Source organism: Clytia hemisphaerica, unplaced genomic scaffold (assembly GCF_902728285.1).
Source record: "Clytia hemisphaerica strain Z4C2 unplaced genomic scaffold, Clytia hemisphaerica genome assembly, whole genome shotgun sequence".
Taxonomy (NCBI): Eukaryota; Metazoa; Cnidaria; class Hydrozoa; order Leptothecata; family Clytiidae; genus Clytia; species Clytia hemisphaerica.
In genome coordinates this window covers 112,772-183,997 of record NW_027103938.1, presented here as the reverse complement: position 1 = coordinate 183,997, position 71,226 = coordinate 112,772, and the positions used below count along the sequence as shown (strand labels likewise).

Genomic DNA, 71,226 nt, shown 5'->3' with positions numbered 1-71,226 from the left:
ACTATATTACAAACGAAAATAATTTTTTGTGCATTAGTAGTAACGTTCAAGCTCTATCAATCTTTTTACCTAAATAATTCAAAAAAATAAAATTATGACGGAATGTTGTCGGATTTTTCATATCAATTTTGAAATACAGGCGGCAACGAAGCTCGCTTCAAAGAGACAATAAAAGATAGATGTCCAGTCGTTTATATGTTCATGATTTAAGTAACATCAGGCCCGAAGGCCCATTCTCGCTACATATAAAAATACAATGATAGTCATATAAAAATCTTACATGATTGAATTATAAAAACAAATAAAAGAAAGCCTGAGAGGATGTTGAGAATTTTAAGGTATATGTAAAATTTTGGTATTCTGACGAAAATTGTGGTTTTCAAATTTTATGTATCAAAATACTGCAAGATTTTATTTTATATTTTCAATGCGAATAAGAATTAAGGGACTTAAAGTTTGAAAGCTTCTTCGAAAACAGGAGCTTAACGAATAACAATATTTCGAATTTGGGGTGTCATGTTATCATTAACTATTTGGGCAGATTTGGGTATCGTGCACGAGAACCTGGTAATTAATTTTTCGAATATTGTACAGGAGAACCTAGATGAATTATACCAGATTATACACTGAATATTATCTTTTTTAATGAATGTCATTTTGGCTGTTTCAGAGGAAATATTTTTATCCATATCTCTGCAAAGTAGTTTTCTCAAACTGTAAAAAAGGCCGATCAGGTAGCTCAAGGTAACACAAAGGGATTTTGAAAAGTAACCGTTTGTATATAATTCATTTTCAGATACAACTGCATCGAAAAAAGAAGAAACAGAGTTGGAAAGGAAAATTCGAAAAGGTCTAAAGAAGATTGAAAAGCTTGACAAAATACTGACCGATAAAATTGAAAAGGAGAGAGAAGTAAAACGAGAGAGGTTTGCTCTTGAAAGAGATTTCCAAACACAAATCCAAACGTTAATTCAAGAAAAAGGTTTAGAGAATATAGTGGGTTCACAACAATTACTTTCCCTGTGTGCTGCAACTGATTTAAAACCTAATGAAGACTGTGATGATGATTTCACAAACCAAATTTTTAGCACTCAAATTGACAGTCAATTTTATGAGAAACGCAACTCTTCTTCACAAAGCAACGATCTGAGCGAAGATGTAGAAGATGATTCAAACACTGAGAAAAAAAGCAAAAAGGATAAAAACAAGACGGACTTTATTAGACGAAATATTCATCTAGCTTCTCATTTCAATGAAACTGTTGCCTTGACAGATGAAGAGAGAAAGAGACTTGAAGAATTGCTATCTGATGATACTGATTTATTGATCGGGGAAAACCCTTTCTCGACGCCCGCGATTAAGGACGACGGGTTTCGATTTTCTATTAACGATCAAAAATTGATCGAAGATATCGATTTGCAATTGAAAGAATTTCTCTCAGAGGAAGAGTATAACTCGGCTATGTTAAGTGAGAGCCAAACCACGGTTTCCAGTATGACGTCAACTCGTTTTGATGAAGAATTTACATCAGTTGAAGGTCTTGCGGCATGTGGCGAGAAAGTTCTAAACGAAGGCCATGATCAGAGAAACATGGTGCAGCGGTTAAACGCGATCGAAGAAAAACTACAACAACTTCGTTTGACTGCAGACTCACCCACTTATGAGAAAATCGATCCAGATTTGCTGAGATCACTTTTGAATGTTGATTCTCGAATGACTTCAGATTCTAGAAGTATTTGTGATAGTGTTCGAACGAATTCTGAAATTTGTTTCGAAGGTGATGAGAATTGTACCGATGTCTCCATAGATGAATCTTACGATCCAAGAGAGAGTGTGATTTCACAGAACGACTGATGACTTACATAAAATATTGTATACATACAGTGTACCGAGTATGGACAGAATTTATAAAGAGTGAAATTTTTATTCGATTGTCTTTGTCATAGAACATTATATCCGACCATTTTTTTTTTAATATTGAATACAATGACTTGGAAATTATAAAAAACTCTTTGAAATGAAAAGAAATTGCTTCGTATGAAATCTGTTCCGTATTTTTCGGACATACTGTATGTATAAAAACTACTTGGATGATTTTCCATTCATAACATGAGAATCATGAATCATGTATTATGTAACTACTGTATATGTTTATTATAATTGTCGTATTATTATAATCTAGAAATTGATTTTAGACTTACGAGTGTTTGAATAGATGGTTTTTAAGATTGACAAATATTTTTTATTGTGTTTACATGTTGTTAATATCGTCAACATCAAACACCTAATCTTTCGAATTTGTTTGAGTTGGCTTTCAAGAGAGAGCCACGTTGAAAATCTTTTTATGAGTTCATAAAGCTGGAATATGTCTACTCTTAGGTTCCAATTCCAAATATTCGAAAATTTTCCATCCCCTCCGAACCTTATTAGGGGCCCCCGCCGTTTGTAAATTTTTGCGAAATTTTTCAGCTTTCAAAGAGAAGGTCCCTTATTCTGCTTAAATAGCCTGATTTTAGGCTATATTTACCTTTTTTGTGTTTTCGTAATTACAATTTCCAAGTTAGCGTACCTGGAAGACTACAAACAAGTATTTTGGATTGGCAGTATTGTTGCTCGTGGTTATAACCTGGCTGTATGGGAAGATGTGCAACATTAGTTTCATTTCCAGGGGGGTAAGGTTAGTGTTTTTCGCACCCGACTTCGTCTGTGAAAACGAAGAAGCCCACTTTTGTAACTATTGTAAAGTGACGGTATCTTTTTTGGCATTCTTTCTTTGGATAGGATTCTCGATTTAGAATTTTTACGACTATAATAGGTTTTTGACCTAAGGGTCCACTGTTTTTACTGGAAAGTTACCTCATTCCAAAAAGGCTTTTTTCCTTAATTTTGGACCCTAAAAAATTTTTATTGCTCACAATCCTCGTCTCTCGGACGGAAGGTGCGAATGGAAAATAGCCTGAATCAAAAAAATCTGTTTGAAACTATTTCGTCCTAGATTTGTAACCATTTGTTACCTTACCGGGAACGAAATAATCAAGATTTTTCTTGGACAGAAAATTTAGTTTATTTGCCAAAAATTATGGTACTACATCAGCACCCCGCATCTCAAGAAAGTTAAAGATTTTTTTGCTGACAAGACCTTTGGTCACGACCCCAAAAAGTTAATCGGATTAAATTTCGCGAGATTAAATTTCGCGAGCATAAAAAATCGCGAAATTTTCTGGATTTAATTTCGGGAGTTCACGAGTTTTGAAAAATTTCGCATTAATTTAATTTCGCAAATAAGCCTGAAAACAGCTGAAAAAGCCATTTTTTTGCCACAAATGGAAACTTTGGACTGGTTTCTCCGCCGAAAATGCGATTTTAAAAAGATTTTGTGGTGGATTTAATTTCGCGAGTCAGGAATCTCACGCGTTTTCGCGATTGACAAAATTCGCGAAATTACGAAATTTAATCTGGCGAAAGTTAATCCGATTTAATTTAAGCAATCATTTCCCTCGAAAATTTAGGGATCTTCTTTCTCGTGGTTACAGTAGACCTTTTCTACAAGACAAATTCACACAAATTTAGGTACCCATCATAAATCTAACTCTTCGGGAAGTGATTGCATGCTAAAGTTTCATGTTTCAAAACAAAACGAATTTATGACAAATATGATATACACACCAAGATAAAAACAAAAACTACACCACAAATAAGAAACACTACATCAACATTACATAATTGTAAATAATACAAAAATAAAATACCAAGAGAAAACCTTTTCTAAAGACAACTAGAGGTCTCGAACGACAATTAATGCCAAGCTTTGAAAGACAATAAATGCCAGACAAGTTATATAAAAAATCGCTTCGATAAGCTTGAAAACTGGAAAATCTTCCAAAACCTCAAAAACGGTGAATGCGTTTAGACAAAACAGAACAAAATATCCGTAAAAAGAAATAATAAAAAAATTTACCTCCCCCTTGATTTAAATATTTCCTTTTGAGGTAATTTAAATATAATTTTCATCCCAACTGTGGTAAGAAAGATAAATAGAACATCCCTGTCCGTCGATTGTTAATCCAGCCCATGTATGTTGATTGTTAGTCTTCATAACCAATATAATACAACCCCAAAAGTTAAAATCCGACCAGGAATAAGTTGGCAGATAAGGTTTTTTTGTTGGTTTAATTCCAACGTTTTATTGTAAAGGTAGAGAAAGTCCCATTTCCTGGCAAACTGTTTCGATACAAACTAAAAGCTCTGTCATATCCTTCGGATGAAGATCACCAATGTTTCCGATACGGAACGAGTCAGCTTCCGTAACCTTTCCGGGATAAATGACCATATTCATGTCGGACAGACGGGTGTAGAATTTGACGAAATCGAAATTAGGGTTTTGAGGAAAGAAAAAGGATGTGATAATATAACCGGTGTGATCGCTTGATAGAAATTCTTTGAAGCCCATTTTAGCCATCCCTTCTCGCAAAATTCGTCGATTTTCTTGATACCTGAAAACAGAGATGACTTTTTTGAGTGGCATGGCATATGTTATAGGTCAGGTTTCAAATTTCATAACGAATGGAGAGTTTGAGTTTTCTTACAAATATACGAAAGTACAAGTTAGATCACAGACATATTAATGGAATGGAACTTTTTTTGCAGCTAATTCAATTATCGGATCAAGTATTGAGAAATGTGTAGCTTCAATGACGTGATCTCATTATCATTCTTCAAGCCGTTTTAAGCATAATGAATAGCAGATTGATTTAGAGAAAGCTGACATCCCTGACATTAATAATAGAGTAAAATGTACAAGGCAGTATAAAGCTTTATAACAAACCTATTTGATCGGCCTTGAACACCTCCTTCTTGCTCCCAACATTCAACAGCTTTCTTGAACCCCAAAATAGTATGCGTTGGTGGTGTGAAGCGGAACTGTCCATTACTCTCCAATCCTAAATATTGCTCATAAACATCCAAACTCAAACTTCTCGAATTTCCTTTACACTCCATTAATTTGTCTTTTCGTGCAATGACGACACCAAACCCAGGGACACCTTCCAAGCACTTATTAGCTGATGTAACAAGAAAATCAATATTCGAAACTTCTAAAGGAACGCCTCCGAAACTGCTCATTGCATCAATGAAAAAGACAGCATTAGGGGAGACTCTCTTCACCATCGAGGCAACTTCTTCAACAGGGTGGACAACTCCTGAAGAGGTTTCACAGTGCACCATTGAGACGTGAGTGATGGATGGATCAGCTTTCAAAGCCTCTTCTACCACTGATACGTCCACTTTCTTATCTTCGTTGAATTTCAACAAAGTCTGAATAGAGAAACAAAATATTGTGATGACAAAAAAAGAAAAACAAAGCAACAATAACAGTCAACAATATTAATATTTGAGAGATGTGTGTTTCTTCCGTGATTTTTTACAAATTATAGGTTACGTTTAGTCTGGTTTCAAATGCATTAGAGTATTGATATTTTATCAAGAGAGCTCTTCAAGCTGAAAAGGTTTTTCTTTTTCTCTTTCTTTTAAACTTGACTTTTACCGTTTCAATATCCAAATATTTAGCAATTTGTTCCATTCTCAGACCATAAGAACCAGAAGTGGCAATCAACAACTTGCCACCTTGACGTGGAATCATTGTCTGGATGACACCTTCTATAGCAAAAGTACCACTCCCTTGCATTGGGACCATAGTATAAGTATCTGTTGAAATTCCAGCAACCTCTAAAACACGCTGTCTGATGTATTTGACTGTGTTCATAAATTCAACATCTCTAGAACCAAGATCTCTCAGCATTGCTGTTTTTGTTTCATGATTGACACCAAGTGGACCAGGTGTAAACAACTTTTTGTCTAAAAATGATTATTGCTGATTACCAAAAATGAAAGCATGGATACAGAACAGAAATTTATAAATAGACTGATTCTGAAGCAAAGAGTTATATACAGCAAAAAACTAGGTAAAAAATATTTAGAAGTTAACACGAGGTAAAGTGAATAAGATTACTCACCCAATCTTGCAGAGCTTGTCGAGAGTGCAGAGACTTGGATTGCTTGCTTTTGAAAAGCTCGGGTTGAGGCTAACCTCAAAAGTTTACTTGATTGACGTGCCAACAGTGACATTTTGGATTTTCAACTGAAATACAACGAATCTGTAATTATTTTGTTAACACTAGCAAATAGTTGCTAGTTCAGAACTTTCCCAGATACAACCTGATGTCATAAAACAAATGGGTTTCCATGGAATTCCTTGGAATCTCTTTCATTGGCATTGAGAATAGAACCTATGATCTTATCCATGAGGCACCTATTCCGTTCATTTTATCCCTTTTGGCTTGATTATTCTTAATATAACGAAAAAGAGCAAATATGGGGTCTATTTTTTATGATTTTCTGTTTTTTATGACTTTTTAAGAACTTTCATTTTCGTTTTTTGCATAGGATGAAATCCAAGGGATGCTCATTAGGGATACAAAGTTATATAGGTTTAAGAAGCAATTAAAGCAAATAGAATCTAATATTGTAGTGTTTCAAGTGTTTGTTACAACTTCTAGTTTTTAGGTGATATATATTTTATGAGCCTTCTAAATAATGATTTCATCTGGACTATGCTCTTTACCTAAAAAAAGGCTCTCTAAGAATAAGTCGAACTTATGATATTGTGTGATAAGAACACAACAGACTGAAATATGAGATATGATTGATGATGCAATTCAAAAACAAAGTTTACAGAAATTTTAAATCTAATGTAAACATTACACAAGACCTGTCAGAATTTGTTGTTTTGAAAGAGGAAGTATAATTACAAAAATGACAAGAATTTACAAATAAAAAGCAGAAATAATACTAAGAAAATGTAGCAGCAAAGCAGGCTCATGACATTTAGTTTATTGTTTACTATGGATTGTTCTTTTTACAGCAAGTTTACATTTTAGGCTATAGAAGAACAAGAGAATTCTAGAGGTATATAGAAGATAAAGAGCATTTCATGGGGTTTGGAAAAATAGGCCCTGTACCACGAAAAGTTTAGATCCTGACAGACCAAATTTTGACTGTATTTTTGGAACTGAATGGGCAAAATTCAGCCCCTAAGTTATACATTTTTCCCATCAGTTTGATCAAGAGTCTGCTTTGTCTTTGTCAGATATATATTTTAATATTTTAGATTTGCCATGTGAATGATTTTGTTAGTCTCCCAGGTATTTTTGGATCAAAAGAGAAAAAATTTTTGCTAAAAAAAAACCATCCCTTATTTTTGTTCTTGTTCTTTTGTTTTTGTTGGAAGTGAGTGTGGCAACTATATCTGGTCTTTAATATGTATGTTATAGATAAAACCTTCTGAAATAAACTGTTTAAAAAAACACTCTAACTACCTGTAACTACTTTGCAGACCAGATAGTTGATAGTTGACCACATAGAATTAGACAACTACTGAAGGTATATGTCGAACTGTTGACATTACACGAAGCTACGGTAGATTCTTTATCAACCAGTATCAACGACAACGTGCGTTGTTTGGCCAGGAAATTTGAAACTTTTAAATTCTCAGCCCTGATTATGCTATTCATTTCGCTAACAGTATATGAATAAAAAAATCATAGCAAGGATCTCCACCAGGTAGGCTTAGGCAGGGGCAGGCAGGAGAGGGGGCCAAAATTTATATCATTCTGACCTAGAAATTTTGATCAAAATCCCCCTCTGCTACTTAAAATATGAGCAGCAATGAGCTCCCATGACCACATCTCAACAACGTCTTCCATACTCTATATTCTTTCTGATTTACACAACAATCTCTAGACAATAGGAAGTTTAAAACAAACACTAGTAAACACTATTAAGAAACTCCCCCATTTTTCACCATTTTCAATCAACCATCTTTTAATGAGCACGTGTTGTGTTTACGAACACGTCTTCTATAAACTGAATATTGGTGCGGCTGATCAAACACTTTTTGACGGAATGGCGTGCGCGCCAGTGGGTGGAAATATAGGGCGGGGGTCCAAAACTCGAGCGCCCAGCCCTTTTTTTAGTTCACTTTATATTATATGACTCTGAAAAAGCATTCCATGAACAGATTGTTGGTCCCGGCAGACGTTCCCAGGAGTTCCATTGATGTCAACCGGCTAGGGGGGATGTGAAGGTACTCCTCTGCACCGGTTGGAGTGCTTCAAAGTTCCTCAAAGTGTCTCACCCACAAGCCCAAATCACACGCATCACATCTCAATCAAATTTTTGCCCTTTCAAGTTTCACACGCGAGATACCACCCTGCAAAATTTATGGATGAGAACGGTTTTTACCGGTTTTTACAACTGTAATTATTGTCTTTGTTTTATCAAAAGATAATGAATATGTCATAAACGTCTGACACTCCCTCGTAAATTTTGCAGGGTATCTCGCTTCGCCTATGCTTCTTTCACGGATCTCGTAGTCGTACCTAATTGGCCTAATCGCATTACTTTTTTAATTATTTTACAGATAGACGTGATTACAATCTTGAGCGCTATTGTATGTAAAAAAAAGTGAACTAAGGGAATGGGTTCGAGTTTGCCCTTTCATGCATATAACAATACAAAACCTTAATCACATCACGCCAAAAGAAACTATATATTTTCCTAGTGATCATGACTCGCAATAGTCAAAATGCTTTTACACAAAGATCAAATGCAAAAAAATCACGATAAAAAATGCCGCTTATAAATTCTATTTGTATCTTGAAAACTAATCATAATAATTGTGATTGGTATCCTCTTTAAATTTTGCTTTTATACGTAGCCCAAGACAATTCGATAGAAAGCATGTGACAATTTGATTGTTTTCTCTGAACGCAAAATTCCGACAAATTTTTCAGGACTTTTAATTTACATTTACACAAACATGATTTTTTTTACAAGAACAAACCCGGGGGGGGCATTCCAGGTAAGTGACCTACCGGATGTGCGGCCCTTAAGGGTAGGTTTTTGGACTTTGGAAAGCGCAATGTAAGGGTTGATTTGTGATTAAGTGGGAAAAAGTGCACTGTAAGGGTGTAAAGTTTGAGAAAATACCAAATTTTGCCCTAAAAAGGGCAAAAAATTCGAAAAATATTGCACTATAAGGGTCGATTTTCAGCCAAATTTTTCCTGCACTGTAAGAGTCCGATTTTAGAGACCTGATTTTTGGCTGAACGTACGATCGTTTTCAAAATCGAGTGCTCCCCCCCCCCACGGGGAACAAACTGTATAGGAACATGGGCTTCGATGAACAATTTAAGAACATTTTAAGCTTTGTGGACTCCATAGCGTGTGCAATTTCTTAGGATAATGAACAAAAATTCTCACAAAATGTCCAAAATTAGAACATGTTAAGACCACCATTTTAGACTTAAAAACATCAGAAAGCTCAAAAAGTTGATGTTCTTATATTGCAAAACATCGTGCATAAAAAATTTAGTGAAAACTGAGCAATAGCCTTCTTCTTCTTCTTTCCTTATAGCTATACCCAGGTTTACACATCTTTGGTACTTTCTACAAAAGGGAGCAAAAACGTACTTGTCGGCCCTATCTATGAGAAAGGGGTGCGGCGTGAGTGTGTACCATAAAAATAGAACAAGTGTTGATTAATTGTCGACAACGTAAATACCAATCACCAAAATCTTGCACGTAAAATTTTGACTAGTCGAGCTTTGACGTCAACAATGTTGTTTTTTTGTCCAAAACAAAGGGAAAAGTCACGAGTTGTTTTGGTCAAAACATTTGTTATTTGTTTTGTTTACTTGAGCAAGGTCAAACATGTTGCAACCTTTTACGTCGTATTTTTAGACCAAACATTCTTTCGGACATTAGTCAAAAATAAGAGATAGTCAAGTCATAATTTGAAACTTACCAGATCGAGCCACTTTATGAAGAATTTCAGAATTAGAACTTGAAAGAACCCCTTGGAAAAATATCATTGAATGAATTTGAAAATATACTTCATAAACTTTATAAAAATGTGCATAATTTATTTTTCTCCAATTCGAAAACATATCAAATACCTAATTGATAAATAATACAAACGCAAATTGTTATTAAAAATAACTTAGAGATATTTGGTTTGTTTCAAAAAATAATATAATGGATAAATAACTAGCAAGGTAAATCGAAGTAATAATTTGATAAAAATTAAAAAAATCTCTAAAATATTTTCAAAATGTCGAAAAACCACCCTAAAGTTATTATAAAGTCACCTGTAAAATGGTGCGGGTTCGACTGTATACATATCTCGGATAAACATTGAAAGGTTCTTATTGATGTTAACATCAATATAACCCATCATAACCCAATGACCTGTTAAAACAAGGACACTTGTATAGCGTAGCTGGACTGAGTACAACGGCTATTTCTCGTTCTCTTTTTAACACATGTCTGTCGGAGCGAATCCGCGAACCCCGGTCAGCGGTTGAGAATATTTTTTTCAAATTAATTGAAATAATTAGTTGTTGCAAAGTTTATTAGTTTTCATAAGGGACTTTTTTGCAAGATTTTATATTTGCCTTTATCTTGAATGAAGATTTTTAAAATAAAATATAAGTTTGATCAATTTATAAGCCAAAAACCTTGAAACAAGGGTCCTTCGAAAAAGTTAAATTGTAAATTACGTAAGTTATTTCAAGTTATTTCAAATATTTTAAACAACTCTTAGAAGGTTGAAGTTGAAAATGACGAAGAAAAAATGAGTAAAAAATAGCCTAAACTCGCCTAAACTTTCACCAAAGTACCCAAGTCTTATAATGGCTATAGCAAGATGTCGAACAAGGAACGGAATACATCATACTACAGCTGCTAAAAGCAAAATCTAAACATCATTCACGAGAAAGAAAATTTTCTCTTTTTTAATGATTTGATTGTATAAAGGTGGGATAAAACTCATTATAAAGTAATTGTTCGATTGTTGTTTTCTTATTATTGCTATCATGTGAAAGGAATTTCATAAAATATCTTTAGCAACAAACTTTCCGTGCAAATTCCATCTGTCTGACGATGGTTTTTCATTGTTAAGTACTTTTATTAAAAAGTATTTCTGATTGGTTGAAAAAACATGAGGAATGACCTCTTATTGGTCAAAGAAAGACAATATCTATTATCACGACGACACACATGGTTCAAAGAAAATAAATTTGTGCTCAGTCCAGCTACGCTATTAGTCAAAGGGGTACAATGAATCGAGATAGCTATCTCTGGAGATATCCCTTGCGTCGGATCTGTGACACGAGGGTGCTAATATAACAAAATATAAGAAAATCTAAATAAATAAAGCTTATAGTTTTTGACAAAACTGGACAACAGCATATTCGGCATTGATCATCCATTGATCGGTGATAGCTTGCAATTCTTCTGCTTTCCCTTCACAGAGACCGACTACCATATCACACTTTAATGTCCTCAAAGTCACTAAAGGTGCTGGACAAAAACCATACAAACTGTTATCAAAACTTGTGGTGGTCGGCCAGTTTCGATCACCAAGCAATTTACGGTAATTTAAATCACCTTTGAAAATGAGAAGGCCAGATTCTGATAAATATTGATATAGATCAGGGTCAATTTTTCGCATTTCTGCAAAGTCTTGTCCATAAGTCCAATAAGGTTTATTCACAATTAGAAATGTACCATCGTCAAGCCGTTTCTGCCATTTTTGTCCCAACAAGCGAATAGGTTCTTCCTCACTCTGGGTACATTGTTGGATAGTCCAGAGGAAATCCTTTCTGGATGTATCCGATACAAACCAGGGTATGTCTTTAACATGGAATCGAATTTGTTTACACATTTTTTTCTCCAGTAAAAATTCTGCTAAACAAAGATCAGTGTATAGTTCGAAACCAGCATTATCAAGAATAAAGTCGACACGAGCCAGAGGTTTTTCCTTACAAATGTAATGATAAAGTTTTTCCGTATGATTCGATATGATGTGTTCTGAGAGAGTTTTCAATTGATCACTTTCTTTCAACTGCTTGTAAACTTGAACTCCAGCAGAAATAGATAGATCACATTTATTGCCCCAAAGACAATACTAAAAGAAGAAAAAAGACGATATAAAGATCCCTCTCTTTCTTATTGACTTTTCATCGACATGATAATGATCTGATTGTGAACCGCTTTGCAAACCAAAGAAACAGGTACATAGCTCATCGACTAAGGAGTCTGGGCTTCCACAGATCTGGGTGTATAAAGAACAAAAACAAGGTTTTCGTGAAGCAAAAAAACAATGAGTATTAGATTTTCAAAATAAATCTTACTTCAAGTAGGGTATCAAAATCCATTCGCAATTTCTCATCCGTATCTTCCATGTTTTGAAGGAAAGCCAAAACATATTGTGCCAATGTTTTCATGGCGGTGATAGAGGTGTTGAAGGCTGTCTCCTTTTGATTCAAGAAAGGATCGAAATCTTGGTGCAAGGAGCTAAAATAAAACCAGAAAAGATCTTGCTGAAAAGAAGGCTATCAAGAAAACACCATTCTGTTATCAAATCAAGCTTCCCCTTCTATATTTTGATATGAAGCATTATGCGTTCAATAACAGAATTTCCTGAAAATTCAATAGTATGACAAGTTGATTAAAGCAAGGTTAAAGTAACCTAAAATATTAACAAAGAAGACAGAGAATTGGATTAAAGACCAATACGAAACCTTAGTATGCTATATAATAAACACGAATGCGTTAGAGGAGCCCAGCAATTTAATACAGCCACTTCTCAGAGACCCAGTCAGTAGGATTTTTACAGCTAGTGGGGGTGAAAAAACTCGAGAGGGTTTGATATTCCGATGTTTTTTTTATGGTTGGGGATTTGAACTCCATTTTTTTTTTCGAGCCAAAAAATTCGATGGGGATGGAAAAAATCGCACACTATTTTGCAGTGAGGAGTTGCTTCTCAAATTATTTTCAGCGGGGGCTAAAAATAGAGTGTAACTACTTGGGACGATATTTTTGCAGTATTTTGGCCCATTTACCAAGTGGAACAAGGTCCCGGTGGATGAGTGAGAAGGGCGTGTGCTAAAGAACTTTACCAACCTTTGATTTAAAGCAGAAAGGATTCGTCTGTATAAATAACACTCGCAAGACAACCAAGCCACATCAAACCAGCCTTTCTGTAGGTCATCTTTCCCTTCTACAAGACATGACATGTTTTGGATGAAGTCATTCCATACTGAAACATCGGTATAATTATCCTCAAGTTTCGAGATCGGTTTGTTCGTTTGGATTTCGTTCTTCATTTTGGAGAGTTTTCCAACGATAGCTTTAGCATCCTCTGCATGCTCCTACAATATCAACCAAAAGGTCAGGTAAAACTTTTCAGCTTACTCAAACCATCAAATTGCTTCAACCTTATTCTTTTTTTCATCAGGACTTTGTGCCCTCTTTTTTATTTTTTTGAACATTGAACTCTTTTAAATATCCCCAAAACTGCTCCATTTTTTGCTTTTGGGGCTCATTTTTCTTACAAAATTGTTCTAATATTAAGAAAGAGTCTCAAATGACCAAGTCCGTCTATTCATGATTTTTAAACACAGTGGATTTTCTTACAGGTTTTCCATTGTTGTGGTAATCACTTGCTAGCCGACTGAACTGATCCAAAACTTTGGTCAAAATTCCTGGTAACCGATCCTTAATCGTGACGTAAGCAAAGGACCTAAAAACAAAAATACTGCATCTACAGAACAATTTATGCTAAAAAGCTACATATAACAGAGGTCAATACCAAGACTTAAGGCCGGCGCAAATGAATCCAACATTCAATCCAACATTTCCAATTCATTGTTGGACGACATGTTGGACGAAAAGTCACGTGGAAAGATTCGAAAAGTTGCATGAAAAGTCATTTGCGCAAAAACGTCAAACATTTTCATCCAACATGATTACGCAAATGTATCCAACATTGAAACCAACATAAAAGTGACGTCAATCTCATAAAAAATGTTGGATGAAAAGTTTGACGGCGATCAAACTTCATCCAACATGATTTCCAGCAATTTTCTTAAAAAGTTGCAATTTTATAACTTGCGCAAATGAATCCAACATTTGATCCAACAATAATGTTGGATCAAATGTTGGATTCATTTGCGCCGGCCTTTAACCTTTGGTGAATCTATAAAAGAAGATGCCCCGTATAGAGCAGATCTCTGCCTTTAGGGTCAAACACATTTTTGAAAATAACATCAGTTTTCCAAGCAATAAAATAAAAACAACTCAATAAAGCCACACCTGAGAAAAAAACAATATTGTAGAGACAAACCTGTATACTTTTTTTGGTGCACCCGGTATATGTAGAGCGATGTCAGTCAGGAAAAAACACACTTTTTTATTCTGCTACTGGCAGTTTCATGCAACTTTGGTGACAATCTTCAGGCAACAATAAATATTAAATAATGTTGCCTGAAGATTGAATTACAATACATTAAATTCAATCTTCAGGCAACATTATTTAATATTTATTGTTGCCTGAAGATTGTCACCAAAGTTGCATGAAACTGCCAGTAGCAGAATAAAAAAGTGTGTTTTATTCCATAGTGTCCTCCCCCCCCCCTTTATAAAGGGGGGGATTCTGATTTTGGCCCTTTTTTAAAGTATGGGGGAAAATGAAAAATTTGAAATTTGCTGGGGGAAAATAAACCATAAATTTAGGAGATTTTGACTGGGGGAACTTCACTGATCTCAAGGTGATCTTGTTGCAAAACCTGTTTAAGCAATAAAATCAGCAAATCTTTTGGGATAAACCAACTTTTCAATACAATTTCATTTTTCCAGCACTTTCAAGGCTATTTTTTCAAGCTTTCCAAAATTTCAAACTTGATTTAAGGCATTTTTATGTTAACCATATGGGGAACCGCAAAATCTTCAAATAGCTGGGGGAATTCAAAAAAGAGGGGGGAACCGAAAAATTTTGAAATATGGTGGGGGAAATAAAAGAGGGGGGAATGGAGAAAAATTTTGATTTTTAGTGGGGGGAACCAACCCAGGAGGACACTATGTTATTCCTGACTGACATCGCTCTACATATACCGGGTGCACCAAAAAAAGTATACAGGTTTGTCGAGATATTGTGAGCTTCAGGATATAAGTTGTTTGTTCATTCTTTTTTAATCGTATAGAGGATGTCCTAACTTGAATTTCGAGTTATCGTACATAAAATCTGAAAAAGTAGTTTGAAAGTTATTCGAAATTTAAGAAAATCATTAAAAAAGAATGAACAAAAAATTTAAATCCTGAAGCTCACAATATCTCCACAAACCTGTATACTTTTTTTTGGTGCACCCGGTATATCGAGCACTGTAAAAAACTGAAGAAATACTTAGCAAACTTAAAAGAATCAATGTGTCGATAATAGAGGGTTCTAGAATGTAGTCTTGAATAAAATAAGTGATTCTTTCTTAGACAGTCGAAAACAGTTTTGAAAATTAGAAAGCTTTTTTTCATCTGTATATCAAAACGATATGACTAGTTTTCTTAAGAGTTTCTGTTAGTTAGAATATTTTTCTTGTATCTACTGCAATTGCAGTATGTGAAAAATATAAAATTGACGTTTATGGCACTTACAGTAAAAATTGTGACCTGTGACCTGCATTTTACACTAACCGAGTGGCTCAAATTTTTTGTAATGTCTGGCAGGTAGTGTAAAACACTACACATACAAATTACAGACCGGAAAACTCTAACCCACTCTAAACATACAATTCATATCATAAGTTTCTGAAAAAATTATATGTAATGGACATGTAATATCAAAATATGTTATTTAGAAGATTTAAATGACAAATCATGAACCCCAAATATTGACAAAATGACACTAAAATTATGAAATAATGACGTTATCCTGCGTTATCTCAAAATATTTTGTTCACCAATTAACAATAAAATATTTTTCATGCTTTATAATAGGATGCTGACACTGCAAGTGGATATAGATTGACAGGTTTTGAAAGCAATAATGCTCCAAGAGAGCTGTTTTAGAGATATGAAAGTAGTGACATAATTTTTATCAAAAATACAAAGCAGGGGATGAAATATTAAAATATTTATGAAGTATAAAATATAATCTCATTGACGCTATTTTCATATATTCTTGTAATTATGTTGTAGGAGATAAAATGAGTATGACATAGTGATTGTGAGATAGCTATTTTCCTGTTAAAGCAAAAGGTGAGATTAATAATTTTTAATAAATGTTTTTGTATATAACATATAACATGCATGTAACATTAAAAAGATAATTTTCATTACATGTGTGATATAGGTGTAATATATAAAATAAGTATTACAGGTCTGTGTTATGCACGGCTGGGAACACGAAGGCACATGGATAGATTTTTACTCTTGCCTCTTGCGGTACTTACAAGCTCACTCTGATTTTCCAATGGCGTATAAAGCTATAAAATTCTAGCAGTTAGTCACACTAGCGTCCCGCCGAAATTCATATATCAAAGATTAATGCTGCGAAAGCGCTTTATGCGTAGTAAAACGTCTAAAGGGAAGCATTATGAAAAAATAAACTGGCACTTTTTAATGAAATCTTCAAAAACCTTGAGAAATCACCTAAATTTTGAGCCATAGATGAAAAAAATTGAACCAAGCCAACCCTGCAATCTAATTTGAAGAGCAAATTCCCAAGAAAAAGATCTACGGGGAGAAGACAACCACCTAGTGAAAGTTATCGTAACATGTCATGACAGAAAGTACGATTGATAAACTTGGTGGAGTTATCGAAACAAGCTTGTTGTCAAAGAGATTTAACAATGAGTGAAAATACAGGCCAGATATCAACAATCCCATGTTTCGACCAATTGTCCCAAGTTAGAACAGATGACGGTAATTGATTGGGTTTACAATCAGAATTCCTCTGGCACTCTGGGAAATCCTCTCAATTGCACGCTTATGTTCCGAGGGCGTAAGCCCGCAATTGCATGGTTATAATTTACGCCCACTCCAGCCCCAGTTGAAATTGCTTAGGGATTTCAAGGGGTTCAGAATTCTCTAATTCGGGCGAAGGCATGGTTTAACGGGCAATCCATTTTTACGGAATCTTCTTCTACGATAAATTTTGAGTAAAACTGCCCTGAGCTTTCGAAAGGAATTGCGTGTCAAAAATATAGGAAATTTTAAAGCGTGCAATTGCACGCTTACCGCAAAAGCCGTCACCCGTCAATCTTGCTTAACGCTTACCGCCCGTTTCAGAACAATTTCGATAAGCGTGTATAAAAATTCTGCCATTTTGATAACCGTGCAATTGCGCGCTTACGACGCACTTTGATAAGCGTGCAATTGAGAGGATTTCCCAGACTGTGTGGGAATTAGCCTGTTAGCAAGCCGGGAAATTTATAGTTACTTAATTGGAAAGTTCTTTTCCTCCTGGGGGTTCAACATATAATAAAGATTCAACGGGAACAATTTGCTTTTTTTCAAATATATATTTTGGTTTTCGTCGTCAAAATGTTAAAATTCACAGTGAAATGGTGGCCAAATTGCCGTCCCATTTCATTTCATTTAATTGGTTTGATTGAGCGTGATTTTTGTTCAAACTTGTTGGATTGACACCGTCTGGTAATTGAAGCAGACCTGTCAACACTGACCTGTGACAACCTGCTGGACTGGTGGACTGATTAACGACTGTCGTCGACTGGACCTGGACAGATGAATATCTGGAGTAAGTATACTACATAGAAATTCGGTCATAGCCATGGATATCAATAGAAAAAAGAGCTGGAGTAAAAGTAGACGTCAAACAAAAATACTAGTAGTGCAATCTCTCCTAAAAATGATTAAACAGAAATATCTAGCCTGGGAATCCAAGCGTTAAACTTTTTTCACAGTCTAGTTTATGATATTTTTGCTGCTGGTTTAACGCTTGGTGCAGGTAACTCGCCTGCAGGGAGATTTTTCCCTGCAATGCAGGTTCGGCCTGATTGGCCAGCTTTCGGCGTATTACTTAGCAGTACTTTCGCGCGCATTTTTATTATTGCGCGCGCATAATTTATGGAAAAAGCTGACTCTGCAGAAAAAAGGAAAACAAATGAAAATGAAAACATAGATTCATTTCAAAACAAAATGGCTGTTGGCTGGAAGTCTAAATACATGTGGCTGATGTTTTTATTTGGTTTTTAGTAGTTTTGAAAGTCTTTAGAGCTTGTGAAAGAGTTTTTATGGGAAGTTGATGATTATGTGTGTTTGCCTGGGTTTCCAAAGTTCAGCAAGTCTGTCAACAAGGGTTCACACACAGACTGTTTATAACATTCTGTGCCAGACTAATCTACCTGCACCAAGCTCTATAATTTTAGAACTTTGTGAGGTGAGGTATTTTTTGTTTTTTCTAAGATTATGAGCTTGGATTCCCAGGCTAAGAAATATCCTGATCTGAATAGAAATATCTAATAGCCTTCATACCCAATATGTTTTCCAGAGAGTGGCTCTGGTCTTGAAGTAGTTGAATCTTGTTCTGGCATGACACTGCAGACTGCAGGAGACTTCTTGTTTAAAAATCAAGAGCAAAAGAGCAGAACACACTGCACACGACAACACCAAAGTGAAAAACGGCACGGCTGCTTTTTTGGTTTATCGACTTTCACTTTCGCTTTCTTTATAAGTTTTTCTATTTGCCGGAACTCGCCCAAAAATACCCGGACTACTATCATTCTGAAGGGGGGGGGGGTTGCCGCCCGACTTTCGACCCTCAGACCTCTTACCGGACTAAAAAGGAGAAAACAAAGGAAAAATATGTGAAATATACCGGGAAAAATTTATGACCAATTTCGATCTTTCTGTGGGTAAAAAATTGAAATTTTCCTACTCCTCCTGCCCTTTTAGTGTACCCTGACGCCCTTAGTATCAAAGGTTAAGTTTTCAAAGAATATATTAACCTCTGAAGACCAACAATAGAAATTTTATCGCGTATGTGTCAATCTAATCACTTTAGAGGGTAAAAAGAATCAAAGATGAGGAGCAAATATTACCTTATTAATTTCTAGCAGACTGTATCAGTGTGTAGTTTACTATTCACGAATTCCCCAGAAACCTCAAAGTGTAATTGAAGTGAGTTTCTTTCGAAAAAAATCTTTTACATGATCCCCAAATGTATAACAGTAATTACTCAACTATTAATTATGGAAATGTCACTTTATTTGAATCGAAATAATAGACAGACTTTATGTTACGATTCTCTATCACCTCAGATATCTGTAAAGCCCGAAGGGCTAGAGATAGGCAACTTTAAGCTTTCTTCAGCAAAAAAAAAGTGAATATCGGAAAAAATATTGTTACTATTGTTTTCCAAAACCCGCGAAGCTCCTGATTGGTCAATCGCTGAAATTCTATTGTAATGTCACGTGACTCTGGTAGGAAATCCTTCCAAAGATGAGCTTCACTTTTTGACCAAGGCCGCTTATCTAGCCCTTCGGGCTATACTATATCATTGTCTATCACTGACTCTTTTTAAAAAGCATTGATGACTTTTTTCAGTTGTGTTTTCAACGACGGGAACTTTGAACTTCATCAGAGATCTCGGATGGTCGTCATGGTTACTTTTGTCTTCGTTGATTGCACACTGAATAGAATCTCGATTCGTCGGCACAGCGTCGATACATGATTTCGATCCGTGCTTTTCACGGTACTTTTAGTGGGACTGAAGAAATTTTATTTTCTGATTATTCCGACCCTTATAGCGGGACTTTGGAAATCAAAAAAGGTACCCTTAAGGGCGGCACATAGCGTACGCTCCATTTGTCTAAAGTACCCCCCCCTTCAGGTTTAGCTGGGAGATTTTGGATTGTTATAGCCAGGACCCGGCTGTTCAAAAGTGGCTAAATCTCTTCTGTCGACGGCTTATTGCGCAATAACTCGAAATAGCATACACTTTTTTTACTGCATATTGGAACAGTTTTATAAGAGCAACGAGAACCCCAAATAGTAGTGTGTGTGGCGGCAGGGGATCAGAGAGGGGGAAACTGACCGATCCCACAGTCCGCACCGAGGTCCGTGCAAGAAAAAATATGCTCTTTGCGTTCACAGGTTACATCTCCTACTCATGTGGTAGTACCCACAAGAGGTTTTTGACGATTTGACAAAAATTTCGGGAAAAAATCAAAATCATCGAATTTTTCTGAAATAAATTAGCTCAGGTATAATATTTTTCATTCTATTCATGTTCTATTATAACTTTTGATATCATATCATGTCAATAAAAATTGACTCCGCGATTCCACGTAAGAAAACTGTGATAAATAAAAGATATACTATAAAAACTATTCCCGTGTAACTGATTGATAAGCCAAAGCCAAGTGTAAACGTACCCATGAGACATAGGTATCTGACAAGAGGAAGCCTAATAATCATATGAAAAAAATGCATTCCATAATTTTTAACAGCTTCAAGTACAAAATTTAAATTTCAAACAAATAAGAAGTGAAATAAAAGCACCAAAATCGCTGCCAAACAGAGTTTCATTGTAATTCTTTCAGTTGAGCCCGAGACAATTCGTTTTCTTTTCAATTTCTTAATTGTAATATTGGTGTTCATATGTGGCGCTACACGGCTCAATTGGCTTCGAGTAGTTAAGTTGAGCCTTTTCTTTTGTAATTGACTCCTAATGACTTTCTTAATTCTCTCTGCTCTTTCCAAAGAACTTGTTCCAAAAATGACACCATTACAAATTTGAATGAGAACACACAAATTGGAACCCTCTTTACATTGAAAACAATTCTGGTAAACTTGAATTGCAAAAGAGTTAAAAAACAACTTATTTATATGTGTGCAGATAGTTGTGTAGTTATAAAGCTCGTCTGATTTCAACACAGAACACAATTCTGGTGTATTGTTACAGTGGCAATCGTTTCCCAAATCAAAATTCACAGGTTGGGAAATACTGGCGTCGGCTTCAATTGCATAACAAATTTGCTTGAGATTGATTTGACAACGTAAACCTCCGTTTGCAAGATGGAACATGGGAAATAATGTCATGATACTGAATAATGTAATCATCTTCATATTGTAAAATGGCTAAAAGAATAAAAAAGTTTGTCTTTTCCAACACTCCTGTCTCAGTGATACACCCTATGAAAATAAAAAAATTTCATCGGGTTTGAATTTAAATTTCTAAAATCTCACTTGCGTGATAATTTTCACCTCTATTTTCACTTAGCCAGAATAGTGAGATTTTTTCAATTTTTCACTCCATTATCACACTTGGGATTAGTATATGTAATCACATGATAACGAGTGCAATTCGAATATAATTGCACGAGTGATTTTGTTATTAATTTTCCGAGTCCGAAAGGACGAGGAAAATTCGAAACAAAAAAATCACGAGTGCAATTTTCGAATTGTACGAGTTATTATGTGATTACGAGCTAATCGCACAATGGCTTTCACTACTTTTTCCCAGTTAGGAAAGTAAATTACAGAAATTACACTGAGAGTTTTATATTTTTCTCTTCTCTTATGTCTTTATTTTATTGTTGTTTATTGATTTTCTTTCTCACAAAATAAATTTCAAATGCAATTAAAACGTTCGATGCAAAAAAAATGTAAGAAAAAACATTAAAATCAATTTTGTAAACATTGGCGCGGCATTGGAGAGTGTGATTAACGATTAATTGCTCTCTACAGGATGCAATTAACGATTAATTGCTCTCTTTGAGGGCGTGCCAAATAAGAAAAAATAACCCATCGTGCGATTAAAGTTAGGTATTTTCGGTAATTATTTCATAGGGTTACTTACCGCCCTGGATCTAACCGGGTCGCTGATACAGAGGTGTTTTCAAATTTAAACGACTTCTAATTCATCTAAAGTATCGAAATTATTTATGAAATATAGCCTAAAATATTGCAATTTATATCATACCGAATCTAAAGGGAGCAAGATACTCGAACTTACACATCTTATAGAAAGACAAATTGAAATAAAGAAATATCACCAAAACTGCTTTCCAGAAATATTTTAGATAAATCGGTCTTAAATTAGTACTTTCCGCAACAAATCTCCATATAAAACCTTTTAGGAAAATCCTTTGGAAATCCTCTAACTAAAAACATAGTGAAAAATGAAATGTAAAACAGTCTTAAGAAATTTAAGTATATGTTTATTATGCGTGAAAAGATAAGAGTTATTTTGCCATAGTGGAAGTAGTGCACTTTTTCCGTACACTCTTTTTCTATAACAGCAATTTCATAAAAACAACGAGGCTCGAAATCAGAACAAAAATAAGAACAATTAAGAGACATACTGAGTCTGGAATAACTCAATTTCAAGGAGGGATTTAGGGGTCACAGTAGTGAAAATTAGGTATAAATTCTAAAAACATCAACAACTTCATTATACAAACCGATATCAGTATTTCGGAGAGTCTTCCAAAATCCATAACCAACTGATAATTTAGACCAATAAGGCCTTTATTGTTCTAAAACATCCCAATTTCACTCTATAAATATGAACAGCATAATAACAATTTGAGCCCCAAAGTGCCAAGAAAAATAAGAGTGACCGAGCCTCATAAAATAATTATTGGTTCTTATAAAGAAGAGTGTAAATTGTAATCTTATGATTCAGAGAAGAGAAGATGAAACCAGATAGTCAGATTATATAACCTACGTTAAAACAAAAAAAACTCCATTCATTAATGGCTTTATAAGCACTTCTCTTCCGTTCTGTGTATGCCAAGAAAATACTTCTCGCTAGCGAAGGAAAAATACCGGTAATGTAGGTCTCGTACATCGTTCAAAACAAGTTGGGAAATCAATTCAATAATACATTGCCTGAAAACCAAAGAATTATAAGAAATCCTGTACAAAGGGCATTAGAATGGGTTTTCATCTATATTTCCTCGAATACGCGTGATGATGAAGTCCGTTTTAACGTTACTTTTTAATAATTTATAATGGTTTCTTTACAGATACTACTTTTAAATACTTCGATCGAAGATGACAGCCAGCGAGTTTATAAAGCGTCATTGGTTTAGAGAAGGCCTAAACATCAGCCACTGATTTTTGCTGAGTCAGCATATTTTACGATATTCTAGCAGAGTTCTTAAACCCAAATATCTCGTAAATCTGGCCAAGAAAACCATATATCCAATTTTCTGGTAATCACAGCCACCTGACTGACTATATTATTCATCGTTTCTGACCTTCTCAATGATATAATTATCTGTTCATCGTATTGAAGAAGCAGCCATTTGTCAATGAAAAAAAGAGAGAATTTGTGTCCTACAAGTCGCATACAAGTTCAATGAAACCTCGAACAAAACAAGACATCGGAGCTGCTTAAAAATTCACCTACCTTAGCAGAAACATTGCCTTGTCTGCACTTAACAAATTTTACGATGGTATGATCATAACGGCACCACAAATATACTGTTACATCCCTTTCTCGTTGGTACGTTTGTATTATTTGAATAATCTCGGGAAATATTTTATTTCTGCTGTGCTTCATATTTTTGAAAGATATGAATTTTGCCCAGTGGGGTGAATCTCCGCTACCATGAGCACAGTTTAGCTTCTTCCGAAGTGTAACCTATGGAGGCAGACAGTAGAAGTTTCATTGCACATGTTCCAAAACACTTCTATTGAAGATTGAGTGCTATGAAGTAGGAAAGATCGAAGACAGTGACAGAAAATAGCAGAGGGGGAGGGATATGCTGCTGTGACCACTGGTCAGGGTACCTTTTACGTCGGTAAAAGTCTTACACCTTATTCATGATATGCACCACTGCAATGACTTCACGAAATTATGCAAATTTTTCTGTTTTTGTTCCACCCAATACGTCACTTTTTCTATTGTTGAAGTGACGTATTGGGTGGAAAATTTTAAAAGTTCTCAGATGAAGGCTCTCCAGTGGTTCATACCATGAATAGACACATAGAGTTAATTAAATTTGAGAATCAAGTCCCCATTTAAAGTCCCTTAAGAGGTAAGTTAAGGCATGAGAATACAACCACTGCGAATAAATTGCAAAAATTGAGAAATGAGAATGAAAGGCAACGATGATGCGTGTTTGCCTTTGCCTCAATTATGTGGGTTAGAAATACGGGCTATCCAAATTGCTTCAGTCACTCTCTGCCGTCCTCAAAAGAGCGAATAGGGCTCCCTCAAATAGACAAACTTGCTAGTATCCCAGTATCCCCTACAATGAGCATCGCAGCTTAGCTTTCTTTGAAATTAAGCTGTGGAGTTTGAATCCCACCAACAGCGATATCAGAAAATCACTCAAAACACACCATAACTCATGAAAAAGATTCAAAATTTGAGAATAACTCACATAGTCCGAAAAATATTAGAAAGACAACAGCAGAGAGAAGTACAGTTGACTCTTCCTAGTTCGAACTCAAACAGGGAATCTTATTTGTTCGAATTACAGAGAGATTTCAGAAGGTGGGGGGCGTCGTACGGGATTTCGGTATTGCGGAAATGGGCTTGTTTTTGTGCGGAATTTCGGTAATCACGTCAAAACACTTCGGTATTTCGGAATCCAAAAAGACTTCGGTTTCGGAAAAATGATTTTTTTTACTGCGGAAATTCGGTCTGAAGAGCTTTAGTTTCGGTTTTTCGGTATCCGATTGTGTGCTTCGGAAATAATATTGAGGTTAAGCATACCAGGATAATCACGATGACGGACTAAAAAATACGAAATTTGATTGGTTGAAACTCACTAGCCTGTTTAATTTTCATGGTCGTGATTTTACCAATTTGGGACTTAACCTCACTAATTTCTATCCACAAAAGACGCTTTCTGAATCAATGACGTCAAGCACAAGCGCGCGCTAGATCCTAGCGGCGTTCGCGCGCACATATGATGGGTATAGGTATAGATTGCTCCACAACACAATCTTATTTCATTCGCGGACCTTTTGTAAGTAGTGAAAAATTGAAGCTTTTTCAAACAGACCAAAGCTGGTACGATGAATGGCACATGCCTCGAGGGCTTTGTGAGAAGGTCAACATTTTTCTAATAAGGCGTTAATATTTTACTGAGAGTCAAACCATCACCTATCATTCGGAACGATGAAAATCCAGTTCTATAACAGGGTTCCCAGTGGTCAGAGAAAACCTGGAAAATGGGTTGTTTTTTGAAAAAGTCAGGGAATTTTCGTAAAATTTCTCAGAAGTCAGGGAAAAGTCAGGGAGCTTTTTTTTCCAGAATGCCTTGAATTTGATGGTTTTCAGTCAATCTTCGAATCTCTATTTTTTATTTTTTCAAAAGTCAACACACTTTGACTATTGTAAAGCTGGCCGGGTTATTTTTGAAATAATTATTTTACTAAAAAATTTGACGTTTTTGGTCAGGAAAGAATATTCTCTTTCCATTCTAAGTCAAAGAAAACTACTCTTCTCAACTTTTTAGGGAAAAAGGGTGGATTTTAAAGCAAAAGTCAAGGAAAATTTTTCGCGCTCGCTTCGCTCGCATTATCTTTTACAAAGTTCCTTTTTTGTGGTAGGGGGTTAAACTGAAATTTGTGTCCTCTGGTCTCTGTGTCGTACCACCTCTTTGCAGCGTGCGGTGTCCGCGGGGTGTAGTAGTTGTACTGTATGTGGCAAAAATATTCTTTTCCCACAGTTTCTTCCCTTTTTTATTCAAGTTTTTCTTTAAGTGAAAATTATCTACAGAAAAAAATTCGGTATCGGAATTAGTGAAATATTTTGGCGGAATATCGGAAATCAGGTCAAAAATGCTCGGAATTTCGGAAATCAGAAACCCCGTACGCCCCCCCCCCCAGAAGCAGCCGGCGGAGAGATTTTTTAGAAATATGTGTTCTTATCGATCTTATCTTCTAGTTCTAGGAGACCAAATGTTAAGACCTTATCAATTTTTTATACAAATGATGTGTTCTGATTTCTAAGAAACCTTTATCACACTATTTGTCTCCTTAAACTTATTACTACTTCATAGTTTGATGTGTTCTAAAATGTAGGAAAAACAGTTTACGGTTAAACCCCCGGGGGGGGGGGTACTTAGGCAAAAATAGGTGCTGGGTATGTGCGGACGGTAAGGGTCGGGTCTCACTATGAGTGAGTTCGGTAACGTAGAAATAGAATCCCCGCGAAAGTGAAAGTAGAAAAGCATGCTTCTAAAACGGGACTAAAACGGAAAGAACTCTTGTCTATTGCTCGTTCCGACATCGACTTTTTATTTCTGCCTATCTTCTCTGAGGCTCTTTTCTGACCCCCTGGTGACCTTTCTGACTTATTTACTATGTTTTCTGACTATTTTAAAGTGTTTTAACTGACCTTGAAATATCGACCCGACCGGGATTCGAACCCACCAAATGTAAGAGTTTCTGATCAGAAACCCAGCGCGCTATCCGTTGAGCCACACTCGCACAGCAGAACACAAAATTTGGAAATACTTATTGAATGAATAAAAAGACGGGGGTAATGTTATTATAATATGGGTAAAACTGCCCCTTTTTTAACCTGACTGAAATTCGAGCCGTTACTAGCAACCCTGCGGGGCTCAGGGCGCCGAGTATGCACCCGGCACAGTGACAAGCCGTTACTAGCAACCCTGACCTAAACAATCCTAAACAGCAAAACCCCCGGAAAATTTAAAATGTCGGAATGAGCATTAGACAAGAGTTTTTTCCAGAACAGACAAATAGACAGAGCAAACTAGCAAACTTTAGCAGGCTTCAGGGTCTTCTGGGTTTAGTAGGTCTATTATTTTTAGTGAAAAAACTGAAATACATATGATGGAGAGCTCAAACAATATCATAGTCTTATCTAGAAGGATTCAAGAAGCAATTGAAGTCTCTATGAATCCAATGTCATCAAAATTAGAACGACAAGAAGCTACAAAGGTAAACTATGCTATGTTATCAGTTGGGTGTTTAAGATATAAAAACTGCAGTACACCTTTCCCGTAATTTGTAAAACTAATGCGCGGGCATTATTTTAATGCTCTCCACTGTTTGGGCTCTGGAGGTAAACAAACCCGTTTTTGCCTGCGTTTCCTTATTAGGGAAAGTTGGTTTTTTGAGCTTTTTTCTTAAGTTTTGTTGAACGAAATCCTCTCAAATTTCAGTATGTTCAATCTATTCATGATATTATACCACCCTAAAAATCTTTTGCCAAAAGAAGATTGAGGACCCTGCCGACACACCGGACTTAACGAACACAGGACACGCGAAAGTCCGGTGTAAAATGAGAATTTTTTTTACCACCGGACAATTTCTACACCGAACTAAAGAAAGTATGCAACACCGGACTGACACCGGACTTATTCAGTGAGGCTGGAACTTCGATTTTTGAGGATTACGATTTTACCAGCTTTTTAGCGATTTTTGCCTCGCTAACCCAAATCTCGCAACCTCTTTACCTTAAGGAAGATCGAAATTAGAGTTTTTCAGCGTTCCGAAAAAAATGCAGAGCAGTAATTTTTTCATCTTCACAGGATCGATTCTCAACAACAAAATGCATCTTTTGGTCTTTGGGTTTGTCTCTGACGTTTTTCCTTCAAAGAATATCGATCACTTTCCTTTTCATCTTAAGCGCGCGAGAAAAAAATGATTAGCTTGCGTTTTCGCGCGGGCGAATAAAGATGAGGCGGCAATCTTGCACTGAGGGGTGCTACTTAGTTTCCGCCTTATTTGGCGCCCACGATAGAATGACCCAAACACGGGGGTATTTCAAATGATAAACTATGTCGTTCTGTAAGTGTTTATTTCCTGAGAGATACAAATAGTATATTAAATGTTATTAACTTGTTCATTTAAGTATTTTTGAGCGCAAATTTAAATTTATCGTTAAATAAAACACAAACGATAACAGTTCTGTTTATTCCTCAAACCCCCGGGAAAAGTTTTTTTGCTGACTTAGCTATTTTACAAATCTCGGAAAAGAACTCCCATAGGAATTCCGATACCTAACCCGATTGGTTAATTTCGGAACGGCTTCAAGAAAGTCATAATGGTAGATAATTTTAAAAGTTTCTGAGGAAAATGTTTGTAATTTATCGATGTTGATGGCTTGTTGATTCTTTAAAGAAAAAAGATAACAGGTATACCTTTTTCTTATCCTGGAATATAGAGGTTCCAGCTACACTGTTTTTGCCTCGCTAACCCAAATCTCGCAACCTCTTTACCTTAAGGAAGATCGAAATTAGAGTTTTTCAGCATTCCGAAAAAAGCGCATAGCAGAAATTTTTTCGTCTTTACAGGATCGATTCTCAACAACAAAATACATCTTTTGGTCTTTGGGTTTGTTTCTGACGTTTTTCCTTCAAAGAATATCGATCACTTTCCTTTTTCCCTTGAGCGCGCGAGAAAAAAATTATTAGCTCGCATTTTCACGCGCGCGAATAAAGATGAGGTGGCAATCTTGCACTGAGGGTGCTACTTAGTTTCCGCCCTATTTTGCGCCCACGATAGTATGGTCCAAACACGGGGGTACTCTAAATGATAAACTACGTCGTTTTGTAAGTGTTTATTTTGTGAGAGATACGAATAGTATATTGAATATTATTAGCCTATTTATTTAAGTATTTTTGAGCGCAAATTTAAATATATGGTTAAATTTTAAAAAACAAATGATAACAGTTCTGTTTATTCCTCAAACCCCCGGGAAAAGTTTTTTTGCCGACTTAGCTATTTTACAAATCTCAGAAAATAACTCCCATAGGAATTCCGATACCTAACCCGATTGGTTAATTTCGGAACGGCTGAAAGAAAGTCATAATGGCAGATAATTTTAAAAGTTTCTGAGGAAATGTGTGTAATTTATCGATGTTGATGGCTTGTTGATTCTTTAAAGAAAAAAGATAACAGGTATAGCTTTTTCTAATCCTTGAATATGGAGGTTCCAGCTACACTGTTATTGCGTCCGGTGTAGCGAAAGGATACTTTTTGCCACCGGACGAACACACCGGACAATCCGGTGCGTTGGCAGGGTCCTCTTTCCCTAACCCCTCGCAGGCAAAAACGCGTTCGTTTACCTCCCAAACAATTTTATACACAACCATAGTTGTCTTGGGCGGGGGATTCCCGCATACCAACGTTTTCTCCAGCGGGAAAAAAATTCAGCCACAATCTCCCACATTTTCAGGATTTTCTCCTGCATCTCCCGCATTTCTGATTTCTTGAAAAAAATTCAGAATTTGAAATTTCCTGTATTTGGAAAATTGGGATGTAAAATTTCCCGATTTTCCCCATTTCCAGAAAAAAAATTCTGATAAAATCGGATTTCGCGGGAAAATTCCCTCGATTTTCTGATTTTCCGATTTGGAAAAATTGGATTATCAAGAAAATTTTTCAGACTTGGAGCTCTCCCGCATTTTTGCAAGGCGAAGTTGAGAGCTATGCGGACAATGGTGGAGCGCATATTTTCCCGGGCCATTTCTGAGAAATTTGAATTACGGGAAAGGTGTATTATTGCTCTTTTCGGCAATTATTGCTGAAAACGGCAATTTTTTTCAATGATGAAATGAAAAAAGTATAATAAATAAATGAAAATTGCTGTTTTTGGCAATTATTGCTGTTTTTGGAAAGAAAAGTTTATTTTATTATTGAACACACGGTATTTGATGCCCTCGCGATAAATAGGCCCACTGTGCCTCGTTTAGGTTTGATTTCAACTAGTTTTTGTTAGAAATGCAGATAGCAAAATCGAGTCATATGTAAACAGAATTACAACGGGGGTTTTGTTATCTTATTCTGGCTGTGTTTCGGCATTGATGCATGATCTTATTATTTTATAACTTTTCATGTTATTGAGCAACAAAAAATTGAAATTAAATCACTTTTAAAAACCCGAAAATCCTTTCTCTCAATGCAATTTTACAATTTTCAAACACCTCTGACATCTTTGCCCTTATAAAGACAACACATTTTGCTGATTCAGCATTTCATTATTGAAAAATTGCCGTTTTCGGCAATAATTAAGAAAAGGAGCAATAATTGACGTTTTTATCTTAAACACCCAAATGGTTATAATAATAATAAATAATAATATCTTTCCTCAGAGTTAAAAAGTAATAGTAAATAATAAATATATTTATAAATATGTTTTAAACTCTATTGAGGTTGGCGCCCGTGGAGCGCCAGGATTTTCTTTCCACCATCATTATGAGTGCATCTGACTCACTCAGTCCATACAACTTTGCATCTCTGATGACTTCACGGTATGTCGAATTTGTTACACCTGGTTTCTTTTTTAGACCAGGGTGGTACTGTTCGAAAGTTAACTTTTTTATGTAGCATTCGTTTGAAGCTCGGGTGCAGTGTGCAATCCAGTTGTATTGCTGATTTTGAAGGTACTTAGAAAGCGAAGGCCGGTCGATAAGGTTTTTGATTTGCTCATTTGAGTGAAGTAGTTTTTTGAATGTTCCTTTTTTTCCATCATTTGTTGTATATTCAATCAGTTCAGGTTTGCGTTGATTACCTCCTCTGACTAGGTAACGTAAGAATTTGATATATTGACTCTCAATATGATCGAATTGTTTCTTGGTCAATGTCCAGCACTGACATCCATACATGAGACGGGAGCGAACAAGTGATTCGAGGTATAGAACTCTGGTGTGAAGTTTGATTTTATAATTCGTGAAAAAAGGTTTCAATTCGTAAAATTTGCAAATGGCTGAAGTGATGCGATGCTCTATTTCAATATCTCCTGTTGAACTGTTGTCATATTCGATAAATGCTCCCAGGTATTTGAATGATTTTGAGTTTCTAATTGGGATCCCATTCAAGGTTATAATTGACTGTGGATATATGTCGTTTATAGTTGGTTTTCCTAATTTCCAGTTTAGAATAAGGGTTTCGGTTTTATCCGGATTGAGTTTTAGACAGTATTCAACAAATACTTCGTTCAATATCTCAATCATTTTCTCGAGATCTCCAATGCACCAAGCTGCTAGGACAATGTCGTCGGCATATCCTAGCCATAAAAGAAGTAGAATTCCTGCTATGGCATATTCGGTTCCAGTGACTTCAGTAGGAATTTTGTAGGGGATATCAACAAATCGAATTCCAGCTTCACGACACCTCTGCTGAAATATTTCAAGTGTGTGGTTAGCGTAGATATTGTATAAAAGAGGGCTTTCGGGTCCGCCTTGTCTGACTCCCGAGGTAGTTTCAAAGATTATAGAACAACCTTTCATTGAACAGTTAGTTTTATCATACATATCTTCAATGATTTTGAACATTGTTAGGTTTCCAAAGTATCCTTGGACAATGGTGAATAGCCAATCTCTACGGATGTGGTCGAAAGCAGCGGACAAATCAACCATGCCGATAAAAAGTTCTTTTTGTTGTTTTCGCGCCCATTGATGAATTCTTTTCAGACAATAGATACCGTCCGTGCATCTTCTCCCTGGTCGAAATCCCATTTGTCCTTCATTCAGTATATCATCATAAAAGTTGAGACATCTATTCAAAACAATGTTCACAAGCACTTTGGTCAAAATACTCGATAAGGTAATTCCGCGGTATTTCGTTGGATCACGGGGAGAGCCTTTATTTTTGAATATGGCACTTATTTCTCCTTTGCCAAAATAGTCTGGAACTTTTCTATTTTCCCAGATGTCATTGAAAAATTTGTGGATAGTTGTTTTGGGTTTTTTCCTGTGAAAAATATAGATAAGTTTATAGATGAGTTTGTTTTAGTCACTTGTCTCCCACACAGTTTCAGAGGTAAAACATTAAATAATATGGCAGGATTATTACAAACTTACTGCAAAAATTATATCTCTGCTTTCTTTTTCTAATTGAAGTATATTTTTGTTCAAAAACCACAAAGAGAGCTCTCTAGCTAACAACACTTGCCTTATTAGGCAGTTCCAGAAAAAAACCATTACCCCCTGTGGACAACAGGGTTTTTTGGATTTCTTTTTCACTTGGAAATCCTGAGAAATTTGAAAAAGGTTTCGGAAAATCCAAGATTTTTCCTCATTATTTAGTCATATGTATTGGAAAATCCATAAAATGTGCTCTATTTTCTTGCCAAAGTATTAGAAAATCCATAAAGTTTGCTCTATTTTCTTGTTAAGTATCAGAAAATCCAAGATTTTCTCATAAAAAATCTTGAATGTTACGGAAATCCTGAAGTTTTTCAAAAGTAAATTGTTATGGAAAATCCATGTTGTCTACAGGGTGGTAACGGACTATAACTTGAACCGCCCATTGAACTGTAATGTTTTGATTCTTAACGTTGTCTAAATAACCGCAGGACTTTGCTTCTTTTTTTTTCCCAAAGTCTCTGCTCCTAGTATTGTTTTATTGCAAATTAAAGATTTTGATTGACACTTCAAATGAGTGTGATACTTAGGCTGCTTTTTTTCTTTCTGACTCTCAAAAAGCTTGCTTGAATCTGTAAATGAATCTATACCAAAAACCTAGAAAATTTGGATTTGGTGAAAGGACTATGGGTAAGCTAAGAACTGCTCTTTTAAGCTGATAAATTTGTTCATTCAGTGCAGCTTTCTGTGCAATTTTGAGCTCAATATTTTGTAAAGGAAATGGCATATGGAACAAAAGAAAATAGTGAAAGATTAAAGAAATTTACTATTAAAGTCTATCCAGATATAATTGGCAGTAGAAACAGAAATGGCTGTAACTTTTGATAGTCAAATATAATTGCGAAAATTTTTTTTGCTTGTTTTAGAGAATCAAAAGCGCTATATATATTTTTGGCTGAAAAATTTGGCGGTTAAAATTTGCGATTGCAAAAATTGAGCTTTTTTCTACTTATGCTACAACGTTAATTATTACACCAGTAGTAGTTCAACCTTAGGTTAAGAAGGTTGTCAAATTTCAAGGCAAACGGAAAAGTCCTTCGGAAGATATGGGACCCGAAATACCCCTTGCTAGCACTTTTCTGTGAAACATCAAATCTCCAAATTTCTACTAAATACGGGGGTTATTTTTCCGAGTTAATTTGCATGTGATGTCATAATTTAAGTTTTGTGTCATTATGTCATTATGACGCCGTCACAAAAATGATAACTCAAGTTTTTTTTGAGCTTTTAACTTTTCAAGCTAGGCTCACTTTTTTGCAAATTTTAGCAAGACTTAAAAAACAATTCCACGCAGGGTCCATTTTTCAAACCTCAGCGACACACCAACGTTAGTTGGTAATGACATATTAATGCATAATAAACTATTTTAGGTGTGCATTAGTTTATTTCTTTTTTCTTCTTTTTTAATTATTCAACATGACATCCAGTGTGTGTGTGTGTGTGTAGATAATCCTTGCTTTTTTTGTAAAACTTTAACTATAGGTCAATCTTGATTTCATGCAAAATTCTCCATTGTGTGGGGATGTTGGCTTGTATTTCTTCAAAAATAAAGAGCTCAATACAACTGTCAGAATGTGTGGATTACAGATTTTGGGACAATTCATTCGGTAACTATAAGAAATTTTTGATGATTATTTCACAAATCAATTTTGAATTACATTTTGGAAACTTTAAATAAATTGACTGGATTAACTTTGTGTTCATTCATTTATTACAAAGACAAATATATTTTCGACAATAATAATCTGCAAAACTTTTTTTCTATCTTTATTGTTTTTATGGCAGCAATGAGCATATTTTATTTAATCAAGAATATGGAAGAGTTTTAATGGCTTATTCCCTTCTTAGCTTTTGATTTTTTCATATTTTCTTACACTTGGACCATGAGAGATGTTTACTAGGAAAGCTGTTTGCATACCCTTAATGCCCTTAATTTTTGCGCGCCCTTAATTTTCGCGCACAACCACTGCGCAAAAATTAAAAGGTGCGCGAATTAGCAAATAAGGAATTTTTAGTCACTTATGGCTTTTCTAAGGATCGCCTCTTCTCTTTGCTCCAGCCCCTCACCAAAAATAAGTATAGAAAGTATAGAAAGAAGAATATATGTTTTTAATAGTTTCATAATTTTTCACAGGCTTCTTCAGATAAAATAAAGCGTATGTGATACAATCTATACACGCTGTTAATCATCAATAACAATAACATCTTGTGTCTCTGGGACTGATTGAATGTTTTGACTATTTTGAGTTTCTGGTATAATTTGGGTCCGTGTATCAGGAACTATAACATAAATTGATATTAATAGAGGGGTGCGCAAAATTTAAAGGGTGCGCGAAAGGTCGTTTTTAAGGAGTGCGCGAAAATTAAAGGTGCAAAAATTAAAGGGCTCCAAAATAAAAGGTGCGCTAAAATTAAGGGCATTAAGGTATCGTTGGAAGAAATATGAATCTTTGCTTTTTCAGATTTTTATGAATAAAATCATATGCCCTATGTTCGTACTTTTGAGAAATGTCGTATTGCAATTTGACATGTTTTAATTGTTTTGTGAATTTCCAAATTAAATGTTTCATAGGTCAAAATGGAATGAATTGAATGATCATGTCAAAACTTCCATCAAAAAAGAAGTTGTTGATATGGTTTACACGGTATACTAATACTGCTATCAAAGTTTTTTCCTTTTGAACTTAAATGAATATTACCATTTAGATTTATGACCCTCTACCAGGTATAAATGTTTCTCATGGGGTCATCTAGCATCATCCTCTCAGATTATTACCTTGAATTAATTAGAGATCATAAAATGAAAAAAGGTCAGTATTTTATTAATCTTTATTTATTTTTATCACTGAATATTTCTTATTTTTAAGTGTGATCAAAATGAGCCGTCATTCATCAAAGAAGGCCTTGTCAAAGTATTTGTTGAAGTCGTCAAAAGGACTTGGCCCCAAGAATGGGAAACACTCCTCTCAGATTTGAGTGGCTTACAGAGTATTGGAGTAAGAATTATATTAAAATTTTGATCTTGGTGAATAAGTCTATTTTAGAATATCTCAGAAGGCTGATTTGAAATTGTTATGACAAAATAAATTTGGTTTGTTATGCTTTCTAGGATGCACAACTTGAAATTGTAATGAAAATCTTTCATACAATGTCAGATGACATACATAACATGGATGATAAGATAAAAGCACAACGACGCAAAGATATGCTGATAACACTGAATACACACATGGATGGTTTATTCACTTTCTTCTTTGGGACCTTGCGTTACTCAGCAACTAAACTTGCAACCGAGGTATTGTATAAAGGAAAATGGCAACCAATTTTCTCTAATTCAAGTTGTATTAAAACATTATTAAAAATATGTATACCTCAGAATGCCAATTTTTGGTTTTTTATTTTATGAACATTCAAATTGAAACATAACCGTTGTACATCAATTTCTAATATCAGTCTCTCTTAACTGTCGTAAGTTTTAAATGTTTTTTTACACAAAAGGAATGGCAGCTTATTAGCGTATTATTTTTTCTTACTTTACCAGCCCACCAAAGCAAACATTATAATAACAAAAGCAACCTTGGAGACTATTACAAGTTTTTGCACTTGGGTCAGCTTTGAACATATCCTTTCAAAAGATAATTTATTGCTGCAAACATTACTGTTGCTACTTGAAAATAATGAGTTGAAGTTACTGGCTGCTGAATGCATGTCAACTATATTCGAAAGAAAAGTAAGAGCAAATCTGATCTACAAAATCTCTCAACCAATTGTTAATCTTTTTTTACGAATTCAAAAGCTAAGGAAGAATTCATATATTCTCTGGAAATGTTAGATATTTTATATATTTTAAGATGCTTTTGAAGCCATAGACTAGTGATTGATTGATATGCCTTCACTAAAACCTTTTCTCAGAAGAAGGCAAAGGAATCTTTTCATGCCTTTAACTTATTTCCATATTTTTAGGTGCAGTATGAAGAGAGATTAAAAATGATGATCCTCCTGAGTGATGATGCTTTGAAAATTCTAGTAAAAGCTGCTAGGTAAAGTTTACTTACTGTTAAAATATATAGCTTTTCATTCTCCACATTGTCTTTATTTTCATCATTTTTTAAAAGAAGAATGTTAATAATTTTCCTTTGCTTTGGTTTTGAGAGAGGGCACTAACATATGTAACAAAAATTAGTTTATTGGAAACAGAATCCTTACTGAAAAGAGAATGCTTAAGGACAGTGGACCAAATCGACCCAAATCGACCCTTACCAAGCATTAAAAGGTCCTTCACCTTGGGCTCTAATATATTAATAAAAACTTTCATCACACCTTCAATTTGTCATTGAAGACAATCCTATTTTTGTTACTTTCTTTCCAGATCAGCCAATGGACTGTCGAAAAATGACGGAGAGGAGTACACCTTTCTGAAAAAATTAAACAATGCACTCACTGAATTTGGTGTTAACCAGATATCGAATTTATGGGTATGGATTTATTCTTTAATGGTAAAACATTTTCAAATACCAACAAAGCTCACATCACTTTTTAAGTTAACAAAAGTAGTACAAACCTTTGTAACTCGCTATTTTTATGTCATTTACCGAGGGGATCAAAGGTGTTTGTAAAAAACTGCAGCAATTGAATTTTAAAAGAATTGTTCACCTCAAAACTAAATTTAAATCTTATTTTTTAGGGTGACGACAAAGGATTCAAAGATGAACCGGCTGGATTTCCAAGTTATGTTCAGTTGCTGTTAGAGTTTACACAACATGATAGCTTGGTAACTAGACAACTCAAATCTATTCCGCATTTTAAGGCCTGTTGACCTAGCATGTAAAAATCATTACAAAAAAAAGATCCCATTCCTTTTTCAGAAATGATGCCAAAAATCTTTCTCGCGATGTCTGTATGAATACGACATCGATAAGAACTTAGTTTTGAAAAGGATTCAAATGAACCTAATCATAAACTTCTTTTTCAGTACATTGTGACTAACACTTTGCGAACATGGAATTCTTTCTATGCAAATGAAGCAATGAAGAAAAATAAAGTTCTAAGGAAAGCTATGGACCAACTGCTTGATATACTCACCTCCAAAGTTATGAAGGTATTTTTAGAAGACATTTTTTTTCGTATCCTAACTTTCACTTTACAAAAGATATGTAGGTTTTCGATTGGTAAATTTCTTCTGACTTAAGAGTATAATCATGGCTAGCAAACTAATTGAGGGTCAGCCTAAGTATTAATAATAACTTCTCCCCCTTTAGGACACAGATCCTTTTTCAGCCAACAGCAGTGAAGCAAGCCTCTATAACTTGTACGATTTCAGTGATGAGGATGAATATAAAGGTTATTTCCATTGTGAGTTACATTCTGTGTTTTTTTTAAGGCTGATTCATTAAGATTTATTCCATTGAAACCAGAAGGTTGCAAGTTCTTCAGCAACTAGATGTAGCAAAAGGATTGATGGTGGATGACCTCTCTTTTAGTTTTTGCATGCTATTCAAAAAAAACATTGCGATGATTGTTACGTTTACTCTAACATTTTTGTATTTCAAAAAACACCAAAGGTTGCACCATTTATTTTGGAAAAAAATCAGCCTAATGATGAAAAGATCTTTTACTAGATTTCCAATTCAAATTTGCAGGCTCTATTTTTGTTCATTCTTCATTTCTATTTGTTGCAGCTAGTCGCAGTGCGTTTTCTAACCTATTGGAACATTTGATAGAGATCAGTCCAGGGAAAGTACTTTACAACGCACTGGTACAGCTCAACAATTGCTTGGCTGTTGAACCCCCTGATGTCTCTAGTAAGTCCTTTTTGAATTTCGAAGGCTTCTCACTTTTTTAAGTTATATTTGGATATTAGCTATTATGTAAGTGGTCTTCTGCGTAGCTAGTGATCTTCTAGTCAAGTTCTTTATGAGATTTCAACCAATAGGGTTATTAGCACCTTTTCTAAAAATCCATCACTTTTAAAATAAATTTTCGCTTTAATCACATCAACTTTAAACGGCCTCTTGTTATACAGTTTTCCATTGAGTTTAGTAATACTAATATCATTTTTTCTCAATGCTTTTGTTGTTATTGTTTTCCTATTTCATTCTTAGATATGAGTATGCAACAAATCATGGAGACAAAATATTACACTGCTTTAGAAACGTTATCTTTCTATTGTAAGCATTCTGTTCAACCTGTGCTTGAGCATCACATTGAGGTATTTGCTGCATTCGTTATTTTACGTGTTGAATCTTAATAAAGTTTGTCCGTTCTTAAATTTAAAATGAACAATACTTAATAGATTTGAAATAATAAACGTTCTAAATGTCTGAAATTCTGTTTGATCAGGATCGAGTAGATCAAATGGTTCAAATGATCCAAATAGTTTGATTTGTATATAATATAATCACATGATAACGAGTGCAATTGGAGAATAATTTTGTACGAGTGATTTTTTTGTTATTAATTTTGCAAGTCCGAATGGACAAGGAAAATTCGAAACAAAAAAATCACGAGTGCATTTTTCGAATTGTACGAGTTATTATGTGATTACGAGCTAATCGCACTACTTTTTCCCCATCAGGAAAGTAAATTCCACTGAAAGTCATACTTTTCTCTTCTCTCTATGGTTTTCTTTTATTGTTGTTTAGATTTTTTGGACCTACCTTAAGGTAGTCCTTTAAATTAACCCTTGTCCGTCCGTCCGTCCGTCCGTTCGTCTGTTGCCAGCTTTTCTCGGGATCGGCTCATTAGTTTTTTCTATTTTTTTGCACAATGATGCGAAATGGCAATGCCCAAAATGTGACGGAGCTCGATTTTCGAAAAAAAAAATTTCCGGCCGAAAATGGCGGAAATATGCCGGAAAAACTGGTTTTTCGGCATTTTCTCGAGATTTCATCATTAGTTTTTTCTGATTTTTTGCTCAAAGATGCGTATTAACAATGCCCAAAACATGGCCTAGTCCGTTTTTTGAGAAAAATTTTTTTCCGGCCGAAAATGCCGGAAATATGCCGGAAATCGCCGTTTTTCTGGATTTTCATTGGACTTTTTCCATATAATTGGTTGTTTTTTCATTCAAAAACATTATTAATAGCAATGCCCACCATCAAGCATGTTTCAATTTTCAATAAAGTTGATTTTTGAAGCCGGAACTTTCTAAAAATCGCCGGAACAGCCGATTTTCGCCGGAAAAACAGTATTTCTTGAATTTCTTGAGCTGTACTTTATATTTTTTCATGAAATTTTGCACACTGATGCAAAATGTCAATACCTAAATTGTGACGGAGCCCGATTTTTGAAAAAAATTCATTTCCGGCCGAAAATGCCGGAAATATGCCGGAAACACTGGTTTTTCGGCATTTTCTCAAGATTTCATCATTAGTTTTTTCTGATTTTTTGCTCAAAGATGCGTATTAGCAATGCTCAAAACATGCCCGAGTCCGATTTTTGAGAAAACAATTTTTCCGGCGAAAAATGCCTGAAATATACCGGAATTCGCCGTTTTTCTAGATTTTCATTGGACTTTTTCCTTACAATTGGTTGTTTTTTTCATTCAAAAACATTATTAATAGCAACGCCCACCAACAAGCATGTTTCAATTTTCAATAAAATTGATTTTACTCCCCTTCCCTCTTCCCCCATCAACAATCAATGATAAAATTTAATGTTTTATGCATTTTCGCAAAACGTTATATCGTCTGACTGATTCTTTTAATTTTTCTCCTTATTGCCTTATTATCTAGCTTTCATCATCAGGTAGGTCCATTCAGCATGTTGCTTGTTTTTCTCAAAATGAATCTCGAATGCAATTAAAACGTTCGATGAAAAAGAAATAAGAAAAAACATTGAAATTCAATTTTGTAAACATTGGCGCGGCATCAAAGATCTCTCTACAGGATGCAATTAACGATTAATTGCTCTCTTTGAAGGCGCACCAATTAAGAAAAAGTAACTCATCGTGCGATTATCTAATTAATACTGAATCTTATGACTACCTTATTACACGGAGTGAAAAATTTTGTGTTAGTAAAAACCCTTTTAATTAAAACCAGCCGCTGTTTCCTTGAAAAAGCACAATTTCAGATCGTGCAGATTTTAACGCCGTTGAATACTTGTCTAGTAATATTTGTGTAATAAGGTAACAACTTGCTCGTATTGCTCCCTCACCACACAAGTAAGTCCCCATTTACTTATTGACTTTCCAGAGAATCACTCCTGAAATGCTGGCTGGCTGCAATACAATATTGAAGAAAGTACTTGACTATAAATGCGAGGTATTTCTTTTCTTGTGTTTACCATAAAGTCACTGGTACATTTAGGTTGATGAATGAAGAACTTAAGTGATGCAAGACTGCTATCTCACGTTTATCTTTTTGTAGTACGCTTTGTGCGCATTGTCTGTTTGATGAAAAAAATTCTGTACGGACCCTTCCTCTGCCATGAAGTATGATTTATAAAATAACAACACTTCTCTCACCCGCACTCCATCGCAGCTGTCGGTTTGAAAAATCTCAAATCAGAAAAGACAATGACAACTATAGATTCTCTACAGCAATGAATTTTGAAATTAAAGATAGATAGATATTGGGTTTGTGTACAGACTTGACTGCTCTCATACTTCACAAATCGTTTTATTTCAATTTATTTATCTTTTTTTCAGCCATTTTCTAACTTTTTTTTTAAAAGGTTGTTGATTTTCGTCTCCATCTGCTGAAAACCATCGATACTTTATTTTGTATCTTCAAAGTCAACAAAGAACACTTGCTTGAAACAGTTCAAATGGTAAGCGAGTTTACTGCTCTATCCCAACCAAATGAACTGAATTGCTACTTTTAACAATACACGAAACTCACTTAACAAAAGGCTTTCAAAATCAGTGAAAAACTCTCAATTTCGTTATAGTCAAGCCATTTTATCATATGAATATATCAACTATTCCTCTTGATGGAAAAGTTCAATCATGATGTTCTTTAGATTAAGCAGCTAAAAAAAATTCAAAACTTTGTGAAGAGTTAAGTTAAGATTTGTTAACCTTTAGTCATGATTGTTGTCTTTTATTAAAGAAGCAATTTCATCAAATGGTTTGTTTTTATAAAGAAAATGTTGCAGAGACTAAAAACCTATATACTGTGGATCAAAAGGGGTCAAAACCAGTTCGAATGCTAAAATAATACTATTATTGTTGTATATCTAAGTTTTTCTCCTTATTGCCGACCCAAAAAAATATCAGCGTTTTGATTGGTCGAGAGCATCGAGATATTTGCGATATTTCATATTTCTTTAGTCTGGAAATATGACCGCAGATTAATTTTTACTTTGGAGTTCTTCCATAAAAGACACTAAAATCAAATCTGATGAACTAAGAATTTATTATAAAACAACTTTTGGCAAACTTGTCCGTGTGATAACCAAACAGTTTTTTATCAATGCATACAAAAAATTTGAGATTCTTGAATGTTTGCCAATAAAATTTCTCATTACATAACAAGGAAAGTGTAATGTCTTGTATTTAACCAAATGACGAGTGATTTTTATAAAAGTTCTCTCCTAATTCTCGTTCTCGACAACAACGTAGTCTACATCCTTGACTTTCAACTCAACAATCATTATACATCTTCCTTCTAAAATTCGAAACATTTAGAGCTTGACGATAATCAAGAAAGTATCCAAATTTTTTTGCTGTTGAAAAAATGTTGTTCTTTAACCATTTTTACAAGCATACATTTCCATCATGGGACTCCTTTCCTCTGCTATTCTTTCCCATGGCCATGTCACCGAAACAAAAACATAGAAAAAGACTGAATGTTATCAATCTGATTAATCCATTGATGGAGGGTTTCTTCTCTATCGAAACCATACTGTACATCATCTGCATTTTGAATTATCAATCTAGAAACTTTCAAATATATCTCTAAAAAATCTGCAACTCTTCAAAACAAAACTTCTGGATCGAAAATGATCGAAAAATGTTTCTCTATTTTGTTTTTGTGTGAATATTTTTAGCGGGAAGTTATCGAATGTTATTTTGTTCGAATCTAACGTTCGAATTAGATTTTCGAATAAAAACATTCGAAAGTACACAGAAGCAGAAGAAGGCGGAAGTAAGTTTAAAAACAAAAAGAGGACAATTTTTTTGAGTCGACAATAAATTAGTTATCACATGACTTCTCGTGCAATACTCGATATTTTACTCGTTCCGAGATTTTACCGATATTTTTCCTCGCCTAAAGGCTCGGAAAAATATTACGGAAAAATCTCGGAACTCGTAAAATATTTCTCGTATTGCACTCGAAGTCATGCGATAACTAGTACATATTATACTTCCTTATTGCTGCCTGGGGCGTTTATTTGAGGGACCATCATTGAAAATGCGATATTTTTAGAAGAATTGTGACCTTCTCTTACTACAATTTATACCTATATCTTCTTTTTTCTTTTAGTTGTTTACTTTGATCACGGAAGTAGTGGATCCCAATTCTGGAAAGAAGAAGATTCAATTGCAAAGACAAGCTTGTTTTGCGTTCACTTCCATCTGTAAAACCATTCCTGAAACACTTTGTGTATGAAAACTTATCTTTAGACTCTAGCTTCTTCCAGAAAAATTCCGTTTGTAGGAGCTGATGATGTATTATTTTTTCACTGATTTACCCCTGAACGTTTCGATTTTCGATTTTCTTTTCCCTAGACATTTTAATTATTCACCCCTTGGGACAACATAAATCCCCCTAGAAAATATACCCCATGGACATCATTCTTGAACACTTTCTTTTTTCACTTTCTTTTTGATAGTCAACCTGGACGTGCGATCTTTTTTGATTATATTTCAATGTGTCAAGATGTTCATTTTCTGTTTTCTTTGAAATCCTTAGGAGATTTACGAAGAGCTAGAACCCTACATATTTGCGCGGTTGGAAGAGAAGTATCTGACAAATCATGAGAAAGGTGTTTTATTGGAAGGTCTTTTAAGAATCAGGTAAGAACACTGTTTGTATTCCAACTGATTGGCTAATAATCTTGTATTGATTACTTAAAGCGAATACGATTGTTAGATATCTTAAAAGGCTTTTTCCATTTATTTTTAGTACAAAGAACCCAGACAAAGAGAAACAAAAGAGTTTTATGATCAAAGTGACATCATTCCTCAAAGATTCTCTTGCTAGGGAACTCATCCAAAAGTAAGTTGAAAATTATGGTTACTATTGTAAGGTACATATTTCATAGGGTACCTCCAAGGCTAATGCTAAAACAATTTGGTGCTTGGATGAAAAATATGAATCGTGGCGGAAATACCAAATAATTTGAATATAGGTCTTCCGAATTATGGGAGCCAGTCCTACCAAGGAGTGAGTAGAAAGCTCACTCTAACTCGTGACACTACAGATCTGTGAGCTATTGAGTCATAGTTTATACATTGTCGGGCCAATGATTCTGAATCTGTAGTGCATTGTAGAAAGTCAAAATGCAATGGCCTTTTATTCCTTTCACTTTCAGTGCTTTGAAGAGCCCTGAAGGACTCAGCTTCTTGCTAGGAATCCACGAGGGAGAACACACAGGTACTCACTTTTTGCGATTGATGCTTTGATTGTCACTTCTCATCTCTTCTTAATTATATGACTCTGATGTTTCTTTCAAGGCATTTTGATGATTTTTGTAATCACCTGGGTTTCAACTACTAATAGGAGTACGGCTATTAGAATCATTATTTATATCGGAGTCTCGAAAATATTTTTCTTTTTTATTCATAGAACAAACGGACCAAGAACTTTCAAGGGTAGGTCCATAAATATCTATGAACATTTTATTTTTCTTACCAGTATCATTTCTCAATTGTTGACAATTGTAAAACTCATTTTTTTCACCTTTTCTCATCGACTAGCTCTTACTGACGATCCACTCCTGGTCTGCGATCACCAAAGCCTGTGTTTACATGCCTATTGATCAAGTATGTACAGAATGTTTTTAAACCCCCAATGCTTCATACCTTCATGCCTTTTAAGGTATGGTTACTAAGATGCTACCTTTCTAATAAGAAAGGAAAAGTAGTAGAAAAAGCACCCTTTTTTGTCTCTAGCGGAGGCTACCCTGCCTTTTTAGAACTAGGCCTGCAAACCTGCCTTCTATTGCTGAAACATTTCTTGTAGATTGTTCATTTTAACCATATACGTTCTTCCTGTCCTTGTCTTCAGATACCAGAGCAGCCACCCGATCAGGACATCGAGGCATCAACAACTACATCACCATGGATACAACCTATGATACAAATCCTTCCACAAATATTTTGTCTCGCTGAGTAAGTGATATTTGGATTTCATTTAATGGCAGACTCGTGGCTTCTTTATATGTCACCTACGTTGCGTTGATAAATCGCGTTACTAATAATATGGTATGTAATGGATAGCATAGCCCCTTGGTTAGCCCCTCACAACCAGTAACAGCTTGTTTAATTTGATGTTATGATATGAAATGCAACAGAGAAATTAGTATTTTGAAATATTCTTGTAGACAATACTGCATGGTATGGAAGATGAAAGACAAATACTCGTTGACAATCCAAGCTGTTCTGGACTCGCATTACACTGACGTCAAACTTCAATATCCCGAAAATACTGGTACGTCGATCATTTCTTTTTCATATTGGAAGTTTATCTTGGCTTGGATCACGAGATTTACGTTTGGCTACGTTGATCATTTCTTTTCCATTCGAATTGAGAGTTGAAAAATGCTTGACCTCCTCTGATTTTTGTTGTAGGTAAGTTGTAGCCCAAACGACTTCATTGTGGAGAATGTTGATTGAAATCTATGTATATAAATTTCATTATTTTGTAATCCTTTTGACTCAAATCTCGATTTATTCTCCCTTACAAGATGAACACTTTCAGTCTAAAGCACTTTGTCAACGTCATGTCTCACACCTTAGATAATTAGATGGTCATTTGTTTTCCTTTTTCATCATTTTATAGTGAAACCAAACCGGAACTTCGGGCGTGGATTAGCTTCACTTCAAACTATCTATGCTGTGCTGTAATACTTTTTAAAATCATATTCTCAACTTTTAAAATATTTTACGATGTGGTTTAGTTTGCTCATTTGTCTACAAGTTATTACCGTGGTTGAGGAGATTCTTTCTGAATGCTCAGATTTGACTTTCTGGTTGTTGTTAAATAATATTCTAAATAACGATAAAAGTTATCTTTTAATAATTTAATTGGTCTTAAGTACTATTTTTAGTTTCTGACAAATTGAATACCTTTGATTTGTTTGGCCTTAACACGATATGCACCTGTGAAATGTGAATATTGTCCTCTGAATTAACTTTCAAGCCGGACCTTTATTGATATAATGTCGTTGTTAATTATTGCGTTTTCTTTTCAGGTATGCTGGTATTGTAAACATTGCGTCATGCCACGGTCCTCTTCTCTACTCTTTACCAGGCCTCTGTGACGTCATTATACAAAAGATGGTCACTCCATGGACCTATTTACCGACAAATAAACTGGGAAAAATATGGCGTATCTTTTTCTAATTACATGAAATTTAAGATGCTAATTAGTCATTAAACTATTCAACTAGATTCTAAATTAACATTTCTCGAGTTTGAGTCTGTTCCTTCATGAGATATACATTGAACCAAACTTGGACGTACACTCTCCCCAATGATATGAATTTTTTTTTCCTTAACAAGTCTATCTCTGTAAAATGAAGGATCGTTGATTTCGAGTTTCGTCAAAGGATGTCCCTTAAGGTTTTACGACGTGAATGTTGCACCGCTGTTAGGACACGCCCTCCCACTGACTTTCGAGGTTAGTAAAGTCTGTTTTCTATAGAAACTGTACAAAATCTACGATCGCAAAAAAGAAACCTGGAATTACTTTGTTTGAAGCAAAAGATTGCCCTTCTTAGTCTAAGATTTGTGCTTTTCTTCGACATTTTTGTTTGTTTATTAAGCCTAGGCTACGTCATATCTTCCTTCGTTTCGAGTGAAAACTCCTACCCTAAAGTGTAATACCTAAAAGCATTGAGCTGTATATTGTGTAAGCCTGGCTAAAATAAACAATATTTAACTTCAATTTTAGAAATTGAACGCAGACTGGCAAGAAATGAAGGATATCCTTGCCAATAAACCACAGTAAGAATTCTGCTTTTTTAATTTGAGTAATATACTCCCATGATGTTCACAGGAAATTTCAGAGGATAATATATGATTGCTAATTCAAGGGGTTGTAAAGGAGCGAATTGTATGAATCTCTTGTGAGTTACTTATAAAGAATTGAAAGTTATCTTTCTTAGAAAATTACAAAAAATAAAAAAAATTAACAATGTGCTTCAAATAACTCCTAAACATTTTAAAAGTAATCAAACTAGTTTGCAAATGCTATCGTAAAAAATCCAGGCTGAAAAATTCGTTGTAGCAATTTGATGACATATTTATAGTGTTTATCTCAACACTCACAATTCTGTGCAGTTTTATTTTCAATTTTGATTGAAAAGTTCCATAGCTTGTTTACAGGTATTGGTAATGGTGGTCAGCGCGTCAGTTTTGGCGGTGACCGTCTTTTTGGTGACCTGGACACTAACATTCCCCTTGTTTTGATTGAAGATGGTGTTTAGAACACCAAACACTTCAACTGTTGGTTCGTTAGCTGCAACACCATCAGCAGGGATTGTGATAGCTGTCTCATTGATCTGATCGACTGCTAAGTGTTCATACATTTGCTCGATTTGTTTACCAAGTTCTGTTATCACCTTTAAAATAATGCGAAGAATTTATGTTATATTATTAGGAGTCATTCACAGAATTCCCCATGGAATTTCCCTTATGTCCACTTCTTTTTTCAGTCTGCGCCACAACTAGTTTTATGGCGCTGAGATGCTCTGCAATTCGATCTACTCATCCAGGGTGCAGTACGCAGTGCTGAGAAGCCTCAGTAAAGACAAAATGATTACACCTGCTCTGTCACCCTATCTCCTGATAGAAAATACTTGGACATCGTTCTATGAATTTCTTTAGTTTCTCAATCTTATAGAGCAGTGCTTACTAATAGTAAAACACTAGATAACGAATGATGTCTTGCCTCAGCAAGGGCTAAGAATCCAAGCTTTTAATAAATGTAAAATTCTAACTATTCATGAGGGGGACTGATCGGATCGTAAATAAATCTAATACACCCTCACCTCAATGTTACCAAACAGCCCAGCTGCATCAAGCGCCATTGCTGCATAATCCAACAATTTCCTCAAAGTGCTGGCATCAATCTTCCCTTTCTCCAGTGACTTCTTACCAGCTTCATGATTTTGTGTGATTTGTTCGATTAATTTCTTCTTTTGCTCTTTCAACATGTTCTCCAGGCTAGTGAAGGATTGCTCGATAGCACAGATGGACTTGTTCTTGTCAACTTCACTTTGTTGAACCACCTATTAATACAAAATAAAATTGATAGTAATGAAATATGTCTCATATGAAACGTTAACCCTAAAACCACTTTCAAACCTTTTAATACAGTTGACCCTCCTTGATTCGATTGTTAAAGGAAATTAGATTTAATTTTTGTCGAATAAGGGAGTGTATCGATTAGGGAGAGTTTCTTGTTGACGATGACTTTTAATGTTATCGAATAATGGAGCACATCGAATAGTAGAATGTCAAATTAGAGAGCGTCAACTGTATCAACCAATTGGCATCCATTATGGTATCATGAGACTCTTATGGTCCCGTCCCTGTAACTCTACTCAGAATGTTTACAAATTCAAAGTTTTGGTATGACTTACAGAGTTTAAAAAGCCTTGTGTTTAATTTGAATAAAAACACTTACCTTTTCGCTGACTTTCAAAAATTCGTGGAGGTTTTTTGAAGCATTGTTACCAATGTTGATTTTGCCATCCACCAAAACTTTGGTATCGTCCAGAACATCAGATGCTAAGAACACTTCATGGGTTCTGTGTTTCTTGCTGTCTTTGCACTCAGAACAGATGAGTTTCTTACATTCTGTATTAGTACAGAAATATCTCAACTCAAATTCGTTGTTATGTGCGTCACAGTATTTTTTGCATCCCTTAAAGAAAAAGATATGAGGTGATTGGTCCATACTATTTTGTTCATGATCAACAGCTCCCATTCTCCAATTTAATTATAAACACACGCAAAAAGTAAACTATAGGATTGGTTTTTCCCTTTGCTAACACTAATATTTTTTAACTTCAATTTGAACGTTTTCCAAAAAGTTTTTCTTAAATAATCACCTTGAGCTTTAAAGTATCTAAGTTCCCTCCTCGATTTTGCAGTTACTAAAAAACACCTTGATATTACCTTCAGAAGTTGGTCCTCTGAGACCTGGTCGGCATTTTTGATCTTATGATTAACAAACTTTGTCAACCTTTGATGGCTTCTTTGGCATTCTTGACACATAGATAATGAGCACGTGATACAATATCCAACAACCTCGTTCTGCTCAATGCATTCTCCACAACGAGGCCCACCTGCTTCCCTTGATTTGTAAGCCTCGATCTCATTTTGGAAGAGATATTGGATAGGAAGCTCTTCGTTTTTAATCGTATCTGCCTAATCATGAAAATAGGGAGAAAAGAAATTTCAAACTCGCAATCGTTACTCAAGCTTTTTAACAAAAATCTAAAGCTATAGAAATCCAACAAGACTTTCAAACACTGTCTGCCCTCGTTTAAAACGAGCTCTCTATTGATTTCTCAAGATTCCCATTATTTCTAAAAGAGAAAGTAATTATAACTTCATTAAATACCTTGACTTCCTTCTGACAAGTTGGACACGCTACCATCACATCTGGTGGCTTCTGTTCCACAACTGGCTCTACTGGCGGCGGCGCAACCTCAGCGACTGGCGGTGCAGCGCCATCTTGTGGTACAGCTTGGTTATTACCCTCAGGTGGTGCTGCCTGGTTGTTTGCTTGTGGTTCTGGCTCAGGAATTAATTTAAGGAGGCATTCATGACAGAAAGTGTCCATACATGGTAGTAAAGTGGGAATAACGAACATTTCCTTGCATTGGGGACAAAGCAAATGGTTTGGGATCTCCTCTTTTTTTTCTCCAGGTTCAAACTCTTTTGGAAGGTTTTTCTTCTTGCGGTTTTTCTTGCCTTTCACTTCAGTGAACATATCTTCCAATCCATAATCTCCCTGACATCATTAGTCAATCACTCTAAAACGTTAATATTAAAGAGAAAATTGCTGTATTTTTCACTATTTAATATTCCAAAGGCCCTTGTCGATTTTTATAAAATATGTCAGAATAGTCAGGAGAAAATTAAATCCTTACAAGGTTCCTAATACTAATATAAACAATGTTCATCTTTAAAAGTGAAATTCTTACCTTGATCTTCAAAACAAATTCAAATTTACATAAACCAGAGTAATTTAAAAAGATCCTTGACGCTGCAAACAGTAAATTTTCTTTAAAGCACTCTTCTGCTACCAATAACGAAACTTCTCACACAAGATGATGTTTTCTTTTGCACTCGTCCCTATCCTTAAAAATGAAAGTAGTGTACCTATCCTTTTGTTTTTGCTTAGCCATGTGAAAATTATGTTCATAGTTGTCTCGCTTATTCCCCACAATTACTTAAATAGTACTTTCGAATTCATTTGGTAAAACGAGTATGTTTAGTCGTCTGTTAAAAGGGTTTTCACCGAATTTTTCTCCGGGAATTCAACGCTTAACAACAGTAGTCATTACTTGATTATACCTTTGTAAATTGTTAGTTAAGGTTATATTTACACATGACATTGTCAATAAAACCCTTTCTACACGTAAATAATTTGGATGAGTTTCTTAGAAATTATTCATGATTGATAGTTGAGAGAAGATATATATCAAGCGATTAAGCGAGACTTTCAGCAATTCTATGTTTCAATAATTCTAGGAACACAAAAATAATGTCTGCTATGAGCTACAGTGATAAATCCATGGAAGTGCAATACTTACCGATATCGAAATGTTTTCTAATAGAGAATTAAAGTCATTTTCTTTAAATAAATTTGTGTGTGGTACGTGGCGGCACTGCTCTTTGTTTGAAACTTTCTTTCACAAAAAAATTCAGCTTATACAGATGAAGTAGTAAAAGATGGTTGGGTGAAACGAGGCTCCTTTTTGAAATATTTTAACGATTTGAATTTCCAGGTTGGTGAAGAGTGAGAAACAGGAAACGGAGACAGAAGAAATCAAGAAAATCAATCTGCTGGATCGATTCACCGAACATTTCATCTCAGCAGTTTGTAAGAAAATTATAATGTTATGATGTCTTGTTGAATGCCTCTTATTGTCCATCTGTGTCCATTGCTATTTAAATTTTTAGGTCATTTATTCTAACTTTTTTCGTCTTTAGGAGAGATATCTGTTCGGGAGATTTATGATCTAGGTCAATTTAGTAAATTGAGTGGGAGCCTCATTTTATAGTAATATATTTCGCAGATCTATTCGACCTTTATGAGCCTTGTTTTGCCTTTTTGTTATTTTTGAGTACAAATATGTTTTACAATTATAAGCATAGTTTGATATGATACCTCCATACAGCTACTTGTTTCAAATGAACGCTTCTTCTCCCTGTTTGTTCGAAGTGGGTGTAAAAAAGAAGGGGACATTTATTTAAAGTTATACGGTATACGCCTTGCACTAGAGATTACTTCAAATGAATTTTGGAGATCACCAGAATCTAATGATGTCGTTGATGCACTGAAATTGAATTGGTCCCTGCTGAACTCGAATCTGCTACCTATTGGTCTTACAAACGTGTCTCTGAGCCGGACTTCATAATGTTGACGATAATTTATTTCTAATAGGTTCAATGTTGTTGTATCGTAGAAGCTATGAAGCAGGATCTTCCCAAATAACCAGTGAAGGTTAGAACATTGTTCGAATTTTTTGATTTGCAGGAAAGGTTGGTATAACTAAGTTAATTTTCAAATGTATATCGAATTGTTTCGGGTGCGATTATTTCTAAATTTAAATCGATTCAATATTTTTACTATCATCTTGCATGTTATCAAAATTGAAAATTGTCTCCAAATATCTCTCAATAAAAGCTTAAAGGCCGCTACCCACTCAGCATTTTATGGTCGGCGAACAAGGCGCACAGCTCGAGCGCTTTGGTCGCAGAACGCTTTTCCCATTCCACTGATCCAAAATAAAGGGGAGATATGCTGCACATTTTTTCTTTTTTCTATTGTTGATATCTTTTTGCACACGGTACAAAAGAGTTAAATTTCTCTTCTGATTGGCTATTTAAAAAAGAACAATAGGGAAGCCGCACAGCCTAGCGAAAAAAGTTGAAAAGTTTCAACTCTTGTTGCGCTCAAGGCGACAGCCTTTGAAGGCTTGATTTATGTAATTTATGCAATAATTAAGCCGCGCGCCTTGTTCGACGACCATAAAATGCTGAGTGGGTAGCGGCCTTAAGAAGTAACCGTATTTTGCTTAGATAGAGTTTCCCTATCATTCTTTAGGTATCGAGTTCGGAAATTTGGGAAAGTATATTATAACCCAGGAAGTAAGTGTTGAAAAAGAGAAATTCAATTCACCCTTGATGCAAGGGAGTCTTGTTTTTCGAACCAAAAAAAGTCTGGTATATATTTCTTTCATACCTCTCAATGTTTGAGGCGTGCTGAAATTCCATTCTTTCACAGTTCTTGATAAATAGAAAATTTTGTTTTGAAATTAACAATATTTAAGGATCTATTTTTTTTCACTCGTTCACACTCGTTCACATTTCACTACATATTTCGGACCCCGCTTTCGTACCAGATAAACGTTCAACCATCTATCTTTGTTTTCGAAAACTTTCAATGGAACTTGTGATTGACAAGATTTAGATTTATCCATTATATACGCAATTTCTTTGATAATCAACTAAGGGAGAAAATTTTCCTGGGATAGAGGTTTTTCATGTTCCGCTAAGTTCCGCGTAACTTCCCCGTAACTTCCGCCATATTGGAATCAAACATTCGATTTCTGTGAGTGACTGTCTCTACAGATTCGAATGTTTGCTTCCATGATGGTGAAATTGCGTAACTAAACCAAGCATGAAAAAACTCTTATAAATTCAGTATTTTGATATTTATTAATTTGACTCCCTCTAAACGTTTTAGGGACTGAGCACAATGATGATGCAAGTAATGTTCACAGCTTTGACGTGGAACTCATCTGGTATCGTCAGTCGAATCTCTAACTACATACTGCCTATCATTAATACGGTAAGTTGGTCTGAGTTACATATTATCATTCACCCACTCACTCACTCACTCATTCATTCATTCATTCATTCATTCATTCATTCATTCATTCATTCATTCATTCATTCATTCTTTCATTCATTCATTCATTTAACGTTTACTTAGAACGTTTCGTCTTTGAACCACCCGACCCTTGATGATAAGCAATACCATTGTTTTTAAATTGTTTTTTATTATGGTAGAAAATGTTGACATAGACACCCATTGTTCTTCCAAAAACCATTCTCGGTGATTCGTTCGATGTCCGAATCAATTAGTTTTTTTTATGTTTTATTATCAAATAATTTTTGTTGAGTTCATTTTTTTAAATGTTCAATCTGAATTCTTAAAGAATTCTTCCCAGAGTTCACGAGGTTCTTCCACCCACCACAAAGAAAGGCCCTCCTGGTAGCATTCTGCCCCCAGCTAGCCTGTAAAGCATCATGATTCTCAAAATATAGGTATTTTGTAAACATAAAAAGTCTCAAACCTTTTTCACCAACAACTTGCCCATACTACCCGGACTAATCTATAAGCGTTTTCTTTTGTTTAGGAATTCAACGGAAATAGCAGGCTTGCTTCCAACATAGTGGACCAACTTTTCATCCTTATCATACAGGTCTGCTGATATTTTCCATGGTTATCATTTAACCCTTTAAGTGTCATATGAGATCGGTCGATTGTTTTCTATGATTACTGCGACCAATGCCGCCCTGTTTTTTAACCTACCCGAATGGAAATTTACAGAAAAGTTACAGAGTGATGGAATTAAATGTGTTCAAGAAAGTGCTGCGTCTATGATTCTTTCGCTATTATATTAAGAGGAAATTTCGTAAAACCAGTCTCGAACTTCTTTAATGGAACTGTGGCTCACTGTAAAGTAAATCCGTTCGTTCTTTCCCAGTCCTTGAGGTAATAATTTGAGTTAATTTCGGAAAATTATGGAAAAAATTATCTACGTCGAGAAAGGGGTGTTTTTAAATTTTTTTAGCGAGAACTAAAGTCTATTCCAAAAAAATTAGGAAACGTTGCTCTCCAGGAGAAAAATAAAGCTAAAAGTAATTCCTCGTTGGAAAGATAGTTTTGAGCGGCATGATGTAAACTTTATAGAATTTACAAAGAATTTGAAAATGAAGAAAAAACAACGAAATTTTACTCGACTGAAAACTTTCTAAAACTTTGAACCCCGCTTATTTCAAATGCGTTTTCACATCTCAATTCCTCACTAAATTTATTTTTCAAAATTCTACTTATATCACTCTGTACCTTGGTATCTCCATGCTTCGATATTGCAAGTCAATTGCATTTATCTTCTATTTTCTTCAGGCTATCGAAATACACGGACGTGATCAACATGTTTTCACAAGTTTAACCACCATCGCTTTTCATTTCTACGTTAAAGCTGTAAGCGCTCGTAAAAGCCTAATCTTAAAAATCGAGGGAAACTGTTTCATAAATTTCTGACCTTGGTTTGGCTTTGATAGGATTATTTTTTCAAAGCAGTAAATGCTGTTTAATTCTAGCATAAAAATAAGATCTCTCTGGATTTCTAAAACAGTAGCATGTTTACAAATAGGGGATTGGAGGATCTGAGGGGGTTCAAAGAAACACTCTTCGTCATAAACTTTGAACCCACCTTAGATGAAGTGATCCACCCAAAGGTACAGAAGCCTTTCGAAATTTAGAAATTTTGATTTACGCACTTCTTCTTGTACATAAAATTCCTATCCTGTCTTTTTAGAGACTTCAATTTCCAAGTCTGGTTCGAATTATGATAATGATACCTGGATGCGCCGATGACAAATTGAAGGTTCTTTAAATTCTGTTCTCTTTTATAATGTATAATTTCTATAGATTCGAATATTCAAAATCAGCAAACCTCTTCTCGATCCGGTGATAGTTTTGAAATGATAATAGTTTATCTTATGCTGATATTTAGATTTCATTTATACATTCCATTTTAATTTAATTTTATTACTATCCTCGCTGGTAACAACAGAATTTTTATCCCCAGTGGGATTTCGATAGAAATCTTAATTTCTACTATGGGAAAAATTTCAACCGTGACTGTAAGACAGGGGCTTATTTATATGCATCCCAACCTCTTTTACTTATAGGAGTTTGACTTGAATTACTTTGGATGTGACCAAGTAGAAAATGTCACTGAGAAGAGGAGAAAAAAAGTGAAAGCACAGTTTAAAAATTTGATCGAAGGCGCACGTGGTGTAAGTACTCCGTTGGGATCACTGACCTTATATACCTTAGACCAAGTTTTCCCAATCCTGGCAAGGCAAAATCTTTGATCGGAGCTTTTTAAAAAGTGGTGCCGTAATGGCGGCACTACTCGATAGCGGTGTAAATGCATCGAGAGCGCTAGGTCTAGGTCTTTTCCTCAAATTCTTGTATGATGTAGCCTCGTTAGACGTTAATTTTTAACATTGCAATGGCTTCTTCTTGGCTACCAATTCCAAAAAACTCCAATCAAAGATAGCGGGTATAGCTTGGTCCAGGTATTAATAATAATAATAATAATAATAACGATATATTTCACAGTATCTCCAAAGTTTTACAATTGGCTCTTCACCTGGAAATTGAGTATGATAAATATATATGTAGCGTATAAAAAATATGATGTTCATTAAAAATACTGAGACCGGTTGTAACTAGAGACTAGAAGGCTAAAAGTTGGTAAAGCCAAGTACGTTCGATCAAATACCGTTGTAGAGTAATATGAGCTTGGCAAAAGTAGACTGAGTGAACGTAGTGCTAGTGGCTTGTGCAAGACCGGTGTAAAACCAAAGTTTGAATTTAGATTAAGCTATAAAATACTACAAAATTGATACAACTATTGATAACAACTAATAGAACTAATTCCTCCATGGACAGTAAAATAAAGTACGACCAGACCAGGACGCTAGGTAGGCTGTTAGATCTAGGAAATTAGTAGAGTAAATACGATTGACGATGTAAGAGTGACACAAGAGTATGACTTGGAATTGCAGAATGTCCAGGAGTAGTAAATATATAAAATATCATTAGAATAACTCAAAACTAATTAAAATCAAATAATTAAACAAATAGGGGATAGTTGCTCTAAAGAATAATGACCGGAGTGTACTACTACTGGCTACGGAATAGGGATAAGTTAATCAATACGATGGAAAATGACTAAGAGATACAAGGCGTTAAAGGATTTGGAGTTAGATGTGGCAACGTCCCAGCTAAAAACGATAAGCAATATAAAAAAAAATACTAAATAATGAAATATTTATTAAAAGTGAGAAAGTATATTGTTATATAGTTGACGATCGTAAAGAATAGCAGAGTTGGTTATCACAAGGTTAAAACTCTCTCTCTATTATTAAGTTATCAAAAGGATAGTTATTGTTAAATTGGAATCAAGTCATGAGCAGAGTAAAATCCCAAGGAAATAGCTGGACTTTGAGATTCAAGACATGAAAATACTTTAAATTCATACAAGGCTCCTAGCGAGACCTTGATCCAAAAAATGCCTTTTAGTTTCACTACAAAATATGTTATAATCTAATTCATCCCGACATTTTTGGGGAAGTCCATTGAATATACGCGAAGAGTCGTATTCAAAACTACCCATAATAATATTCGGACAAGCCAACATTGTGCCGCCGTGAACAGGGTTTCTCAAACCTTCTCGAGGTGTCATTTTTTCCGTCGGAAGGAAAGTTGGCCAGTTATTAGAGTTAATGGATTTCCATGCAAGTTTAGCCATGCTAAATTCTGCTCTCTCGCGTATTGGTAGCCATTTCAGCGAGATCACGTCTGATACGTTTGAGTAGCGGCCTCTCACGAAACTGGCGGTTGCGTTTTGTATCCGCTGCATCTGCTGGATGAGGTAGGATGGTGCGTTGATGAAAAGAGCATTGCCGTAGTCGAGCTGGCTCAATACAAGCGATTCTGCAAGCTGCTTCCGTAGATGGTAAGGTAGGTAGCGCTTGATACGACAAAGTGACTTGAGTGTACCATATGCTTTAGACGTGGCTTTTTTTATATGAGCGTTCACTTTCATATCCTCACTAAACGTTATACCGAGGAGTTTGAATGTTTTGACACGTTCGATGGTTTTTTCGTCAAGCGATTTTATCTCGTATTCAAACTGGTGTCGTCTGGCCATTTGTTGTGTCGAGAATAGCACGGTTTTCGTCTTTTTCGAATTGAATAGAAGATTCTGGGTTTTCGACCATCTCTGGAGATCTTTGATGTCGTTGTCGATTTTTTCAGTGCACTCTACGAGGTGTTGGGGTCTTGTATGACGATACAGGCTGGTGTCGTCTGCATATTGCATACACTCCGCATCAGTATTTATTGACATGTCATGAACGTAGATATTAAATAGAACAGGGCCGAGGATACTTCCTTGGGGAACACCATTTAGTACGGTAAGTCTGTTCGATTCCTTGTCATTGATCTGTACGAATTGTAGACGGTTTGATAGGTAACTTGCCATTAGTAGCAATGCAGACTTTGAAAAGTTAAGCTTACGAAGTTTTTCAATCATTATTTCGAAATCGACTGTGTCAAATGCTTTCGAGAAATCGGCCATCACAGAAAGAGTGACTTCACCACTATCCATCGCCTTGATGATATCACTCTTGATTTTCATACATGTTGTGATCGTACAGTGTCCTTTTCGAAATCCAGATTGGTGGTTGGATAGAAGTTTACGGGATTCGATGTGATCGACCATTTGAAGCATTAGAATTCTTTCGTATACTTAAGTATTTATTTATATAATACTTAAGTATTTTTTATACTTAGGTATTTATAAAGGTCAGTGGTTGGGATCAATTTGAAAAGCTTTGAAGCATAGTGGGAAATAATTATCATTCGAGTAGGTGTAACGTTTGTTTCTAGTAATAGTAAAATTCAATTCAACTTTTTTCAAATATTTTGTACTTTTGGTATTTTTTGACTACTAATGTCTGCTTTGACCAAATCGGATCGATTGAGCCTATAGCAGAAGACTCGATTTTACTTTCAGTAATTTAATGAGAAAAAGAAACTGGAAAACGATTCTTTTTATTTTTTCAGGAGGATCTGAGCATGTTATACCGCGAGAATATCGTAATCAAAGACCTGCCGAGGCTGCCGAAACGAGAAAAAGAGAGTCGCTCTCTATTGAACTCTAAGAATGAGGATATTGTTGGATTGACGCAACTGTTTGGCACCTAATGGTTTTCTATTGTTTGATGTCGTGATGATGTCGTTATTTGAACGTTGTTCTATCGCGTTTTCACGTTTTAAGAGATTCAAACTTTCAGATGTTTCTAAACTATAAAGGAATTCCTGTATTGATGAAAACTTTTTACGTTGGATATTCTAGTATTGCGGACCAAATCAGTACTGGGGACCAAATCGAAAGAGATTTAACAGTCAATATGAAAGTTGTATTTTATTTTGTAGTTCAAAAAAGAAATTATAATTTTGGTGGATGAAATCGCAAATAGCTTTCTAACATTTTTCATTGGCTTAGATACTGGAATTCTATTTCATTCTTTATATTCATCCCAAGAGTTGTCTCACTGGGTGTCGCTTAACAGTCTGAATCGTAAAATTAGACTCTCATAATTTACTAACTCACAGGAGGGCTTTCTATTTTGACAAATGATTTGATTACCTTTATTGGAAAAGTAAAACTGTGTGTTGAAATGTAGTGTGAGTGTCATTATACGATATCGTAAAAACCTCTTTGAGTGTTTCCAAGGTGTTTCTGATTATTTTTTCAATATCAAACCCTTCTATTTTTCAGTCCAATAGAAATTTGACCCAAAACAAACCTAATTAACAAGGTAACAATGTTCTTCGACATTTTAAAATAATCTCACAGTTCCTTGTTCCTGCAATCTATTCAGAAAATTTGTATTGGTAAAGTCTGGAAACTAACCCAGTTTTTACAAACCATTTACTAACCACTTTATTAACTCGTCCCTGTTTCTCACATGTTAGGTATGCTGCTCTCACAGTATCAATCCAAACTAAAGTCAATCCAAAACCCCAAACCCCTGCTTCAAATCAAAGCACTTGTTTGTAATTTTGAGCATAACTGTGTTTACATGACAAATCACGTTTCTATTCAAGCGCGAGACGATAGACTTCATCCAGGATCCTGAATGCAGGTAAGACAAATTACTCATAACTCACTGTTGATCCCAAGGCTAAATTCATCGACGTTTTAATTTGGGTGTTATTTGATGAGTCTCGACTTATGAAAAAGTTACATAATCTCGAAAGGTTTATGTCATGTTTCTTATCCTCCTCCTCGTGCAACTAACACTCCAAACCATACGATTACCTAACTCACATGTTAGGTATGCTGCTCTCACAGTATCAATCCAAACTAAAGTCAATTCAAAACCCCAAACCCCTGATCATCAAAGAAATATGATATCTTGAGCCCGGGTTACCTGAATCATGTAAGTCTTCAAATCAAATATTTCGATTAAATTGTGGTTTCACGTAAGGCCTTTTTGCGCTATGCTAGTATTGATAATATTCTCGCATTAGGGTTTAGATTTTAGATTATAGAGATATGATTCTGGGATAGTTTACATATTGGGACTGCTTTGTCGATTAACTAGGAAGCCCTCCACAAACTCTGTACAGTCGACGTTCTCTAATTCGACGTTCTACTATTCGATAATATTGTAAGTCAATGTTACCGAGAAACGCTCATAAGCGACGCTCTACTACACGTATTTTTTATAAGAACAAACTATATAAGAACATATGGCTTCGATGGCCAAAATGTGAAGAACAAGTTAAGAACATTTTAAGGCTATTAAAACCTTAAAACCTTTTTTCTTAGGAAAATGGATAGAAATGATTAAAAAATGATGAAGAAAGGAACATGTTAAGAACGTTATAAGGCTGAAAACTTAAAAAGTTAAGAACCGTTAAAAGTTAAAATCTGCGAAGGCTTCGAAAATTTTGGATGTTCTAATAACAAAAACGTGTATTCGATGTGATATGATAATATACGAGTTGCGAGTTACGAGTTACGAGTTACGAGTTGCATTTAGAACCACGAGTTGCGAGTTACTTTTTACGAGTTACGAGTTACGAGTTGCATTTTAACAAAATAAAATCGCGAGTTACGAGTTACGAGTTGCATTTTAACTCACAAAATTCGCGAGTTGCAAATTGAAAGTGCGAGTTGCAAATTAAAAGTGCGAGTTGCAAATTAAAAGTGCGAGTTGCATATTAAAAGTGCGAGTTGTAAATTAAAAGTGCGTGTTACAAATCGAAAATTTAGTAAGAGTGAAGATTTCTATTGATAAAAGGAAAGATATTTTTTAAATGATTAAATGATTATTGCTGCTCACTATTATACATAAGAAGAGCAAATATTTGGTGGAGAAAGAAAAATAATGTACAAAAAGTATTACATGAGTGTAAAGAACTGTAGAGAAAAGTGCTCCCGGGCGGGGGTAATAGGTTTGGATGCGTTGTTACTAAAAAGGGTAACATGGGGTAACACGGGGTAATAGGGGGTAGCAAGGTAACAGGCTGAGAATGATGGTTCTAAGGGGTTGCTTCACCTACAGTAATTATAAGATCACATGCAAAACGTGTACAATCATGGTCGTAATATTTTAGAAAAAAGGGAAATTCCCACGAATTTTCAAAGCTAAAAACGATTTGAAAGTGCTCTAAGTTGAGTTTTTAACGCTAGATTTAAGACTTTAGGATCTGAGGATCCAAAAGTTCAAAAATGGTCCAATACGGCTCAGAATATAGCCTGGAAATCTATAAACCCGAGCCAAATTGAAATATCCGATTATATTTAAGAGATGGCCCAAAATCTCGCCCGAACTCCAAATTTTGAAAAACAAGGAAATAAGCTAAATTCTCAATAGATTTTTAACATGATTGTAGAACAGCCATTTGAAAGCTATTGAAGCTTGAATAGGTTATCGATTTCTATCCTTTTCTTTTGTGTTATCAGCATCAAGTTTATAGGTGACAAAACCCCAAATCAGTCCTTCGTAGAGTGCCTTTTTCGAAAAATTTGGGGTAAAAGTAGAAAATTTTAGAAAATTTTGGATTTTCAGTTCCAATCAGGGTCACTCTTTTCACAAATTTCGGTAGAATTTTTGAAAAACGAGTCCCATGTAGAGTCATATTTTGGAACCTCAGCGGAGCATCCCCGTCGGTCGGCAAGTGTGGTACCCCCCACCCCCGGGGACAAAACCTTTGCTGGGATTGCTTAAAGAAGCTTTATATTTGACCATCAGATCATTATTTCATAAAAATAAGTGATTTTATCAACATAAGGACAAAAGAATAATTGATTAGAACTGTATCTCTAAAACTGCCCTTCCCAAAGTTTGTCTCTTGACAATATTTATCTATTTATATCAAAGGCATCTCATTCTGTACAATTAAAATATTTGGTGTAATAAAGCTTGCAGGTATCACACTTAAGTAGCCTGTCAATAATTTTGTCAAAAAGTGTCACTTTGTCTTGAAAATGACAGGTAACGTCCACGTTATTAAAAGCAACATTAAAGATGTTTCTCGATAGGAAGAAACACGCGTATTTCCTTTCAAAACTTAAAGTTATGTAATGCTCTTGTTTTTATACAAAAATGAGCGAAAAAATGTGTGATTTGAGTGGTTTCACAACTTTAGTCACAAAAAGTAAACAGTTTGGCTGAATTTTCCATGCTTTGCTTTGGGTTTAGCTTTTTTTGTGCTGTTATTATTTAAGATAACAATCTCAGACTTGATTTTAATTTGCAACTCGAACTTTTAATTTGCAGCTCGCACTTTTAATATGCAACTCACACCTTCAATTTGCAACTCGCACTTTTAATTTGCAACTCGCGAATTTTTTGTGTTAAGATGCAACTCGTAACTCGCAACTCGCGATTTTATTTTGTTAAAAGGCAACTCGTAACTCGTAACTCGTAAAAAGTAACTCGCAACTCGTGGTTCTAAATGCAACTCATAACTCGTAACTTGTAACTCGTAACTCGCATATGAAAAATCCTCTATTCGATACACTCCTTTATTGGAAAGAGAATCTAATTTTTCATGAAAATCAAGTTCGACTAGAGAGCTTTAACTGTATCTCGTTTGCAAAACACCTTGAGCAGGTGAAAGTTTCGAAACTCCAGCAAAAGATTGTCTGCTTGTTTAGCACGTGGTACCATCTTGAGGAGGAGTTTTAAAGGAGAGCATTTCTGAAAGGCATACCGGATAAGTGGGATGGGGGAACCTGGGAACCTAAAGTGGGAACCTAAATGAACACCGGAAAAGTGGGATGGGGGAACCTAAGTGGGAACCTAAATGAACACCGGAAAAGTGGGATGGGGGAACCTAAGTGGGAACCTAAATGAACACCGGAAAAGTGGGATGGGGGAACCTAAGTGGGAACCTAAATGACACCGGAAAAGGGATGGGGGAACCTAAGTGGGAACTAAAATGAACACCGGAAAAAGGGATGGGGGAACCTTACGGAACCTAAGTTGTTTAATTATTACTAGAATTGAAATATTTTCTTTAAAACAAATACATAACGAAAAATAAAAACTTGCTCGATAGCAAGTCTTATCGTAGTTAGAAGAATTCCTTTATGTTTAAATAAATGGTCTATTGAAATGGCGATTTTTGTTTACTTTTCAAATTTTGAACTTTTTTTTTACAACGATGAGCCATATTTTTACCTGAAAAGTGGGAGGGGAACCCGGAACCTAAAGTGGGACCTAATTTGTATTATTATTATATTTTCTTTAAAAAAACAATACATAAAGATAAGAAGGATATTATATGCAAGGAAAGAAAAAACCTTTTATCATAAAAGAACACCAGTTATTTACTTTTTTTAAATACGGTTCGCAAACAATAATGTTGAAAATAAAACAAAGGGAATTTATTTATTCAATTAGCTCAAAAAAAGGCATGTTTATTTATCAGCAGTTTTATAGTGCATCTTTTTGAAAGGTTCTTTTTAGTAAATTGACTTAATTGACTTTAAACTTTAAACTTTAAACCGCATATCTTCAAATCTAGAAGGAATTAGAAGTTCGTTCATAGCTCGATGGGATAACTTAGAGCCTCTTCTTTCTTTTGCACGGATCTAATTTGCTTGAATACAGAATCTAGTAAAACATTATTTACGATCTAGTTTTTGTTCACTCTTGATGCAATACACATTGTTTTTTATTAGCAGCTCCAATTTTCGGGTCAGGGCTGGGGTCGCTTAGCATTTAACGGATTCTAGCTCGTTTTTTTTTCTTTCGTACCAACCAAACAGTCATCGTGTGAATACACTTCAATAATTAGAAATGTTTGATAGTAAAATAGAACATATTGCACGGCTTGCCACGTTTCAATACACATAGCATAGATCCACGGGGGGGGGGTGCACTCAAGGTAAACGACCTACCGTACGTGCGGCCCTTTTTTCCAAGCTTCCCAAAGTACACTGTAAGGGTGGAAATTAGCAAAAATGAGAATAAGTGCACTCTAAGGGTTTAAAATTTGGTCAAAGCCAGTCCGGCTTTTAGAATTTCATCCGAACAAGTGTCATGTTTTAACACTGGGTAAATTTTGGAACATCAAATATGTCCATCCCTATCAGGATCTGTTCTAGAACATGTTGACCAAGAAAAAGATCTAGGAGTGATAATCGATAGTGACCTGACCTTTGAAGCCCATATATTCAGTAAAATCAAGAAAGCTAACTCTATCGTTGGCTTGATTAGCAGGAGCTTCGAATTTCTCTCACCAGATATGTTTGGAACGCTTTTCATTGCATTTGTCAGACCCCATTTGGAATATGCACATGTAGTATGGTCTCCAAGGCTAATCAAACATATCAATGCAATCGAGGGCGTCCAACGAAGAGCTATAAGGCTAGTTAGTTGCTATAGAAACTACTCATACGAAGATCGGCTACGACTCATCAATCTACCTAGCCTAAAGACCAGGCGGCAAGTTGGTGATATGGTGGAAGTTTTCAAGAACCTCCACATTTATGACGAGTCTATAAGATCAGAGAAATTTACTCCTCGAACACGACCACGACGTCAGCATGATTACAAGCTTCAAAGGAACTTTGCTAATGACGGTATGAGAGGCTACCAAAGCAACTCTCTTTTTTACAGAAGTGTGAAACCTTGGAATGATCTAGAAGAAGATATTGTTGAACGCACCATCCGTACAAGTCTTCAAAGAGCGTTGAAAAGAAAGGAGAAAAAACTTTATAAAATGTAAAATCAAAAGTTCTGTTTCATAGGAGGTCAATAGACGTGCGAAATATATTGCTAAAAAAAAATAAAAAATAAAAAATCAAATAAAAAAATATAAAAAATTAGGTTCCCACTTAGGTTCCCCCATCCCACTTTTCCGGTGTTCATTTAGGTTCCCACTTAGGTTCCCCATCCCCACTTTTCAGTGTTATTTAGGTTCCCACTTAGGTTCCCCCATCCCACTTTTCAGGTGTTCATTTAGGTTCCCACTTAGGTTCCCCCATCCCACTTTTCAGGTGTTCATTTAGGTTCCCACTTTAGGTTCCCAGGTTCCCCCATCCCACTTATCCGGTATGCCTTTCTGAAATAGCTTTTGAAAGCACACGATTCATTTTCACTAAATATGGTAAAATGTATATTGTTGAATTTTTTGTCTCAAGTGTTTTCCTTATTAACTTGTGCAAAGAATCGTAGTTACAAAATCTATTGCTTGCATTTATAAGTAGCTATTACCAAGTTTGCAGTGAAGTTTGGATATTTTCTTTGTGTGTTTTTGTGGCTTAGACATGACGTTAGTGACGTAAATAGGAGACAGCTGAAGTCTCAAATTTATAAATTGAGAAATGATTTGTAAACCAAAACGCCTGATTCCCGCTGAGGATCAAAAACACTTTTCGTCTTTTTAAACCGTTACATAAAATCTTAGATCTCAATATTCTAATTTTCTACTTTAGTATGTTATGTAACAACGTGTTAAAAATAACGATACCACTCTAATTAAAATTAAGGTCCAACAATTATAAAGTTTGAAGCCATTCAATATTCGTCGCCTTGTCATCAAACTCTGAAATTACTTCTGAAAATATTTTCGGATTTGCAGTTCGAAAATCGATATTAATGTTTTTTTCCTTGGCTGCTCTTATTATTTTCGATTCTCAAAGGGAAATCAGTTTTTCATGGAATAAGGAACCGCATCGAATAGTAGAATGGGTCATTCAATTTTATGACCATACAGGGGGCGGACGAACCTTTCCAGGGGGTAAAAAGTTATTCTTGAATTTCCAGGGGGTTTACAACTGATTTTAGTTCGTCCACCTTCACTTTAAGACATGAAAAGGATTTTTTCCAAGGGTTCTTTTGCAAATTTTGCCATTTTCCAGAGGGTATCTGAACTTTTCCGAGAAATTTGTTGTCACTCGAAAAGGTATTTCCTGTGTGGAAATTTTATGGAACAGCCCAATATTTAACTAGAAAGCATATCCACTGCATTAATCTTTTTACTAATAGACTAGATCTTAAACCACACAGAAAAGTATCTCTGTTATGAGCGAATCATGATTCCTTCAAATGTCTTGACAATGCTTTCCTTGCCTTTTCAGTCCGTCATTTGAAAGTAGACCCCTTTTATTTGTTTATTGACCTTACGCACGTGACTTTATAATTATAGGTTTTATAGTATGCTTAGGCTAATCTTTCACAGGCGCTTGTGAAAACTATTTTTTCAATCAATAAGTCGTATTAATCAAACCTTGAAGATTGCTTTCTAGAACTTTATTTTCTATTAGGAGGGCAATATACCTAACTAAACTTTATATCTCAATGTAATGTACACGCTTTTTTTAAATAAAAATACACTTTATAAGAATGTCCATGATGAAAACGGCCAAAAAACTAAGAATATGCTAAGAATATCACCATCATGGAATTTTGCTACTAAAGCTAAGAATGCCATTTTAAGAGCATTTTCAATTATAAATGATCAATTATCCCCAAGTTAGGCTCACTCCTTTTACAAATGTGCTATTTTATGCTTGAGACGTATTGTGCTAAATGTTAAATCTAGAATGAATTAGGATCCTAACCTAAGAATGTGCTGTAAGAATATTTTAGGATGATTTTCCCAAAAAAAGTTAAGAATATCCATGATGAAATGGATTTACACCATTCTTATAAAAAAAAAGCGTACTAGTCAATTTTTAATTTTTGGCTCCCTCAAATATTATTGAATGAATTGTAATCGATCAATCCTTTGTAAATGTACAAATATGAGGGCCAACAATGTTAATTCAGTTGATTGCAGAAAATTTTATTTAAGGATCCCTCTTGACCGATCGAGAGAGGGGTGTTGACAAATAGGAAATCGACATCAAGCCTACTTTAGAGTAAGATAAGCCCTTGTGGGTGTATACCTTAAAATATATGACCCCATACAGTCCACTCTCTTTCTCTAGAAATTAGATCACAATTATTTCAGAAAAACGAGGCTCGAAATTGCAGATTATTAGAACATCTTTAAGAACACTTTACCTGAATTTAAATGTTACGAAAGAAAAACTACGACATATCGAAATGGAAAAAAAACAAGAATTTTTTAAAAACGATTGAGAAGGAGAACTTATTGAACAAAGATCTTCAAAAGAAGTATATAACCTCCAAAATCAACTCACTCAATGTTTTCCGCTATATCTTCCTTACCAACTCTCCTCGCGTACCTAGAATATAAGACATTCTTAATTTACACATTATAACAGAGACTCGTGCCAAATACATTTATAGCACCTAATTTTTCCTCGAGTAATATTTTACCACTTTATCCCTAATATACCAAGAAATTATTTTACATTTTCTCTTTTTTAAGATGTATTAAGTGTTCAATAGCCTCGTGACTTGATTACAGTCCAGTCTTATTACTAGTAGTACTTTTCAAAGGTCACTTTCACCAGTTCTTAATTTAGACTGAAATCTACTGGACTTAATGATGTTCAAAAATCTGAAGTATTTTCCTCTAGATGAGAAGCCAAAAAGTTTTTGTAGGTCATAAATTTTATTTTATTGACAGGCTACATGTGAGGTCAACTACAAGTTTTGAATATAGTATAGTCAAATACAATTGACTAATAATTTGGTATAACTCCCCAAGAGACCCAAATGGCCCCCAAATGAACTAAACATAATTTTAAACCATTTCTAATCAAGCGAAATCTTTTGAATTAATATCTTTACAAAAATAAAGACTAGCTTACAATAAGGCTCATCGGTAAATAGAATCTTAATATGGACAAATGGGAGGCCTGTTTACGTCTTAGAGCAGTTACCCGATCTTCATTAACGGATAATCGGTTTTAGATAACGGAATTTAAAAGGACAAAATATATTTAAATAGATATGAAAGACATTCAATCATTTAATGTTCTTGTAGTGGTACGTGTTCGTTATGAATTCAGTTTCTTCGAATATCTAACATGTCACGCCCCTCATAATGTCCATATTATTATTCTAATTAAGATTTACGAAAGAGCTATTTTTTGTGCGTTTAAAATTAATATAATAATTGTTATTAAAATTTTCTTAAAAATATTACATGCCTATTTGAAAGATTATCTTTAAAAATTTTATATGATTTGGTCCATTATGTGAATTCGCAGTAAAAACTTCGTCAAGAATATATCCTTAAATTTATTTACAAATAATATTTACAAGGAAAAATAATTTTATGTACACGAAAATAAATTAGATTTAAAAAATGTGACATTCATAAGAAAATTATGGTCATCAAAAATTGGATAAAAAGGGACAGAAGGAGAAGATATTTTATCTTGGGGCCTCTGTACATGAGGTAAAATTGAAAATGGCACGATCTTAACCCGAAATGATATTGCCAACGAGATACACTGTTACACTGATTAAACAATATTCCGAACTAGAAGGGTTTAAATTTATGAATTAACTATTATTATGAAACATATTCTCAAATATCAAGATTACTAGACATAATTAAACAATTAGCTCTGAGCTAAGTTTTTCCTCAAATCAGAAATCCATCTTGCTCGTTAGCTCTTGGTAACGAAGCTGTTTTGTTCCTATTTATTGCAAGCTCGTCAAAAGCTGTAATAATACGACTTTTCATTTCCAACACCATTGTAAACAAATGAATCTTATGGTGTAATTTCTGTCCAGGTTGTTGTTGATTGCCAGGGATGTTAGTGGAGAACGCAAAACATCCCATGTTCTCTTCAGGATGCATGACGCACTTCTCGTATATATTAATCGGAAACTGTCTAATAACATTTGTGCGATCGGAAGGGTCTAACATTATGATCTCAGTATCTGTTGTTAGAACGAGTTCTACAGGCGTGCCTATGGTTTTCTGTCCACAATTATTTGATATCTTTTCTGACTTTTTCTTCTCCTTTAGAAATTGTTTATAACATTCTTGGACATGCTTCGGTCTTAACGGCGCTTTGACCAATGTCGAACATAGATATGTGATTTTGAAGTTATATGTGGCTGATATGATTTGGTTTTCCACTGCGGTTGGGCTTTCCAGTGAAATAGGGGTCTCAACTAATTGAAATCCGTTCTCTTCAGTTGGTGTGACTGGACCTCCTTGAGACGAAAGACGTCCTCGAATAGAGCCGCAAAATTTGCTCAATCTTTTCATGCTTTTCGATTTCCGTTGCTCTTTATCTCTCTTGAGGTCCTCCAGCCTCTGGTACTCCTGACAGGAAAAAATTGAAAAAGATGTTTAAATTCAGTGCGAGTTATATTAAAGATCATACTTATAACCAAATCCAAGATCTTGAAAAAATAACCAAGTAGATTTCAAAAATTTGCTAAGATTTAACCTTATTATGATTAAATCAAGAGGCCCAAAAGGAGATTATTCGTTATGTAAGTAAGATTCTAAAGAGACTCGGAAAAATTGAAAATCAAGAAGTTTTCTTACCTCAGTTTCTCCTTGTATCATTTCAAAGGGGTCGTTGCTATGGTGAAGTTGAAGGCTCATAGGTCTTTGCTTTTTACTGATAGCTGGGCTTGAACGTGTTAAGGAGCTTGTTGATGAAGGACTACTCGGTGTTAGCGTAAGTAATGTTTCTGTTGAACCTTCATCTTCAGGGGACTGGGAACGGTTTTCTTCTTGGTCCTCCTCGTTATCCACTTCATCGAATTCGATCAAAAGATTTTTCTGTTCTTCCGATAAACACTCCACATTCATTGAATATCGGTTATTGTTGGGCGAACGTAACGCGTTCAGTTTATCGATGATCGAGTAATGTCCTTCGTAGTGAGATTTCGTTCTCTTGGTGTCCAAGGTAGAAGAAGGGCTGCAATTAGGTGACGATTGAATGGAGAGATTAAGACTACCAATACTGGTCGCGTTTGACGATATCGAGGTGATAGAGTTCCGACCGTTGAATTCGGAATCGCCATTAACCCGATCACCACCAAATCGGGAATAAATTGGGTTTGTTGTTGGTGTTGTTGGAATAGGATTCACCTGTTCTTTAATTTCGGATCTGCTGCTGTAAGTGGATTGGTAAATCGGGTTGATATCACAATTTTCGGGTGAGCGTGGTGAATAAGCACTTTGATAGGATGTTGAGATTGCATCAATAATGTTTGCAGCTGTGGAGTTCCTTGGTGCCCTATAAACATGACATTGGACTCTTTGTTTATTGGTGGAAGTCATTTCACTAATGATGTAACCAAAATATCTCTTGTCTCCTGAATAAACACCAAGTGAGAGAATGGAAGGTGTTGAATGAGCGATCTCATCTTGTGATTGAGCATCTGTGATCAACACATTCGAACCAAGAACCTCCAAACTGATTGGACGAAATTCCTTTGGATTTACTTTCTCAAGAACCAGTTTAATGTATTCGTTGACACACCGGAAGGATCGTCGCACTTTGGTGGATCCGATTTTGATTAGTAAATGGAAACGATGGAATTCCGGACGAATGGACACTTCGCATGAACTCCGAGATTTTGAAAGCTGGAAAAAAACGGAACAGGACATTTACTCAATGGATTATTCAAGTTATAAAAATTTCGTATTAAAAATCGGACACGTGATCAGATTTTTTGATGGAGTACTTAAAAACGGTTGAGTGCTTGTAATCATGAAAGAAAATAACTACAGGAAATCTTTGAGAGGCCTGAGAGTAAAAGTACATTTCCGTTGGTTTTCTGCGAGTTTACTAACTCAGTGTATCCTTAGTTATTTTCTTATATTAATATGCTAGATGTTGAAGTTTTGGACTTGGGATTGAAAATAGCTTCATGGTTTTGTTGTTTTTATTCTGGTATTTGTATATGCCAATACATGCTTGCAAAGTGTTGATGAACTTTGCGAATCGTGACTTTGTGAAACAGAATCTAATTTTTGAAGCTTTTCTCAAGTCCCATATCCTGTTTTGACAAATTCGTCATTGAAAACAACATTCTTATAAATTTGGCGTGTAATGAATATCTTTTGTATGTCATAAGAAGTCCCTAATCTGACAAAAATATTTGATTATTCAAGTCAATCATTGTTGTAGAGTTGTTTGGCATCATTTTTTGACAAATGCAATTTTTTCCTTCTTTGTCTGAAAAGGGGAAATTTTTGCATGACGGAAACACAGCTTCTCTTCTATTTGTGAGACAATTTAGTTTTCTGGCAACTCTCCAGAAAAGGGGCAGCTTATGTAATCATCGTGCCTTTTTCCTTTGTTTGATATTTTTATCGAATTACTTTTGGATCAAAATTTTTAAATTTTAGGCATGCTTAGATTTAAAATAGCTTTCCTAAATTAAGATTGTCAAAAAGGTGATAATTTCCACACTGGCAACAATACCATGAGTTCAGTTTACACACGACAAGTTTATCAACCGATTTTGAGATTTTTTAAACAAAATGAGGTAAGACCTCGCTGCATTGCAATAATTTCTCCGATGTTCTAAAAAATATGAATCGCCTATATGCTAGAGATTTGCGTCGGTCGAAAATTAGCGTAAGTAAAGACTGAAAGGTTTGGCTGACCTAAATGGAATAATCACCTTCTGAAGTTTCGGTCCAATCTCAAGAAAGGAAATATATTTACACTTGCCAAACAAACAGTTTTGACAACAGCTTCTTAGTTAAATTGAATGAATGTAAAATATCATCCCTTGAAAGTGATCGTTTTTTTACTACATAATGATAAATTTTATATTGAATTCGAGGATGATGAATTTTGACGTCAAATAAGTTGGGGTTTGAATGATTTCACCTGATCTTTATGAAGTCGTAACTGTCTTAACAAAGTTTTGATTTCAATTTCTCAAGGCCTGTGTCAATGTCTGACAAGATTTTGAATCATTGATACATTAAACACAGACTGTAAAATCCAAGTTGGACTTTAGACATCAGCTTTGGGAGGATCGTCTTGCTTAAGGGCTGTCATTACTTCGTCTGTTTATCTGTCTGGAAATATTTCTGTATATCAAGGAGTTTGGGTTTTTTAGGTTTTTATTTTTCTTCTCTTCTTAGTTTAACATTTTTAGAAGTAAAATCTTTTACTATTGAAAATGGAAGCTTTCCAAAATGATATTTCCATTCCAATCACATGAACGGAATTATATTTGCAACGTCATTTTAATCATAAGAGACAGTGGTTGAATATGAGAAGCACTTCTCCTCGAGATTGATTTGTTTTTCTATCCGTCCGTCTTTTTTCAATACACATAACCTTGCATCAGAATGTCAAGAAAAACATCTCGTAATATGAGAAGTTTGAAATTACTGAAAAAGTTTCTTTTTGTAATTCCAAAATGTAAAATAACTGGACAAAAATACCTTATAGTATCCCTCCCTACTATTCTCTCAAAACCAACGAGCTTGAAGAATTAGGTATAATAGCACCCTGCCTCATTTTTTTCAAAAAACCTAATTGGTCCTAATTCATTTTATGAATTGTTCATATAGCTTTTGTGAGTGGGGAAGTTTGTTGCTTAAACACATCCAATCCACTCTCTAAGTCCTCACCACTTTTAGTGGGTGAGAAGTTCTGAGAATGCTCTAAAGTCAAATTTTATTCTGAAATATGTTTTGTTTGCTGTAAAAAAGGACATTTTTGCTTCCCCTTCGTGTTCATAATAATCAAAAGATTGAGATTTCTTTTTGAGTTTTAGCTAAACAAAGAAATACACCTGATGATAAAAAGATTGTTCTTACCTTTTTCTTCGAAGCAGTTTGGAAGACATCGATGATTGCATCACTGATCTCTCGTGCTTTGTCTGTTTGGAGGACAT

The 71,226-nt window shown here is 35.1% G+C and overlaps 6 protein-coding genes across 7 annotated transcripts in view; 2 read left to right on the top strand and 4 right to left on the bottom strand.

Annotated features, from left to right (window-relative positions):
• Positions 1-2,043, top strand: part of LOC136809855 (fibrous sheath-interacting protein 1-like) — a 6,591-nt gene extending 4,548 nt beyond the window's left edge. The window contains exon 2 of the mRNA XM_067066410.1: positions 797-2,043. Within this exon, the coding sequence (XP_066922511.1) occupies positions 797-1,854 (1,058 nt within the window). The 3' untranslated portion in view covers positions 1,855-2,043. The remainder of the gene's footprint in view (positions 1-796) is intronic.
• Positions 2,044-3,604: 1,561 nt separating this feature from the next.
• LOC136809854 (2-aminoethylphosphonate--pyruvate transaminase-like) lies at positions 3,605-6,173 on the bottom strand. Its single transcript, XM_067066409.1, has 4 exons — positions 6,012-6,173; positions 5,543-5,853; positions 4,826-5,313; positions 3,605-4,493 (listed from the first exon to the last, which is right to left on the bottom strand). Exons 1-4 carry the CDS (start codon positions 6,121-6,123, stop codon positions 4,184-4,186), a joined length of 1,221 nt encoding a protein of 406 aa, XP_066922510.1. The 5' UTR covers positions 6,124-6,173; the 3' UTR covers positions 3,605-4,183.
• A 4,946-nt stretch (positions 6,174-11,119) lies between these two features.
• Positions 11,120-18,554, bottom strand: LOC136809853 (damage-control phosphatase ARMT1-like). Its single transcript, XM_067066408.1, has 5 exons — positions 18,388-18,554; positions 13,537-13,642; positions 13,024-13,271; positions 12,252-12,414; positions 11,120-12,025 (listed from the first exon to the last, which is right to left on the bottom strand). The coding sequence occupies exons 1-5, from the start codon at positions 18,444-18,446 to the stop codon at positions 11,276-11,278; spliced, it is 1,326 nt and encodes a 441-aa protein (XP_066922509.1). The 5' UTR covers positions 18,447-18,554; the 3' UTR covers positions 11,120-11,275.
• Positions 18,555-26,569: 8,015 nt separating this feature from the next.
• LOC136809903 (exportin-5-like) lies at positions 26,570-57,413 on the top strand. 2 transcript variants are annotated; one of them, XM_067066467.1, is made up of 36 exons: positions 26,570-26,787; positions 33,201-33,325; positions 34,291-34,363; positions 34,586-34,714; positions 34,828-35,013; positions 35,260-35,448; positions 35,682-35,758; positions 36,088-36,193; positions 36,403-36,489; positions 36,691-36,816; positions 36,977-37,070; positions 37,397-37,519; positions 37,820-37,926; positions 39,914-39,982; positions 40,395-40,490; positions 42,149-42,268; positions 42,578-42,681; positions 42,791-42,883; positions 43,200-43,261; positions 43,454-43,479; positions 43,585-43,650; positions 43,895-43,998; positions 44,211-44,317; positions 44,669-44,729; positions 45,081-45,217; positions 45,411-45,508; positions 45,782-45,834; positions 49,854-49,948; positions 50,513-50,572; positions 51,176-51,219; positions 51,818-51,922; positions 52,494-52,559; positions 53,267-53,344; positions 53,682-53,750; positions 54,058-54,165; positions 57,008-57,413. In XM_067066467.1, the coding sequence occupies exons 1-36, from the start codon at positions 26,677-26,679 to the stop codon at positions 57,146-57,148; spliced, it is 3,495 nt and encodes a 1,164-aa protein (XP_066922568.1). In that variant the 5' UTR covers positions 26,570-26,676; the 3' UTR covers positions 57,149-57,413. The 2 variants fall into 2 exon arrangements, 1 of the variants encoding a protein (XP_066922568.1); XR_010847030.1 differs by lacking the exon at positions 51,176-51,219 and having other exon boundaries at positions 26,577-26,787.
• LOC136809904 (transcription intermediary factor 1-alpha-like) lies at positions 45,962-49,217 on the bottom strand. The gene is made up of 6 exons (XM_067066468.1): positions 49,047-49,217; positions 48,461-48,875; positions 48,013-48,264; positions 47,519-47,758; positions 46,881-47,120; positions 45,962-46,451 (listed from the first exon to the last, which is right to left on the bottom strand). Exons 2-6 carry the CDS (start codon positions 48,830-48,832, stop codon positions 46,179-46,181), a joined length of 1,377 nt encoding a protein of 458 aa, XP_066922569.1. The 5' UTR covers positions 48,833-48,875; positions 49,047-49,217; the 3' UTR covers positions 45,962-46,178.
• Positions 57,414-66,481: 9,068 nt separating the features above from the next.
• Positions 66,482-71,226, bottom strand: part of LOC136809852 (uncharacterized) — a 6,316-nt gene continuing 1,571 nt past the window's right edge. The window contains exons 1-3 of the mRNA XM_067066407.1: positions 71,150-71,226; positions 67,898-68,947; positions 66,482-67,669 (exon numbers count right to left, since the gene is read on the bottom strand). The exon at positions 71,150-71,226 is cut by the window's right edge and continues 1,571 nt beyond it. Of these exons, the coding sequence (XP_066922508.1) occupies positions 66,977-67,669; positions 67,898-68,947; positions 71,150-71,226 (1,820 nt within the window). The 3' untranslated portion in view covers positions 66,482-66,976. The remainder of the gene's footprint in view (positions 67,670-67,897; positions 68,948-71,149) is intronic.

Bases quoted from the DNA above. Each gene is read 5' to 3' on its own strand.
- LOC136809854 (XM_067066409.1), bottom strand. From the start codon at position 6,123: ATGTCACTGTTGGCACGTCAATCAAGTAAACTTTTGAGGTTAGCCTCA. The intron at 5,314-5,542 runs GTAAAAGTCAAG...TTCTCTATTCAG, and splicing joins AATATTTGGATATTGAAACG to ACTTTGTTGAAATTCAACGA. The intron at 4,494-4,825 runs GTTTGTTATAAA...CTCTGTTTTCAG, and splicing joins GTTCAAGGCCGATCAAATAG to GTATCAAGAAAATCGACGAA.
- LOC136809853 (XM_067066408.1), bottom strand. From the start codon at position 18,446: ATGCCAGAACAAGATTCAACTACTTCAAGACCAGAGCCACTCTCTGGA. The intron at 13,643-18,387 runs GTATGAAGGCTA...TTTTGTTTTTAG, and splicing joins CTCTCTGGAAAACATATTGG to GTCCTTTGCTTACGTCACGA. The intron at 12,415-13,023 runs GTTGGTAAAGTT...GTTTTATTTTAG, and splicing joins CTTTCTGCTTTAAATCAAAG to CTCCTTGCACCAAGATTTCG.
- LOC136809903 (XM_067066467.1), top strand. From the start codon at position 26,677: ATGATGGAGAGCTCAAACAATATCATAGTCTTATCTAGAAGGATTCAA. The intron at 36,817-36,976 runs GTATTTTTAGAA...CTCCCCCTTTAG, and splicing joins TCACCTCCAAAGTTATGAAG to GACACAGATCCTTTTTCAGC. The intron at 45,835-49,853 runs GTAAGAATTCTG...TTGAATTTCCAG, and splicing joins ATCCTTGCCAATAAACCACA to GTTGGTGAAGAGTGAGAAAC.
- LOC136809904 (XM_067066468.1), bottom strand. From the start codon at position 48,832: ATGTTCACTGAAGTGAAAGGCAAGAAAAACCGCAAGAAGAAAAACCTT. The intron at 48,265-48,460 runs GTATTTAATGAA...TTTCATGATTAG, and splicing joins CTTGTCAGAAGGAAGTCAAG to GCAGATACGATTAAAAACGA. The intron at 46,452-46,880 runs GTGAGGGTGTAT...ATTATTTTAAAG, and splicing joins GGCTGTTTGGTAACATTGAG to GTGATAACAGAACTTGGTAA.